General features: G+C 35.2%; 3 protein-coding genes across 13 annotated transcripts; 2 read left to right on the plus strand and 1 right to left on the minus strand.

Annotated features, from left to right (window-relative positions):
• The first annotated feature begins 11279 nt into the window (after window positions 1-11279).
• On the plus strand, window positions 11280-32077 carry LOC114259588 (alanine--tRNA ligase-like). 10 transcript variants are annotated; one of them, XR_014348477.1, is made up of 6 exons: window positions 11280-13184; window positions 13298-13480; window positions 13602-13781; window positions 25089-25163; window positions 25908-25983; window positions 31765-31903. XR_014348477.1 is itself a non-coding variant. In XM_082901682.1 (6 exons), exons 1-6 carry the CDS (start codon window positions 13011-13013, stop codon window positions 31769-31771), a joined length of 672 nt encoding a protein of 223 aa, XP_082757808.1. In that variant the 5' UTR covers window positions 11280-13010; the 3' UTR covers window positions 31772-31907. The 10 variants fall into 10 exon arrangements, 8 of the variants coding, with proteins under 8 accessions (XP_082757808.1, XP_082757802.1, XP_082757805.1 ...); XM_082901682.1 differs by lacking the exon at window positions 25908-25983 and adding an exon at window positions 25394-25446 and having other exon boundaries at window positions 31765-31907; XR_014348479.1 differs by lacking the exon at window positions 25908-25983 and adding an exon at window positions 14524-14723 and having other exon boundaries at window positions 11281-13184; window positions 31765-32077.
• Window positions 32078-34199: 2122 nt separating this feature from the next.
• Window positions 34200-38338, plus strand: LOC114308074 (thymidylate kinase). The gene is made up of 5 exons (XM_028253563.2): window positions 34200-34793; window positions 36465-36576; window positions 36662-36721; window positions 37387-37491; window positions 37984-38338. Exons 1-5 carry the CDS (start codon window positions 34540-34542, stop codon window positions 38092-38094), a joined length of 642 nt encoding a protein of 213 aa, XP_028109364.1. The 5' UTR covers window positions 34200-34539; the 3' UTR covers window positions 38095-38338.
• An 11020-nt stretch (window positions 38339-49358) lies between these two features.
• Window positions 49359-53102, minus strand: LOC114308075 (uncharacterized). 2 transcript variants are annotated; one of them, XM_028253564.2, is made up of 2 exons: window positions 51932-53102; window positions 49359-49817 (listed from the first exon to the last, which is right to left on the minus strand). In XM_028253564.2, the coding sequence occupies exon 1, from the start codon at window positions 52801-52803 to the stop codon at window positions 51964-51966; it is 840 nt and encodes a 279-aa protein (XP_028109365.2). In that variant the 5' UTR covers window positions 52804-53102; the 3' UTR covers window positions 49359-49817; window positions 51932-51963. The 2 variants fall into 2 exon arrangements, with proteins under 2 accessions (XP_028109365.2, XP_082758068.1); XM_082901942.1 differs by having other exon boundaries at window positions 49359-50459.
• Between the last annotated feature and the right edge of the window lie 18987 nt (window positions 53103-72089).

Here is a 72089-nt window from a genome sequence, read left to right on the forward strand (position 1 = left end):
TGTCGGCAAGGAGCCGACCGAAAAAAGTGAAGAGACACTAAAGAAAATCCTTGTCCAGGAGGGCAACGAAAGACGCTTCTTTCTTCTCGGCTCAGGCTTAGCCGAAGAAGAGGAAAGAGAACTGGAAGATTTTTTGAGAACCAACATTGAGGTGTTCGCCTGGACACCTTACGAGATGCCTGGCATTGACCCCGAGGTCACTTGCCACAGATTGAATGTCGACAGGTCGGCAAAACCTGTGATTCAACGAGCCCGAAGACCGACGTTGATGCACGTCGAAGCAGTAGAAGAAGAAGTAGATAAACTTCTGGAGGCCAGGGCCATCCGAGAAGTTTACTACCCAACTTGGCTATCCAACACAGTAGTAGTGAAGAAGAAGAACGACAAATGGAGGGTTTGTGTAGACTTTACCAGCCTCAACAAAGCCTACCCCAAAGACAGCTTTCCTCTGCCCAAGATTGACCAGCTCGTAGACGCTACTTCAGGGCATGAAAGGATGAGTTTTCTAGATGCATACAGGGGGTACCACCAGATTGCCATGTACCCTCCAGACGAGGAAAAAACCGCGTTCATCACCCTTAAAGGCCTGTACTGTTACAAGGTAATGCCTTTTGGATTGAAAAACGCGGGAGCAACGTACCAAAGGTTAGTAACAAAAATGTTCAAGCACCTAATTAGTAAAAGGGTAGAAGTCTACATCGATGACATGGTCGTGAAAACCAAGGAATCTAAGGGACATCTTGCCGACCTAAAAGAGGTCTTTGATATACTCAAAACATACCGGCTCCGACTCAACGCATCGAAGTGCGCGTTTGGAGTTGAATCAGGTAAGTTTTTAGGGTATCTAGTAACGAGGAAGGGCATTGAGGCCAGCCCAGACCAAATCAAGGCCATCCTAGAACTGCAGAGCCCGACGTCGGCAAAACAGGTTCAGATACTTACTGAAAGGGCCGCAGCCCTAAACAGATTCATCAGCAGAAGCTCAGACAAATGCAGACCCTTCTTCCACCTGGTGAAAAAAGCCACAAACTTTCTATGGACAAAAGAATGCGAAGCCGCTCTAACCGACCTAAAGAAGTACTTAACCACAACTCCGGTTCTTTCCAATCCAGAACCAGGAGAAGAACTGTTTTTGTACTTAGCAGTTTCAGAACACGCAGTAAGTGCAGTACTAATCCGAGAAGAAAAGGGGAGTAAAAGGCGGTTTACTATGTAAGCAAATCCTTGGCCAGCGCAGAAACAAGGTATCTACCACTGGAGAAATTAATGCTGGCCTTAGTAATGGCTTCAAAGAAGTTGAACCATTATTTTCAGGCGCACAAGATTGTGGTCCTAACAGAGCACCCACTGAAGTCCTTGCTGCAACAAGGAGACTTAACAGGAAGGATAGCAAGATGGGCAGTGGCCCTGGGTCAGTATGACCTGGAGTTCAGGCCGAGAACAGCAATAAAGGGCCAAGTTTTGGCCGACTTCGTGGCAGAATTCACACCGGAAACCATCGAACATCGGGCTCCGTTGAGCCAAGATGAGCAGTATCCCAGCAAGCAAGGAGAAGCCCTGCCAAAGGCAAAAAAGCAAAGGAAGGAAAAACTCAGACCCTGCAGCATCTACATCGGCGATTCATTCAGACTGTTCGTTGATGGAAGTTCAAACCGTCAAGGAGCAGGGGCAGGAGTACTGCTGATATCTCCAGATGGAGAAATAATAGAACAGTCCATCCGTTTGGGGTTCAAGGCCTCAAACAACGAAGCGGAGTACGAAGCATTAATTGCAGGGCTAAAACTGGCAGCAGCAGCAGCAGCAGAAGCAGATGAGGTAATTGTCTTTTGTGATTCACAACTTATTGTTAACCAGTCAACAGGAGAATTTGCAGCCAGGGACGAAAGGATGTCGGCATATGCAAAAGAGGTCATCAGATTGTCAGCCCTATTTCAGAACTGCCGACTACTGCAAGTCAGCCGAGATGACAACACCCACGCCGACGCGTTGGCTTACCTAGCAAGTTCAATACAGACTGGAAAAACAAGAACAATTATGATCGACTACATGTCGGGCCCGAGCATAGAACCAGGGAGCACAAAGCAGCAAGCAATGTGTGTGGACATGGGGCCAAGCTGAATGGATGTAATTATTGCATTCCTGAAAGAAGGAAAGTTACCAGAAGATCGTAAGGAGGCACACAAAGTCAGATTGAAATCTGCAAGATTCTGTCTAACAGAAGATGGACATCTTTACAGAAGATCCTTCACTGGACCCCTTTTAAGGTGCGTACACCCTTTGCAGGTTGAAGATTTCCTATATGAAATTCATGAAGGAATTTGTGGAAGCCACGTTGGGGGTAGATCACTAGCCTACAGGGCCATTGCCCAGGGGTATTGGTGGCCCTACATGCAAAAGGATGCTGAAGCCTACGTGAAGAAGTGTGAACAATGCCAAAGGTTTGCACCTTTAATACATCAGCCAGCCGCTGACCTGAACCCAGTATCCAGCCCTTGGCCGTTTGCCCAATGGGGCATGGATCTTGTCGGGCAACTTCCCCAGGCAACTGGGCAGAGAAAATACCTGCTGGTGGTAACAGATTACTTTACCAAATGGATAGAGGCAGAATCTCTTGCCAAAATCCGAGATGTGGACGTCAAGAACTTTATATGGAAAAACATCATCACCAGATTTGGGATTCCAAGAGCAATAGTTGTCGACAACGGAACACAGTTTGACAGCAAACTCATCAAGAACTTTTGTGCAAAATTCAAGATCAAAAATTACTTTTCAACACCAAGTTTTCCCCAAAGTAATAGGCAAGTAGAAGCATCCAACAAAGTAATTCTGGATGGAATAAAGAAGTGGCTGCAGGCAGCAAAAGGAAAGTGGGTAGACGAATTGCCCAACGTGCTTTGGGCATATCGGACTACGCCGAGAAGATTAACAGGGGAATCTCCCTTTGCCATGGCTTATGGCATAGAAGCAGTCATCCCATTAGAGATCGGCATCCCAGGGATCAGGACCCAGGGAGTAGAGAATGGCACCAATGACATACTCTTGGCCCGAGATCTGGATCTTCTGTAAGAACGAAGAGAAAAAGCGGCAATTCAGCTGGCAGTATACCAGCAACAGCTTGCCAGAGCTTACAACAAGAAGGTTAATCCAAGAGAATTTCAAGTCGGCGACCTAGTCTTGAGAAAAGTCGTCGGCAACAAGAAGGATCCCAAAGAGGGCAAGCTTGGCCCAAACTGGAAAGGACCCTACAGAATTACTTCGGCATTAGGCAATGGAACCTATCGGCTTGAAGATAACGAGGGCAAAGCACTGCCAAGACCTTGGAACATTTGTAATTTGAAATTCTTCTATCATTAGATGTGCAGTATTTTTTGCCGATGTCTTTAATAAAGTTTTTTCAAGAATTCTTTCAACACATATGACTGATAAAATTACATACTAATGTTTTTTGGAGACATAAATAATGAGAACCCAAGTAGAACTCAGGTTCACATTGGGGATAGGAAGAAGATGAATGTGTTTACCACTTGTTGAAATTTGTAGCAATTTACAAGTTGGTTAAACCAAGATAATGTTTAAACTGAAATTAAACCGAGATGATGCTTAACCGAAGTTAAGCCAAGATGATTCCTTATCTTCACTTGTTGAAATTTGTAGCAATTTACAAGTTGGAGTTAAGCTGATTCCTTATCTTCACTTGTTGAAATTTGTAGCAATTTACAAGTTGGAATCAAGCTGATTCCTTGTCTTCACTTGTTGAAATTTGTAGCAATTTACAAGTTGGAGTCAAGCTGATTCCTTAATTCACTTGTTGAAATTTGTAGCAATTTACAAGTTGAAATTAAGCTGATTCCTTCTCTTCACTTGTTGAAATTTGTAGCAATTTACAAGTTGGAGTCAAGCTGATTCCTTGTCTTCACTTGTTGAAATTTGTAGCAATTTACAAGTTGGAGTCAAGCTGATTCCTTAATTCACTTGTTGAAATTTGTAGCAATTTACAAGTTGAAATTAAGCTGATTCCTTGTCTTCACTTGTTGAAATTTGTAGCAATTTACAAGTTGAAATTAAGCTGATTCCTTATCTTCACTTGTTAAAATTTGTAGCAATTTACAAGTCAAAGTGAAGCCGAGGTTATAGTTTGCAGCTTATAGCAATCTACAGGTTGATCCAACCAAAGAAGATGCTTAACACTTGTTGAAATTTGTAGCAATTTACAAGATAATGTTAAGCCGACATGTGATCATCCGTCAAAATTTACAGCAATTTGCAGGTTGAAGTAAAGCTAAGTATATTGTTCAAACACTTGTTGAAATTTGCAGCAATTTACAAGTAGATCATTATTTAACACTTGTTATAACTTGAGAACAGTTTACAGTATATGTTAATACTTGTTGAAATTTGTAGCAATTTACAAGTAGGTTAGACCGAGATCACTGTTTACATACTTGTTGAAACTTGAGAAGAAACTTGCAGAGTTAATATTGAATAATGTATGTTAAACACTTGTTGGAATTTAACAAAAGTTTTCAGGTCTGTATCTTGCCAAAGTAAAGTTTGATGTTGTTGTACCCGAGGTATGTAACCCCGAGGAGATTGCACAAAGGTGGCAAAAAAATGAAAGGCATACAACCATGCAGAAACAAATCAAAGAGAAATTAAAAGATTGAAGCATCCATAGAAAAACAATTGCAGCTATATACAAAGGAAAGCACATCGGCCATAAAAGGAAGTTTACACTGATTTAGAAAACAAAACAGAGTATAAAAAAGGCAAGGAAATAAAGACATTCAAATCAGGATTCTTCAGCATTAACAACTGGAGGCACTGGGACCTCGGAAGATTCTGGTGGAACCTCCTCGGCAATCTTTTTTGCTTCAAGCTCGGCAATCTTTTTTGCTTCAAGCTCGGCATCAATCTCTACAAGGGTTTTGTCAAGATTTCTTTCGGCTAAAAGGAGGTCGGATGATAATATCCCTGTATCAGCTTCCTTATGCGCCCCCCAATCTCATCACCCTTTTCATCCAAAGTTAAGTCCATGACTTGCTCAGTTGAAGGAGGGGACTTGGCCTCAGTAGCATCCTTGGATTTCCTCACCAAGGCCTCATCTTCATTGTTATCTTCATCGTCAGCCTCAGATTCTGACCCATCTTCAGGTTGACTTGAAGATGGAGCAGGAGGAGAGAATGGGAGAGGAATAGCTTCAGCCTTGAGCAGAGGGAAATCTTCAGGAACATTGAGCTTTTTGGTCAAGGACATCCAACCAAGGGAAAAGCCCCTGTTGCATGCCTGCCTAACTTGTAGTTTGTAGTCCTCAGCAACATCGGCCATTCCTTGGGCGTAAGCTTTTTCATCGGCTTCAGCAATTTCGGCGTTTTTAGTGGCCAGGGCCTGCTCGAGCTCTTTTTCGGCTTGAGCCTTTTTTACCTCGGCATCTTTCTTCTCGGCCTCGGTGACTTTTTTGATGGCTTCAGCAGACTCCGCTTTTTCTTCGGCCATCTGTTGGGCCTTAGTAGCAGCCTCGGCTTGATCTTCTAGCTTCTTCATCTTTGTCAGAATAGCTTTGTTCTCCTTTTTGAGGGCTGAACCCTCCCTCTTCATGTCGGCCAATCTTTGCCGATTTTCAAAAGATTGCATTGAAAACGAATGGGCGTGCTGGATGGCCTGAAAGAAAACAAAAGTATTAGAAAATATTATAAGTATGAAGTAGAAAGAAAAGATAAAACAGGAAACACTTACTTGAACGGAGTGCTGGAGCATTAGCGCGTAGTTTTCATACTCGTTGTACCCAGCATTTCGCTCTAGATCGCTTGGAAGTAGAAGAGCAGTACTGAGGGCGACACCGACATTAATATCGTCGGCACTCTCAGTTGACATAATTGGCCTATCCTCCAAAGTCAACTTTGGGGCCCAGGGGACATCGGGTTTCTTGGAACCCAAGGTTGTCGCAGACGATGACCTTGGCTTCTTTGATTGAGTGGATCCTGATGGTTGGGCCTCAGCAGACCTCTTGGCAGAAGTAGAGGTACTCTTTCTATTCTCGGCCAATTGAGAGATGGGCAGAGCATCCTCAGCCTCAACCTCAGCGGCTTTGGCCTTGGGTTGAGCCTTTTTGTTTCTTTTGGGCTTTGGTGGGGGCATGGATTGAGCTGGAACAGCATCAACATCGGCAGGTAAGTCGGCTAAAAGATCTACTGCAATTGGTTTTGCGCGACCCATTTCGGCAGTTTTGACAAGGCGTCGCCGACGTTTTCTTTCTGGTATTGGGACCAAGTATGGGGCCGAAGTGGATGGTTGATTGGTTGGGTCAGATGTGGACTCTTGATTTGTTCGGGATGAAGAAGCGGTTATAGTTGTGGCAGTAGGTGGAGAGAGGCTCTTCTTCTTTTTCTTCGGGACGTCGGGCAATGTGGATTTATATGTCGGAATAAAGTTTAGTAATAATGGAGCTTTGCGCTTGTGGATTGGGAGATCAAGGAGCTTCTTTAAATCTTTTCCTGGGAAGTACGATTGGCGAAAGTTTTTTGGTGGCTGATGAAGATCTGCAGGACAAACAAACAGACATTAGAAACAAACAAAGTTTTGAGGACTTAGAAAAGAAATAACTAAGTATTGATGTTGGGCTCTTACCCTTGCCCTCTTTAACTGTTCGAGGAAGAGGGTAAAGGTGAACATCTTCGTCTGGACCAAATTCCCAATTTCCCGAAGCAATGACAAAGTCATCCCCGGCTCCCTTGTTGGAGTCCGAGAGGTCGGCTATAATTTTGAATTCAGTAGACCTCGGCTTGAGGTAGTAGACGTAAACTCTTTCCTTCAGGTTAAGGGGGCACATGGTATAACAATATTGTACATCGACAAGGGTGATCCTAACATTTTCCTGCCTAGTTAAGGCTATGATACCATTAATCACTCGATAGGAGTTGATGGTAAGTTGCATGGGGTTCAACTTATAGAAGTGGAGAACCTCACGAAAAAGGGATTGAGTGGAAGTCGGAGTCCGCACTCAGTAAAAGCTACTATAGGAAAGGGCATTGAATTATCCGTGGGCATGATAGAGTCATTATCTTCAGCTAGCCTCAGGTGGACATCGGCAGGAATGGAAAATTCTTGCCTAAAAAATTCAAGTTTAGTTGGGATGTTTACCCGGTGTCTCCACATATCCATTACGTCGGCCTAAACATAGAAGGCTGTGTTTCAAAAGATAGGTGTTTCAGAAGGGTTGCTAGAACCTCGGTTTCAAACCTGGGTAAGGACTGGTAAGGTTTGTTTCAGTTTTTCCTAAAGATTGAAGGTTCTACAGACAAATCCCAAACCTAAAACTATAAAGACGAAGATCGAGGGCACAAATCTGGTAAAGACACAAAAAACAGAGAACAAAAATGAAGTTTCAGAAACAAAAACAGGGATGGGCTATCAAGAACACGAAGAATACAAAGGGTTAAGGGCCAAGAACAGTGGTGAAACAGTGCAAAGTGTTCATGGCATGTGAAAAATCATGAAATAAGACGCATTCAGGTGAATGATTCACAAATAATGCCTAAGAAGAACAGTAATAGCAAGAAACTTCAGAAACAATCGAGAATTAGAAAAAGAGGGTGAGGGGGCCAGTGGCTTACCGGATAAAATGAAGCCGGAGCGATATTCGCCGAGATCAGACGACAGTTGTAACAGTGGCAAAAGCTTCGCGGGAATGGAAGAATAAAGACGGTCGCAGAATTTGGGGCTTAGAGCAATGGCAGATTCGAAGAATGCTAGAGCTTTTAGAGAGAGAAAAAGCAAGAAATCAGAAATGCAAAAAGTGGAGAAAGGAAGAGGGAAAGAAAAGTTTTGTAAAAAACTTGAAACGGCGGCAAAAAAAACGGCATTTATTGCGCCTGGAGGAACGCGTGCGTCAGACGGCGCAGACGGATGAAAGACGGCTTACAGGCGCGTCACGGACACGGGCCAATAAGGATGTAACGCGTGAAAAAAAACAGTTGAAAAGTGATGTATGACAGCTCATACCCATAAAGGGATTCATTTGAAGTTCTTATTCTCCGATGAAGACATATGGGCAAAACATGAATGATCTCGGCCAAAGAGCTCTTACGCCGAGGTAATAGAAGAAAATACAGATATAGGTTCCATCACCTCAGAATGCCGAGGTAATAGAACCTAGGGGCAGTTGTGGAGATATATTTTCTGAGTACCAACACGTGGCATGATGACGCCGACGTGTCAGCCGAGGTGCCACGTGTCGTGGTAGCTGTGCCGAGGTTATCTTGGCGATGCCGAGGTTATCTCTGAAGATATCGGAATCTGAGATAAGCGGATAAGGGACAAAAGTCCTAGATAAAAGAGAAGACTTTGCTAAGATAAGGATAAAGCTCTTAGGGAGTTTATCTTTATCTCTTGAGGAATCCAAAGTAAGTACTAAATTGGAGTCCATAGAAGTCAGGCTTCTAGTAGGACTTGGACTAAGTAAACTATAAAAGAAAGGCACCCCCATGGGTCTAAGGTACGCAATTTTATACTCAAGCTTGTGAGTTTAGCACTTGATTATCTTTGAGAGATATACTGACTTGATCGTCGGAGTGCCCCCGGGTGGAAGAGCCACCGCCAGAGCCTTTTCTTTCTGTTGCAGGTCAGTCAGGTGCCATCTATTCTGCTGGTGCTCTCCAGCTGGTTACTAAGCGGGTAGTGTGGTCGGAAAATCACCCACACAATATTTAAAAACAAATAGAAACCACAGATAAATTAAATTTAAAAAAAAATAGAAAGCCACAACTGCATCATAAATAAATTAAAGAAAAAAAAAACCAAATCGAAACGACACAAAAATTAAAAAGATAAAAATTTAGATATGAATCTCAAAAAAATATGACAATATTTAAATTTGAATTATGATTTGGTAATATAATTATATATTTTTCTGATGTATATCTATCAAAATTTTAAATCACTTAATGAGACAAATTAATTAACTTTCATGTCTTATTTAAAGAATAATCTGACTAGTAATCCTAACTCCTAGACCTCGCGGGCACTGGCGGAGGAGATAACGGATTGGGTTGGGTGAGATCTAATTTGTTGGAGGTAACATTCTTCCATTTCATAAATTTATTTATTTTTTTAATTTTATTTTTTTCGTATGTGATTATCCTTCTCTGCTGTTAGTTTGTTTTGGTTTCAATTTTAGTAAGGTTTATGCATTTATTTATAGGTTTGCATGATGAAGAAAAATTATTGGTGATTGTGGTTGCAATCGAAGTATCTATGTTCGTTTTGTGCCAAAAATTTTGATCAGATTTTATTTTTTTCAATAAAGACCATAAAATTGAAGTAAAAAAAATGGGTATCAATTTTTTTATTTTATTTTATAGAAAATGTGAAAATTTATTGAGAATTCAAGATTTTACTATAACGATACATTTTTGTATAGCTAAGTAAATTTAAAAATTTTAAATATCATTGCGTTCTTTATTTTTATCCTCTTTCTATCCCGTTATACCATTACTGCTATTTGTTAGTTTGTTAATTATAATTCAATTAATTGAAAATGAAAGCTTAATATAACTTTTCATATATATTATAGTTAATTTGTTATAGTTATAATTGTATATAATAGCATAACATATAAGAATAATCTCTAAATATAATTTTTATTTTTTTATGTGATTAAATAGTCCACCTTAAACAGCATATAGAAGAGTTAGATGGTTTCTTTTATCTCTAAAAAATCCAATCTATTTTTTTAACTTTTTAATTTTTTAAATTGAAACATCAATTGTTTATGTCTATAAAACAAAACTGATAAACACATATCCAAAAACTACATATTTTTTTTCTTTTTTTAATATGTAGGATATTTACAAATGAAAAATGCTTGAAACCTCAAATTTTTTTTCCATAATCTGACTTATAATGATATAGTCATAAGCGTCATTTTTATACAAATATGAGTAGATAATTAATTAAATTATACATTTCAACCAACCATATATTCAAACTTTGACTATTTCAAGATGTTATTTCACTATAATTCCCATTAAGAGAATCTTCAACCCTTAATTTTTTTTTATCAAATTATAATTTGAAAAAAAATTTAAAATATGAAACCTTGAAAATTATTATTTTTTTCATTAAAATTGGTGAAAATAAAATAAAAAATTGAGATAAGAATGAAAGTTCTTTTAAAAATTAATAAAAATTTGATGAAAAAGTTAAAGTAATTCATATTAAATCAAATTTTTTATTCAAATTTAAAATCAAATTAGATAACAAAAAATTAAAAGAAAATGATGAAAGTTTGAAAATATTTTTAAATCTTATTCTTAAAGACTAAAAATCCATATGTGTATTATATTCGTATTATATTTTTGGTTATGAAATTGAAATAAAAAGAAATGTAACTTAAAATTATTGGATTAATAATAAAAACATCATATTAATTATTGTTTTCACATTTAATAATAAAATTGTATATCTGTCTTAATTATAACTTATAACAAGAAGAGGTATGCCATAACTCATTTAATCTCATTTAATCAGGTTTAACTTTTTTTTTATACAAATTATCAAAATTACACTAAATAAATATATATATTTTTTGAAACTGATAATTAAAAAAGTTATAAACATAAAAGTTAACTTATAAATTTCATGTATACCACAAAACAAATTAGATTATTTCAAGATAATTATAATGATTTTTTTTTTTAAAAAAAATTTTATAAAATCGCGTACATAGCACAGGGTACTACTAGTACATATATATAGATAAATTTACATGGTTCAACATATAACAATCACTACAACAAAACTGACTTTTTACGGCATCACATCAACGGCATACAATAAATGCACACCGTAGTTTCTCACTTTTACGACTTGCTTTTTTTGCATGTCGTAAATACTTTTTCAACCACGGCGTGTCTACTGCGTAGATCATGAATGGTAATAACGATAATTTTTTTCTGGCTTGCAATGCACGCCGTAAATAATAAAACTTTCTACGACGTGCATATGACATACCGTTGATACATCAATTATACACAACGCACATACGTCAGCCGTGAAAAGTAAATACTTCACTTTTTACGGCGTACACAACACCCGCCGTTAAAAATATTACACTTTTTACGACGCACACATCACCTGTCATTAAAAGTATTGCCTTTTTATGACGCACAATGCATGTCATGAAAGGTATAACCAAAAAAACAAATAGTGCCAAAGTAAAATTTTCTGGCACCAATTCTTCAAAAAAATTAATAAAAAAAAAATAATAATCAAAAGCCCCACTCTCAGCCCTAACACACAAAATCAGCCTCTAAGTTGGTCTCAAAATTATTCAATTGCAAGTCACTACCAACCTTGGATTTAACCTTCAACCTTCAAAACATACCATGAAACTCCATTTTCTTCATCATCTTCCTCGTCGTCGAGACTGGTCCCCAAGCTCGATCTCTCCCAAATCGACTTCTTCCTCTTCTTTCGTGATTCTTGACTTCACGTCCTCGAACAGATCGTCGAGGGCGATCTCAAATGCCCTCTCAAATCCGATTTCATCAAATTCATCTTCACCTTCGACAAACTCCAAACCTCCAATTTTTACTTCTCCAAAATCATTCTCACCAATCCCAATCTATTAACTATCCTCTTCGGCAATTGAATCCCCGATCTCGAAATCTCCATGAATGTTCGATTTGAAATGCACAACATCGACTCCAAATCCAATTGTCGCGACTACTTGTCCACTGGTAAAAATAAAGAGAGGCTTCGAAAGGGAGGGGTTTCAAATGGTGCTCTCTCTCTCTCTCTCTCTCTCTCTCTCTTTCTTTCTCTTCATCTCACTCTCATACTCTCTCTCATATGTCCCACCACACCACCAATTTCTAAGGTTTATACATCTTGTTGTGGCAAATCGACCCAATTGATAGTTTTGAGAAGCCATGAACGAAGAGACACCACTCGTCGCTCAGTTTTTGATGCATCTGAGGTCAAACCCAAATCCCGTTTGGATGATTTGAAGGTGAAGAAATTAGGTTCGAAAATTTCAAGTTAGTGATGGTGTTTTTGCTTTTGAAACTCTGTTTGGTTGTCGAGAAAATAATGATATGTACAAGTTCATGCTTCCTGTCTCTAGCAGAATTGAAGGATTTGGTGCTTTTGACAGATAAATATTCAAATAAATAAATAGAAGTACCTTGCTAGCAATTTAGGTATTTTTTATGTAGTTTGATTTAATGTTGAACTTGGTGAAAAGTTTATCAATCTTATTGTCTCTTGGTATAATTTGTCTAATGCTTTGAATGTTCTTTTAGTGCTTCCTTCACTGTGAAACAATTAAATTTTAAACTACTTGAAAGCTTACAGTTATATTACTGTTGTTTGAGAATTTGTTCATCTGGTGATCAGATTTGCAGTTAGTATAGTTTGGACTTGGTGTAGTTTCTGTATCCTTTCCTTATATATTTTGCTCATACCAGTCTTTATTGGAAGGTCAAGTGTTGGAAGGACTTAGGTTTTGAGGTTTATACATGTCTAACTTTTCCTTTTACCAAGGCACCCAGGTAGTTGATTTTTCTAGTTGTCAATTGATAGATTTGACATTTTAGCCTGTGATGAACATGCAAACCAATAGCTTCCTGGTGTTTTTTTATTCTTGGTCTAGCTTATTACTTTTCCAAATGGTGTTTTTCTAGCTTGCCTTTTCTATTCAACCATCCTGGTGTTTTTCCTATTCTTGGTCTATTTTTCATTAGAATTGGTGGATGGGCACTTGATAGGAATTTGAGAAAGTGGCATGCCTTAAATCTCGAAGATGGTTGAATAAGCTCTTCATTTGAACATATGTTACGTAGTCTGGCGCCTGCTTATATTTATGTTCCCATGTACTCACTTTTTTAGTTAAAGGGTGTTTGTACACTATTTGGTTAACAGCTCCTTCACATTGTGTTAGTTTTAGCCAATAGATAATTGGACATTTTTGGTTTATGGGATATCGTTTAATATGATGATAAATTTATGACAGCATGGTAATAGTAACTATTTTGGGCAGTTCTGTTCACTTGCTGGATCAGTTACATATTACATTGAGCTTCTGTTCCTCTTCCCAAAAAGTAACTTCTTTAAATGGCCGCATGGAATCAGCAACTATTCCAGCAGCCAAGAAAGCTGATCTAAAGGCCAAAGTATCTGTGCTTCAGGTTTTCATCTATGTTGAGCAAGAAATTACCCTATTTCAGTTCTATTGATAACCAAACCTCTTGCTTATATATCTCTGGGTTGAAGTTGATTCTAAATTGCTATATTTTACTAGAATCAAGTGATAAAAGAAAAAAAGAAGATTACTGAAGAGAATATACAGAAAGCTATCAAGGTTGCAATCGAGACAGCAGAAGTTGCTGCATCTAATGGAAAGGCTTTCTGTATATCACGTGTCAATGTTGGTTTGGACACTACAACAATGCGTGAAGCGGTTGTCAAAGTCATGGACGAGAAGGTTGTTTACAGTTTCTAACCTTCCAGCTAATATGTCCCAATGCTTTTATTTATTTATTTATTTTGTCATAATGCTCTTATATGTCTGTATGAAGTTTGCATGACTAGTCTGTGAATGACAGGGGATAGCGGTTATGGTTTTCAGCACAGATGAAACTGCAAACAAAGCTTTGGTGTATGTTGGGGTACCTGAGAAAGGAGATAAATGTAAGCAATTAAAGGTGTTGGAGTGGTTGGTGGCAGCTTTGAAGCCACTAAAAGGGAAGGGTGGAGGGGGAAAAGGTGGTCTTGCTCAAGGCCAGGTTAGCAATTTTCTCTTGGTTACCAATAGAAAAATCTTGAAATGCTTGCTGTCACAGAAATAATTTTTTCACTGTTTGGCTAAAACAAACTTAGCCTTATGAAATTTTGACGTTGGAAATGTATACAACAAACTTAGGAAATTGCCACAAAGAATAAGATTTAAATTTGGATAATTTAATGCGTTTTTGAACTGAGAATCGAAATAAATTCCCTTGACCACATTTTTGAATTGTTTAACGTTCACCTACTTTTGAACTTCTTGTGTGAGCTAGTTTGTTTAGGGAATATTGTTCAAGTATCAAACTTAGCGATGCTTCAAAAAACCTTAAGAAAAAGTTTGCCACTGGAAAAAGTAGCCCCTTCCATTGAAAATTAATCATCTACTTTTTTCTTTGAACTACCATTGTTGAAAGCGATAAAGTTCAGTATGATGAATGGAAGTTACTTAAATTAGTGGTTTGTGATGGAACTAGGTTTGTGCTGCTTTAGGTACATTAATTAGCTTGTGATGGACACATTAGAGTGTTTACTTGTGTTATATAGATGGTGTCCTTTCTGTTGATTTGGTGTTTACTTGTTAGTTTGTTTATAAATTGATTTTGTGTTTTGTGTGTGTTGTGTGTGTGTTTTTATACAGGTTTGGTGGTTTGAAGGTTTTTAAGTGATTGTGTGTTTATGTTTTAGTTTGCTGGGCAAGTTGATTTTGGGTGTTGAATTTGTGATGTGTGTGTGTATATATAGGTAAGAATCAATCACTTGTCTATGTGGGAGTAGATGGTACTCTAGCAAGTCTTATTTATGTTGAGGATCAGATCAGAGAAGATGGTAGACATGTTGTTGAATCCTTGCATAAGCTAGGTGTTAGCCTATATATGCTTTCTGGGGACAAAATAAGCACTGCTGAATATGTTGCATCTAAAGTTGGAATTCCAAGGAAAAAGGTACGAATTTTATTTTTTTCATTCGTTTCTATTTAGGCCACTTCTTGATGAATAAACACCTGAATCTCAAGGTTGAGGAAATCTGACCTTTATAAATATAATTGTTAAATTCAAGAGCAAAGTGGGACTTATAGACCCTACTATGAAGATAGTGTTTATGAGTTCTGTATTAGATAAAGGAAAAAAAAATTAGAATGAAACACAGTGAGACCAGCTAAGGTAGAAACTACCTCTGAAGATGGGAAAGATCCAGCTTATATAACCTCAAATTGCTTAATTTGAAGGATCATGGTTTCTAGTTGAGAATAAAATTCTGTTTTTCCTTCACTGTTAAATTATTATGTTAATTCATTATTTGTTTACTTTCTCAATACATGAGAGAATCATGGGCTGTAATTATTTATTTAATACTCCACATTTTTGACTTACCATTACTCCATTAGGAGCCCTCAATAGTAGCATTTGGTTGGAGTCTCTATTCTGGGATTTCTCAATCTTTCTCCATGATGGATGTATCCTATATTAGGAATGGAAGTTAGCTCAACTTTTTGTGTTTGGTTCAACTCTGAATAACTGAGTTGGTAATTTGATCAACCATATGCTCTACAATTAACTCCATTTGGTGGAAGTAGCATGTGTCTAAGTATGTGAGAGCTTAAGCTTCTAGACCAATAGCATAAGGCATGCTTGAATGCTTTGTAGTATGAATGACATGTCAGAATATTAGAATATTTGCATAAAAAAGATGTTGGGGTAAATTTTGTACTGTTTAGAATTTGAAGATAGGTTTTTTTTTTGGGAGATGATTTAGAGCTTTTTGTATTATAACTGTGCTGCAATGGGTATTCATTATTGAGGGATCCATACTGTGTGAGTGATTTTCCGATTACACTGCCCAACTCAGTATTGAGCTGGAGAACATTGGCAGAATAGATGACACATGGCTAACCTGTAACAGAAAGAGAAGATTTCGGCGGTGGTTCGTCCACCCGGGGGCACTCCGACGATCAAGTCAGTATATCTCTCGAAAATAATCAATAGTGCTAAACTCACTAGCTTGAACATAAAAAGTATACCTTAGACCCATGGGGGTGCCTCCCTTTTATAGCCAACACAATCCTAGTCCCAATAAGAGCCTAGCTCTAATGGACTTAGGATTACTGCTAATCTTGAACTCCTAGTAGAATTAGGATAAACTCTCTAAGAGTCTCATCTTTACCCAAACTGAAGTCCTCTCCCATTCTAGGACTCTTGTCCCTTATCCGCTTATCTCGGATTCCGATATCTTCGCAGATAACCTCGGCGTCATGTCTTGGACACGTGGCACCTCAGCTGACACGTCAGCGTCACCTTAGCCACGTGTTGGTACTCAGAAAATATATCTCCACAACTGCCCCCTAGGTTCTATTACCTTGGCATTCTGAGGTGATGAAACCTATATCATTCCTTTCTTCCAGTACGTCAGTTTACAGTATTTGAGCTGAGATCATTATATTGGCCGACATGTCTTCGTTAAAGAACAAGAATTTCAAGAACCCTTTTCACGCGTATGAGCTGTCATACAATAATTCAACCATTTATGACACGCGTCTTTTCTATATTGGATCGTACCTGCGACGCGCCTAAAAAATCGTCTTGTCTGCATGCGCCGTTTGATGCATTCGCTGCTCCAGGTGCAGTAATTGCCCTCTTTTGCCGCCGTTTCAAGTTTTTGACAAAACTTGTTTCCCTCTTTCATTTTTTTTTTTTTTACTTTTCATTCGATTCCTTTGCTTTTTCTCTCTCTAGCTCTTGAATATGCCATTGTTCCAGACCTCAAGCTCTGCAACTGCCTTCATTCCTCCTTCTGGTGAAGCTTCTGCCGTTCTGTTACTTCTGTAACCATTGACTGACTTCGGCGATCCTTACACCGGCCTCTTTTCTTTGGTGAGTTTACTGTTCCTTTCGTTTTCAATTTCTTTGATACTTTCTATTACTTGCTGCCATTACTGCATTTGTTCAAATGTTTAACTTGTGAATCATACATCTGAATGTGTTTTTTCCATGATTTTGCCCTTGCCCATATCTTGAACACATGCACTGTTTCACCACTTCCCTGTACTTTTGCCACTGTTCTTGGCCCTATACTTCTTGTATTCTTTATGCTCTTGATAGACCATCTCAGTTCTTGATTCTGAAATTCGTTCTTGTTTCTGTTTTCCAGATTCATTCCTTCAATCTTCATCTCCATAGCTTTAGGTTTGGGATTTGTCTGTAGAACCCACAATTTAGGAAAAAACTGAAACGAACTCCCTTTAGATCCATACAAACTCTTACCAAAGTGTACTTTTAGGTTTTTGGCCGAGGTCCTTTAAACCTCCAAAAATTCTTCTTCTTGAAATCTGATATCTCCATTTAAGCCGACATCATGGGTATATGGAAACATAGGGTAAACACCCCATCCAAACTAGAATTCTTTAGACAAGAGTTTGAAATCCCAGCCGACGTCCATCTGAGGTTGGCTGGGGATGATGACTCCATCATGCCTACTGATGACTCCATGCCTTTCCCTGTGGTAGCTTCCATTGAGTGTGGACTTCGGCTCCCACTCAACATCCTTTTCCGTGAAATACTTCATTATTACAAGTTGAACCCGATGCAACTTTCCATCAATTCCTATCGAACCATCAATAGTATCATAGCCTTAGCCAAACAAGAAAACGCTAGGATCACATTAGCCGACATCCCATATTGCTACAGTATGTGTGGCCTTAAAAAAGACACTGGCTACGTTTACTACCTCAAGTCGAGGTCCACTGAATACAAAATCGTTGCCGACCTCCCTGACTCTAACAAGGGAGCTGGGGACGATTATTGCATTACTTCGGGGAACTGAGAGTTCACCCCAGATGAAGACCTCTATCTCTTCCCTCTCATTCGATCAGTCTTTATAGAGGGCAATGGTAAGAGTGTTGCATTCATACCTACTTGTCTTTTAAAGTCTTTCATACCTTATCTATTTCTTAATGTTTGTTTTTTCTTGCAGCTGTTCCTAAGCCACCAAAAAACTTTCGCCAATCCTTCATTCCCAACAAGGATTTGAAGAAACTCTTGGCCCTGCCAGTCCATAAACGAACGGCGCCTCTGCTTCTTAATTTTATTCCAACATACAAGTCAGCTCTACCCGACGTCCCTAGGAGGAAGAAGAAAAGCCTTTCTCTACCCTCTACCACAACTCCACAAATCGCGTCCACATCTCGGACAGACCAAGGGTCAACCTCTGATCTAGTTGAGCAACCGTCAACCTCGGCTCCATACCTGATTCCAATATCCCAACGCCGCCGTCGACGTCGAACAGTTTCTTCTGCCGAGATGGGTCGCCCAAAACCAATCGCAAAAGACCTCTTGGCCAGCATCCCTTCTGACGTTGATGCACAACCAACACAAACCCAGCTTCCACCAAAGCCAAAACAAACCTAGCTTCCACCAAAGCCAAAACAAACCAAAAAGGCTAAGACCAAGGCAAAGGTGACTCAGACTGATTCTGAAGATATCCTGCCAATTTCAAAACTTGCTCCGAGTGAGAAGACTGCCTCTACCCCCGCGAAGAGGTCCGCTGAAACACTTCCATCCAAATCCACCAAATCCAAAAAGCCAAGGTCATCTTCTGCGACAACCTCAGGGTCTAAAAAACCTGATGCCCCCTGGGCCCCCGAAATCACCTTGGAAGATAAGCCAGTCATGGCTAATGATAGCACCGAGGATATCAATGTCGGCGTAGCCCTCAGTACTGCTCTGCTTCTCCCCGGCGATCTTGACCAAAACGCCGAGTTGAGCGAGTATGAAAATTACGCTCTGATACTTCAACGTTCTGTTCAAGTAAGTGTCTCTCATCTGGCACTTTTTTCTCTGTTCAATCTTTCGAAAATCGAGAGAAGTTGGCCAAGATGAAGAGGGAGTTTTCTTCTCTTCAAAAGGCCAACAAAAGCCTTCAATCGAAAATAAAGAAGTTGGAGGACTAAGCCGAGGCCGCCATCAAGGCCCAAACCGATGCCGAAGAAAAGGCTGAATCTGCCGAGGCTATCAGGAAGGTCTCTGAGGCCCAAAAAAGAGAGGCCAAGGAAAAGATGGAACAGGCCCAAAAAGAGCTTCAAGAGGCCTTGGCCACGAAAGAAGCCGAAATCAAGGATGCTGATGAGAAAGCATATGCTCAGGGTATGACCAATGTCACGGAGGCCTACGAAAGACAGGTGAAGCAGGCATGCAACAGGGGTTTCACCCTTGGTTGGATGTCTCTTTTGAAAAAGCTTAAGGTCCCCGAGGACTCGCCTCTTCGAAAAGCCGACGCCATTCCTCTTCCATTCCCTCCAACTCCATCTCTAGTTCAATTTGGTGATGAATCTGATTCTGAGGATGAGGCTGAGGAGGAAGTTTTGGTAAGGAAGTCCAAAGATGCTGTTGGGGCCAAGTCTCCTCCTCAAAATGAGCAAGTCCTGGACTTGACTCAAGATGAGGAGGATGAGGAGGTTCGCAAATATGCTGCTCCTGAGAAAGCTTTATCCGATGTTCCTCTTACTGATAAGAGCCTAGATGAAACCCTGCAAGAAATCGACACTAAGCTTGCGGTGGAGAAGGCGGTCGAGGTGGCTTCTCAACAGTCTTCCGAGGTCCTAACCCAGCTTACTGCCGATGCTGAGGAATCTTAGTTTTCATGTCTTTTTGTTTCTTGTATTTCGAATTTTGTTTTCGAGATAATGTAAGCTCTTTGTATGGCCGATGTGCCCTCTTTTTGTTGAATGCTAATACAACTTTCCTTCACTGGGTGCTTGTACCTTTGTCTTCTTTTGACTGCTTTTGCGTGATTCTATACTTAGAATATTTTACATGTAAGGCCACCAATACCCCTGGGTAATGGCCTTATGGGCGAGTGATCTGCCCCCGTGGCTTCCATAAATTCCTTCATGAATTTCATATAAAAAATCTTTAACTTGTAAAGGATGTACGCACCTTAAAAGGGGTCCAGTGAAGGACCTTCTGTAGAGATGCCCCTCTACTGTTAGACTGAATCTCGCCGACTTCAATCTGATCTTGTGTGCCTCTTTGTGATCATCTGGCAGCTTCTCTTCTTTTAGGAATGTAACAATTGCGTCCATCCAGCTTGGTCCCATGTCCACGCATATTGCTTCATGCTCTGTGGATAGTGGCTTGACCCTCGGGCTTGACAAATAGTCGATCATTATTGTCCTTGCTTTTCCAGGTTATATTGCACTGGCTAGGTAGGCCAATGCATCGGCGTGGCTGTTATCATCTCGGCTAACCTGAAGTAGTCGGCAGTTCTGAAACAAGGCTGCCAGCCTGATGACCTCCTTTGCGTAGGCTGACATCCGTTCATCTCGGGCAGCAAATTTGCCCGTTGTCTGGTTGACGATGAGCTGGGAGTCGCAGAAGACTATTACCTCGTCTGCCTCTATTGCTACTGCCAGCTTTAGTCCTGCAATCAATGCTTCATATTCTGCTTCGTTGTTTGAGGCTTTGAACCCCAAACGAATGGACTATTCCACTATCTGTCCATCTGAAGATATCAGCACTACTCTTGCCCCCGTTCCCTGTCGGTTTGAACTCCCAAAAACAAATAGTCGAAAGGAGTCGCCGATGTAAATACTACAGGGTCTGAGTTTTTTCTCTTTTCTTTGTTCTTTTGCCTTTGGCTGAGCTTCTCCTTACTTGTTTGGACATCGTTCATCTTGGCTTAACGGATCCCAATGTTCGATAGATTCTAGCGTGAACTCGGCTACGGAGTCAGCTAGAACCTGGCCTTTGATTGCAGTCCTTGGCCTGTACTCCAGGTCATACTGGCCTAGGGTGATTGCCCACCTGGCTATTCTTCCTGTTAGGTCTCCTTGTTGCAGTAAGGACTTCAAGGAGTGCTCTGTTAGCACCACAATTTTGTGGGCCTGGAAGTAATGGTTTAACTTCTTTGAGGCCATTACTAAAGCTAGTGCCAATTTCTCTAAGGGTAGATACCTCGTTTCTGCATCGGCTAGGGTTTTGCTTACATAGTGAACAGCCCTTTGCTCCCCTTTTTCTTCTCGAATTAGTACTGCACTTATCGCATGTTCTGAAACGGCTAAGTACAGGAACAGCTCCTCCCCAGGTTCTGGATTTGAAAGAACAGGAGCTGTGGTTAAGTATTTCTTCAGGTCGGCCAAAGTAGCTTCACATTCTTCGGTCCACAGGAAGTCTGTGGCTTTCTTCACCAAGTTGAAGAAAGGTTTGCACTTATTTGAGCTTTTGCTGATGAATCTATTCAGGGTTGCGGCCCTTCCAGTTAGCATCTGCACCTGTTTTGCCGACGTCGAGCTCTTCAACTCTAGAATGGCCTTGATCTGATACCAGGTATCCTAGAAACTTAGTAAATCTAACTCCAAATGCATACTTCGATGCATTGAGTTGGAGCCGATATGTTTTAAGGATTTCAAAGATTGCTTTTAGATCGGCGAGATGACCCTTAGGCTCCTTGGTCTTAACGACCATGTCGTCGATGTAGACTTCTACTGTTCGGCCAATCAGGTGTTTGAACATTTTGGTTACCAGCCTTTGGTAAGTTGCTCCTGCATTTTTTTAACCCGAAAGGCATTACTCTGTAACAGTACAGGCCTTTTGGGGTGATGAACGTGGTCTTCTCTTCGTCTGAGGGGTACATGGCTATCTGGTGGTACCCCTTGTAGGCGTCTAGGAAGCTCATTCTTCCATGCCCTGAAGTGGCATCTACTAGCTGGTCAATCTTGGGTAGAGGAAAGCTGTCTTTGGGACAGGCTTTGTTGAGGCTGGTAAAGTCTACGCAGACCCTCCATTTACCGTTCTTCTTCTTTACCACAACTGTATTGGATAGCCATGTCGGGTAGTGAACTTCTATAATGGCCCTAGCCTCCAGAAGTTTGTCGACTTCTTCCTCTACTGCTTCGACGTGCATCAACGTCGATCTTCTGGCTCGTTGAATTACAGGTTTGGCCGACCTGTCAACATTCAGTTTGTGGCAAGTGACCTCGGGGTCAATGCTAGGCATTTCGTAAGGTGTCCAAGCAAACACCTCAATATTTGCTCTCAAAAAAGCTTCAAACTCTTTTTCCTCTTCTTCGGCTAAGCCCGAGCCGAGAAGAAAGAAGCATTCTTCATCCCCATCCTGGACGAGGATTTTCTTCAGTGCCTCTTCGCTTTTCTCGGCTGGCTCCTTGCCGACGTCTTCTAGGACTTTCACGTCCTCATCTTCAATTTCTGCCTTTTCTGGCACTCGTATGCTGCAGGTGGATTTCATTGCTGCCATGGAGCAATTCTTCGCCTGCAGCTAATCGCCTCTGATTTCCTCTATCCCATGCTCTGTTGGGAATCGCAATAGTTGATGCAATGTTAAGGGAACTGCCTCTATTGCATGCAACCATGGTCTTCCCAAGATGATGTTGTAAGGGGAGGGTGTGTCGATTATGGTGAACTCTGTTGTTACCTTCTTGGTGCCTGCCTGCACCTCCAAGCTGGTTGTTCCCAGTGGCCATGTCGGCGTTCCATTGAACCCGACCATTGGGCTATTGGATTGCTCCATATCGTTTGGGTGAAGGCCGAGCTCCTTGTAACATCGAACGTACATGATGTCGTAAGAGCTGCCTTGGTCAATCAGGATGTGTTTCACTTGGCACTCCTCAACCTGGAGGGATACTACTAAGGCATCATTATGCGGATGCTGGACCTTCTTAAGGTCGGCTTTTGAAAAGGACACTACTGGTCCTTGGCGCTCCTCTGCCCGATGTCTCTTCTCCCCGACTTCGTAGACATGTTGCAGGTGCTTCACCTTTTGGGTCTCCCCCCTAATTTCATTCTCGCTGACCTTCAAGTGAATCACATTGACTAGCCGAGGTCCTCCTGCCTGAGGTTGTGGTGCTGGGGGAGGCGGAGCTGCTGGTGCCTGAGGCAATCTTGCCTGTTCTTCCCTTGTCCTAGCCTCATCGATGAGGTCTCTCAGGTGGCCTTGCCTCACCAGTTCTTCCATGTGCGTTTTCAGGGCTCTACAACCCTGAGTCATATACCCATTTTCATTGTGGTAAGCACAATGTCTGCCAATGTTCCTTCCCATAAATTCTCCTGGTGCCTTTGCTGGTGTTCTGAAATAGGGTTGGTTTCGAATCCGGTCCAGGACTTTGGAAATCGGGATTCGAAACACAGTTGCTACTGCCTGTGTGGCCCTTAACTCTGTTTCTTGTTTGCTCGATCCATTATTACCTCGGCCTCGCTTCGGTGAGCCGTTTCCTTTCTCTTGTTTTATCTCTCTAGTTCCTGACGTGTCTTCTTTGGCTCTGGCGTACTTCTCGATTCTCGCCATGAGTTCTTCCATACTTTTTGGCAATGTCTTTGCCAAAGACTTTCGTAGTTGACAGTTGTCTTTCAAGCCGTTCTTGAAATATATGACCGCCACCTCATGATTGCATTTGGGTATTCGATTGAACACCTCATAGTATCTTTTTGCATAGGTCCTAAGGCCTTCATCCTTGCTGATTTTCAGAGCCATCAATGCATCCACCCTTAATGGCTGCAGCTTGTTTGTCACGAACCTGGCCACGAACATCTTGGCCAGGCCTTCCCAATTCTTCACGCTTCCCTTTGGTAATTTGTAGAACCAATCTGATGCAATCTCCCCAAAAGATGAGGGGAACACTTTGCAGAGCAACAACTCGTTCCTACTATACAATGCCATTGAGTTCAAATATAATCCAATGTGGAAGTTGGGGTCTGACTTACCATCGTATATTTGAAACCTCGGCATACTGAATCTCTTCGGCACCTCAAACCTGTCCAATTCCACTGAGAATGGTGTCCTCGGCTTATCTGGGAGGTTACCTCGGCGTCGTCATTATATTACTTTCTCTTGAGGTGATCTCTTAAGTCCTCCTTCGTCCGCCCAGGAGCTCGGTTATCTCCTGCTTTCAGTCTTTTTGGTGCGCTACTTTCAGCTTCGTGGTGAGTTCTTTTCGACCCTTCTCCATGAGTTGTATCGAAGCACAGTGCCTGCCCCTGAACATGACGATGTCCTTTGGGGTCTGCCTCCTTTGTGCGATGCGTCCTCCGTGATTCTTCTCTTCTCGACTCTCTTCGTCCGATTTCCCTAGAAGGTCGGTGAGAGTATTTTTCGCTCCCATTGTGCTGAGGAGCTACAGGGATTGTTTTCTGCCCTCCCTTCTGGGCATTGGCCGCTGGAATCGGTGTGTCCTGCAGCGGGAATGGTGGCTGCATGACGTTATTTTGCATCATGAAATTGACGACCGATTGTAGGTCTGCCAATTTGTTTGCCATCTCTTTTACCGCTTCGTCCCTCCGTAGGCACCTATCCTTCCAAACCTGGAGGTCGTCCTCGTTGTAGTACCTGCTTTGATTAGGTTTCTTTGGTACGTCGCCAGTCTGGCCAACATCTTTTACTCCGTGAGCTTGCTCATGAGTTTCTGCATTGGACCTGTCTCCTTCGCCATCAAGGTCTATAGGTCTCCCACTCCCAGTAGGAGTGTCGTCCCCAATCTTTTCCTTCTGTCCGTTACTGGCCATCTATTCTACTTTCTTTCCCACAGACGGTGCCAAATTGTGTGAGTGATTTTCCGATCACACTGCCTAACTCAGTATTCAGCTGGAGAACACTGGTAGAATAGATGACACCTGGCTAACCTATAACAGAAAGAGAAAATTTCGGCGGTGGTTCGTCCACCCGGGGGCACTCCGACGATCAAGTCAGTATATCTCTCGAAGATAATCAATAGTGCTAAACTCACTAGCTTGAGCATAAAAAGCATACCTTAGACCCATGGGGGTGCCTCCCTTTTATAGCCAACATAATCCTAGTCCCAATAGGAGCCTAGCTCAAATGGACTTAGGATTGCTGCTAATCTTGGACTCCTAGTAGAATTAGGATAAACTCTCTAAGAGTCTCATCTTTACCCAAACTGAAGTCCTCTCCCATTCTAGGACTTTTGTTCCTTATCCGCTTATCTCAGATTCCGGTATCTTCGCAGATAACCTCGGCCTTGTCGAGATCACCTCGGCGTCATGTCCTGGACACGCGGCACCTTGGCTAACACGTCGGCGTCGCCTTAGCCACGTGTTGGTACTCAGAAAATATATCTCCACACATACCATAACAAAGGGCTCGCCTTCTCTGAGAAAGAGAGGGATGCCCATTATCTGCGTGGTCTTCGTCTCCCAGTCATCGTTGCCCCAAAATCTTTAGGTTATAAAAAATACACCGCCTCTACTTTTGGATTCTCCATTTTCATTTTTGTGTGTTTTTAAATTTTCCTCGTCTTAGAAAAAAGGACTAATGATGGATATTTTTCTTGTTACTTTACCTACCAGATCAAGAAATTGATGCACAATATCTGCCAGTATCAAGTCCCACTGCGGAGGTACATGGCCATGATGGATATCCAGGTATGCCGTTCATGCTATTCAGTAAACTTTTGGACCATGAAGCTGATGCCGACTTCAATTATTTAATAAATCTAATTGACACTAATAATGCCACTAATGCTACTCAAATTGTCTCTTCAATTTTTTTTAATGTTATTTCTGTCTCTTTATACAAGATGTTTTTGTTTGTTTATAATGGTCCTGTATTTTGTGAAACCATGAAAAACTTTTCCCCTTTTACTATCCCTTAGGTGGTTTTTGGCTCTCCCGGTGTATTGAAAAGGTTGACGTGTCTTACTTTGAGGTAATGAGACAACCAAGTAGGTCAATTATAACATGGATACGTCAATTAAAAAGATGATCCTTTTTGTTTTCAGTGTTGGTCATGCAAAACAATATATAATATAATAGCTTTTTTTAGCTCTTTCAATCTAAGTAATTTAATTGATTGGAATAACAATGAACCTCTAAGTCAAGTACATAGGCAGATTTTCTTCACAACACTATATAAATTATTGTAGACAAGTTGGTTCCGTAAAAAATGCTTTCTTGTTGTAGTGAAGGTAATTAAGAGATCTCCAACTTCGTAATTTAGGATAATTAAATTGAGACATCCATGTTACCCACAAGTCAAACAAGTTCTAAATGTAATGAGATAAAATTGATCTTGTTCCTCATCTAAAGTAGATTTTAAGTCTCACAAATAAATTGTCAAAACTCGTTTGTGATATTGGTTTATGTGATGCTGAATAATTTTTGATGAAGTTGAGGTATACAATCTTCTTGTGAGGTGGTGAAATGGAGGGCAGGCTTTTCAAACTATCATGTCACATGTCTAAATGTGAGTATGGTTAATTTTAGGGCTGGGCACAGAACCCACCCACCCGCACAAACCGCCCGACCCTACCCTACCCGCAACCTTTTGGGCGGTTTCGATATAGGTAGGTGGGCGGGTGCGGGTCAAGAACTATGCCAGAAATCGGGTTCGGGTCGGGTTGCGGTTCTGACCCTACCCGAACCGCAAACCGCGACCCGCGTTTATTATAATTTTTTTTTTAATATATTTATATATTAATATAATAATATTATATATATATATATAATATATTAGAAAATAAACTTTTGTTACCCTACCCACCTGTGAAAAGCAGAGAGCACTGAGCAGCCTACTTCTCTCCTCTCTACCCCTTTCGTTCGTATTTTCCCTTCCCTTAGCAGCAGCCGGCGATCTGCAGCACAGCAGCAGCAGCGGCGGCGAGGTGAGACGCCGGCGATCGGCAGCAGCACAGCAACCGGCGATCGGCAGCAAGCAACACAGCCCGGTTCGCTCTCTGTCTCTCTCTCTGTCTCTTTTTCATTTGATTTTTGAAATTAGATGTGGATCTGCAGAAACTTGGGTGTGGATCTGGTTTGGTTTTGAAGTTTGATTAGATTTTTGAAACTTAGATGTGGATCTGGTTTGGTTTGGAAGTTTGATTAGATTTTTGAAACTTAGATGTGGATCTGGTTTGGTTTGGAAGTTTGATTTTTTAGTTGAGAGTGATAAAATGGCAAATAAATAATTTACTGTAACTTACCCTTAAAAAAAATTCCATTAATAATTTTTTTAAAAATACCATTATCTAATTTTGTTATACAAAAAATTATTAATAATACCATTATCTAATTTTGTTATACAAAATTTATTTAAAATTTTACAGTTGACCAATTTCTTCTTTAAAGAATCCTTTTTTAAATGTTAGTCCTGTTCAATTAGAAAATTAAGGGAATTTTTTAAATGTTGGTCCATCTATAAACAGGAATTTTTAAATGTTGGTCCACACTGATATAGTCCAATTTCTTCTATGTGTATCCTTGTGTCTACACCCAGATATAGTCCAATTTCTTCTATGTGTATGCTTTATTTTGTGATTGTGAAATTCAGGGAATTTTTTGGTTAACTTTCTGGGTCTATTTCAGTATAAATGTACGTTGTGTGTTCTGATTGTCAAATTCATGGATTTTGGGTTGTATATGGGTTAGCTTGTTCTTTGTTATTTAGGGTTTTTGATTCTATATCTGAGTCTCTTCCACTTTACTCTGAAGGTGGCTAGCGAGTAAAAATGAATTTTTGACCACTACACTTGCTTAGCATGTAGGTCACATTCATAATATTAATAAGGTTTATAAGACTGTATTTATTTGATTTATAAACTTGAGTAGAAATTTGAAAACAAAAATGGTGAATGAGATGTGGATGGTTTATTTTATAAGACTCAAGTTTATAAGATTGTATTTATTTTATTTTCATGTTGAAAATGCTTTTGCTAGAATTGTTATGGTTTAGATTCAATTATTAATACCATCCATGACTTAATTGTTATCTCATACTTTTTTAATTTTTTATTACCAGTTTGAATGGATAAAGATAACAATGCTAGTTTTGAATCTACCGGAAGCCCTATTGTTCCACCAGAATCATCTAATTCTCAAACTAATGTTTTCCCATCTGAATCTAAGCCTCCTAAACCCCCGAACAAAAGAAAGAGTGAGAGTAGTGGTGGGAGAGCACCATCCTCGGTTTGGGACCATTTTGATAAGGTTATAGGAGAAGATGGGAAACGTAGAGCAGTGTGTAAGTATTGTTTTAAAGAGTATATGGCCGATTCTAGGACTCATGGGACTAGTAATTTGAGAAGTCATACCCCTAATTGCAAACAATTTCCAAACAATGATAAAGATGGGCAACAAACATTGAGTTTTAAATCAAAACAAAATGTCGAAGAGGGTGTTGAGGTTGTGGCAACAAGTTTTAGTTTTGAGGCTTGTAAAAGGGCTCTTGCCGAGATGGTGATTATTGATGAGTTACCTTTTTGATTTGTGGAGGGAGTTGGGTTTAAAAGATTTTGTAATGTTGTCATTCCTAAATTCACACCAATCCCATCTCGTCATACCATAGCAAGAGAGGTGACAAACATATTCAACAACGAGAGGGATAAATTGAGGAGGTTGATGAAGGGTCGTAGAATTTGCTTCACTACGGACACTTGGACTTCTATTCAAAATTTGTGTTACATGTGTCTAACGGCTCATTTCATTGATGATAATTGGAAACTACAAAAAAGAATCATAAACTTCCAACAAGTTGAAGATCACAAGGGGGAAACTTTGGGTAGAAAAATTGAGTTGTGCTTGCTTGAGTGGAACATCGATAGTATCTTCACTGTAACTGTTGATAATGCTAGTTCCAACAATCTTACCATTCAATACTTGAGAAGGAATACCAAAGATTGGAAGGGGACCATTTTGGAGCATGAGTTTTTGCATATGCGGTGTTGTGCACATATTCTAAACCTTGTTGTGAGTGATGGATTGAAAGAAATGGATGATTCTATTGCAAATATTAGACTTGCGGTTAGGTATGTGAGGTCTTCTCCTAATCGGCAAGATGCTTTTAAGAAGTGTGCGGCCTATCTAAAACTTGTGACTACTGCTGTTGTATGCCTAGATGTACCAACAAGGTGGAATTCCACATATTTAATGTTGGAGGCTGCTGAAAAGTTTGAGAAGGCTTTTAACCGTTTGAAGTATGAAGACTCCAATTTTGAAACTTACTTCAAGGATGTTGATGGTGGGATTAGGAGGATTCCAAATGAGGAGGATTGGAAAAAATGTAGGTTGTTTGTGAGATTTTTGAAACTATTCTACCTTGCAACAAAGAAATTTTCCGGGTCCCTTTTTGTTACTTCCAATGCATTTTATAAAGAGATGTTTAAAATTGAAAGCACAATTAATCAATTAATTTTGGACAATGATGATGTTTTGTGCACAATGGCTATGAGTATGAAGCAAAAGTTCAACAAATATTGGGGGGATGGAAATAAGATTAATTTGTTGTTGTATGTTGCTGTTGCTCTTGATTCTACAAAAAAGATAGCATACTTGGAGTTTTGTTTTACAAATATATTTCATGGAGAAAAGAGGAAGGTGGATGAGATGGTGAACAAAATTGTTTCTTGTTTGACTCGTTTGTACAACCATTATGCCACAATTTATTCATCAAATGAGAGTGTCTCGAGGGTGACTGAAGTGGAGACAATGGTGATTGATGAGGATGATTTGGATTCTCAAATGGAGTCCCAATTTAATTCATATTTGGAAGGGCGCTTCACTAGTGGAAGCAAGTCGGAATTAGACAAGTACATGGGCGAGGTTGAACATTTTGCAAAAAATCAGACATTTGAGATATTGGAATATTGGAAGAATAATGCAACAAAGTATAGAGTGTTATCTCAAATAGCAAAGGATGTGTTGGCCATGCCCATTTCTACCGTTGCTTCGGAGTCGGCTTTCAGTACCGGGGGACGTATCCTTGATCCATTCCGTAGTTCACTTGCCCCTTCCATGGTTGAAGCTCTTGTATGCACACAAAATTGGCTTAAAAGCAACCTTCCAATTTCTCTTCGACAAGCAATGGATGATGTTGAGGAATTTGAGCAATACGACTCGGGTAATATGTGAATATCTCTTCATTTTTAATTCTATTATTATTTTTACTATGCAAGTTTATTTATCTTCTCTTGTTGACTCATGCTTTTAGGTACTTTGGAGCCATGTTCCTCTTTAACCCCAAAGTCTAATGTAGATGCTATAATTGAACTTTAATGTTCATTTGGCTCATGTGTGAGATTTTTCTAATTAGTTGAGATCAGCTTAATGTTTATTTATTCATATCTATTTATTTATATTTATTAATTTGGCTCATTGGAATTTTTTTTGGCAGATTGTTGGATGAGATTGGACATTGGAAGATGGACCTAAAGAGTTTAGTGAAGCCTTGGATGGATACCACCTTTTCAAATTATTTTGGATGGAGTTTGTAGACAATGTTATTTTAGTTTGTAACTAATGTTTATTATTATTATTTTTTATTTTGGATGAATGTAAAATTAATTGGAGCACTAAATTTTAGGTAAGCTTGCTTTAGATTTTGGATGGATGGATGGATGAAAACTAATTTATTTTAGTTTCTAACTAGTTATTATTATTATTTTTGCATTTTGGATTAATAGGTAAGCTTTGGATGAATGTAAAATTTAGGATGGATGGAGATAACTAGTTATTATTATTATTTTTACATTTTGGATGAATGTAAAATTTAGGTAAACTTTAGATTATGGATGGATGGAGATGACTAATTATTATTATTTTTGTATTTTGGATGAATGTAAAATTTAGGTAAGCTTTGGATTATGGATGGATGGAGATTGATTTTAGTGTGAATTTTAATGTTTTAGTTTGTAATTAGTTTTATCAATTATTTTTGTATTTTGGAAGAATGTAAAATTTATTATCATTATATGGGCATTTATGTTATCATGAAATTTAATTTATAACTTTTCCATAAATAATAAAAAAATGCTTAAAAAGTAGCCCAAAATGTCAAATTTGTTCAAATTAATATCATAATTAAGTCCAATTTAAAAAAAGCCCAAACCGCAAACCGAACCGCACCCGCCCGCACAACCAACTGACCCATCCGCACAACCCGCGAACCGCACTGTGGGCGGTTGCGGGTCTGTTTTCTCCAACCCGCATGCGTGCGGGTCGGGTCGGTTTTGACCCGCACCCGGCCAAAACCGACCTGCGATCAGCCCTAGTTAATTTATTGTTGTTCTTTAAAAAGACTCTACATGTGAGTTTTAATTCCAACACCATTTAAGAGTGAGATTCATATACTTTTGTAATAGAAATTTTATTGAATTAAAAGGTTGATAAACTAACTAGAAATCATTTAGACATTTGATGGTTTGATTTGAGTCAAGACTAAACATCATTTATGATACTTTCACTTAAGTGTCTAAAAAACTAATTCTGAAATAGGAAATTTTAATATCTCACTCTGTTTCTCTCATGAGCAATATAGGATATAGTCACTCCTATATTCCTAAATTACCAACAGGTGCCATGTATTGAATGAATTATTAGTGTGATTTATATCTAAGGTACAAACACAAATGCATTGACAATTTTATATTTAATTTTTTAGCATTGTTATTCAAGACAAAAAATTAGATTCACTTTTTAAGTTCAATGATGTGGCAATTAATTAGGATATTAAATGTAACACTTTATCTCATCTTTTCTCTAATTATTAACCAATTATATCACTTACACATCATTGGGTCTAGCCTTTTGGTGATAAAAAACATTATTGGCATCCAATGCTTGTTATGCCTTCAAGAACAATTGCACTATCATTCCTTTTATTGTCTGCCTCTTTTTTTTTTTTTAATTTTTTTGAAGAAGCAATTTATTTGTCACAAGCAACTTTAATAAACGATAAATAACTAAAAAGTTAGAAGTAAGGGTGGATAGTTTGCACCACTTCATGGTGTATATATATTGAGAGCAGAAACATATGCTTCAATCTGTTGAATTTTTTGAAAATGGGATGTTGACACAGTTAGGATAGGACAACATTTGTGTGCCTGTGCATGAGCACATATAATCATGATAAATTCTCTCAATCTAATCCTAGTTGGCTTGTTCATTAATGTAAAATTCAAATACAATTGATGTTTTTTGTCTACCAATTTGGTGGTCTATTCAACTTATATTGAGATGGTGTTTTCTATGGCAGGTCCTAACTATATTGGTGGTAGAGAATTTGGAAAGGAATGTGGATTCTATGGTTTGGGTCCTGAAATCCTGTACTTCATTAGCCTTGAGACTCATTTATGTTTTGCAAGATTTATATTTTTTGGTTGTGTGACTCATTTAGAAAGTTAGATATGCATAGTTTTGGATGGTTTAAACTTTTTGTACAGTTTAGAACTTAAGGATATAGTTTTTGAATGTTTAGAATGTATAGACAATTGTTAAATGTTTATAATTTATGGATATAGATTCTTTTTCATGTTTCAAACAATATAATGGTAGTTGATTGATGTTTTGTGATGCTTGTTTGTAATATTCGTTAGATTGTACAAAATTGGTCAAACAAAACTTGGTGAATTTGAAAAAAAAATATATATATATATATATATATATATAAACCTGCATATTCTACGGCAGACGTACTAAGTCGTATTACATATTTTACGGCGTGCAACCAGCGTCATTATTTGTCTCACCAATTAACGATGTGCAAAAGTAGCCATAGAAAAAGTAACGACGACGCATAAAATCTGCCGTTAAATAGTTTTTAACGGTGTACTAAATCATGTTGTAGAAAAAGTAACAATGGCACACAAAATCTGCCGTTAAATAGTTTTTAACGGCGTACTATAGCATGTCGTAAAAAAAGTAATAACGACGCACAAAATCTGCCGTTAAATAGTTTTTAATAGCGTACGAAGCATGTCGTTGAAAGTGAATGACTTTCCATGACTGGTCATAATATGACGCGCACTGCACGTCGTAGAAGGGTTTTTACGACGTGCATTGCGCACCGTAAAAATCTTTTTTTGTTGTAATGAATTACATATTCATAACTCAATGTTACTCTTTAATTTTCAACTACTTCAAACTTAGACTATTAGCATTAAGAGAGAGATTAACATTTTTACACACATAGATTTGCGGAGAGTTGGTTGGTCTAGGGTTTCTAAAGATAAAGGTCTTTTATCAAGGAAATATTGGAAGAAATCAATATTTCTCATATTAAGTGGGATATATGTTTTTGAATTTTGAAATTCAGAAGTATAGATTTTTTTTAAGGATAGATCATTTTTTTTTAATGTTTTTAATTGACATGATTTTCTATATTAGTGGGATATTTAAAATTTTAAATTCAAATTTAAAGGATAGTTTTTTTTTTTTTTTGATTCAAATTTAAAGAATAATTAGAGGTTTTTTTTTTCTTAGTTGGGTTAACCAATAAAAAGTTTTTTAATTATTTAAAAATATAAAATTCTAAAAATTCATGTTGAGAATTTGAAACTCTCACAACTCTTATGGTTAAAATCTCCTTTTACTTATATAATATACGCTTAAATAATAAAGTTTTAGATTATTGACAGAGTTTCAAAAATGTCTTCATATTTTATGATTTTATTCCTCCTTGTGAGTAACTTGTCTCACAAAGAACAGACACTAAGGGATTGTTTGGAATATTCTAAATAATTACACTTTTTGACTTTTTGTAAAATATATGTTGGGTTTGAAATGATATGGTAAAGAGGTGATGTGACTTAAATAAAATGATGTGACTTAATAAAATAATGATTTTTTGATTTTTTTAAGGGATGCCAAACCTATCCTAAATCTATTTTAAATAGTAGGTTAAAAGTTAATTTTTAAATTTTTTTATTAAAAGAAATATATATATATATATATATATATATATACAATGATATGATTTAAAAAAACAAAAAAAATCAAAAAAATTAACTTTTAACTATTTGTCAAAACAAACCACAAAAGTTGTGTTTAGTCTAACAATTTAAAAAAAAATTTGAAAAAAAAATATGTATATATATCTATATAATAAAATAAGATGGTTTTGAATTTGTCCTACACATATTTGTTCTATTAAGACATTTGGACAGTTTAGATTTATTCAAATTATAAAACAACGACTGTGATGTATCTTACTTTCTCGCTTCTCTCTTTTACTTTTTCCTTTTCTTACCCACCCTTCAGTGATTCCATAAATAACCCCATAAATGATCCTATGATCCTACTTTCCTCCTTTTCTTTTTCATATAATCAAGCAAGATGGTTTTTGAATTTGTCCTACTAAGACATTTGGATGACTCAGATCTATTCAAACTATAAAACAACAACTATGATGTATCTTATTTTCTCGCTTCTCTATCTTACTTTTTGCTTTTTTCACCCACCCTTTTATGATTCTATGAATAATTCCATGATTTCACCTTTTTCATTTATTTTTATTTTTTTTAATTTTTCTCCCTATTTATTTATTTATTTATTTTTTGTCCACGTACTTTTATTTACAAGGCACGAATACGGGCATACATTAGTAAAATTATATTTCACATATATTTTAAATATATATACGGTATATAATTTTATTTTTTTAAAAAAATTATCTTAAATATAAATCATATCGGATAATTTCTGCCGACGGAGGATGAAAGCTCCATCGAACCGCGTGTAATGGGTCCCTTCCACTCAAAATTGGAGGGAAATGAACCCACGCACACACACCCATCCCGGCGCGGCGCCTCCTCCTCATCAATTCAATCATAGATGGCGCGCAATCCGAGGTTTAAATTCAAATTAATTTGCATCCAAAACAAAGCCCTCACTTTCCCTCTCAATCCCTCCCTTATATATCGCTTCATCGGGGTTATTTGGTCTGATAATTTGCTTTTTGTTTAAAGAAAATTTGGGGCAGTAGCAATTCGGCGATCATTGAATTTGAAATTTTCATTGAAGGCAAGTTCAGATGGAAAACAATCAGAGGAGTGGTTCAAGAGGTGCTCTAATTGTACTAGAAGGGTTGGATCGCAGTGGGAAGACCTCACAATCGTGCAGGCTGCTTTCTTACTTGGAGGGACTTGGCCATCCAGTTGAATCATGGCGTTTTCCTGATAGAAATACAGGTGTTGGGCAAATGATTTCCGCTTATCTTGCTAATAAGTCGCAATTGGATGATCATGCAATCCATCTACTCTTCAGTGCAAATCGTTGGGAGAAGAGGTTTGTTTCATTATCTCGTCTCATGTACCACCTTGTGTTTTGTTTTGCTGTCAGTTTACTTCTCATTTTAATTTCACTTTGCTAATATTACTAGTGTGCCATTCACAGACATAATTTTGAAGTTTAATGCATGCCAAACAATTTTGTGTTTGTGACGGACTTGCTACATTTTATTTGGGAATAATAGCAAAGCTGAGTAACTGGACAATGAGATCCTAATACATTATGTGTGAGTTAACTTTGCACTTGCACAATTAATGTGCCAAGTGTTTGTTCAAAGAATAATGCTACAATGACTGTATTTATCTACCACATTTGGTTTACCATCTCGTTCGTCATAATTGCATTGGTTGAATAATAGGTTCGACCATTGATGTTTGTTACCGATGTAGTGATAACACATCATATGGTAAACTAAACGTGATATATAAATGTGGTCATTGTAGTATTATTCTTATTTAAAACTCTAGTTGTTCTTTACGAAAAAGAAGTAAGAAAAAGAAAAGTGAATCTGGTTATTGTATAGGTTAGAATCTATTACTTCACATGAAGAAAAGCCTCCTAAGAAATTCAAGGCTCCCTTGAATTTGAATTGTAAATGGCTATTTGGGATCTCATGTCAGTTCAGCTGATTACTCTCATTTTTTGGATGGGAATTATTTTTTGTTTTTCTGCATTTGTAGGTAATCATCAATTTATCTGTCATTTGTATTGTTCTACATATGAAAGTAGCTTAAAATTAATAAATAGCTGTGTATGAAGTGCTAAATGTTTCTTTATGCTCAACTCCAACACTAGTGTTAAACATAATGTTGTCATTTTGCTGAAAAAAGGTCAGGATTTGGGGACAGATTAAGGGCTAGTTTGGCATGTACTAAATAAGTTAAAAAGTCGAAAAGTCACTATCTTATTTAAGTCACATCATCTTATTTAAATCACATCACCTCTTTAACACATCACATCAAACCCAACCCAAACCCAACCCAAACCCACCAATAAGTCAAAAAGTGCACTTTTTTAAGACATCCCAAACCAACCCTAAATTTTATTTTGTGACTTTCGCTCTAGTAAAGAAAAACTGCAAGCATCAGTCTTGCAGATGTCATCCAAAACATTGTTGTCAAGTGGCACTGATTCTGGCTTAGTTTGATCTGCAGATGTGATGGGTTCGGATACATCCATTGGGTTAATCATATCTTTCCACAGGGTTACCTTATACTATTTATATTATGATCAATCATTTTTTAGAATCTAATACTAATATATTGACACGGTTTTTCAGCTACGTGTTTCACTTTTAGTAGATTCTCATGTACTTGTTTTGAGTCATATTAGTGACTCTGTGAGCCTCGCCAACTAGTGAAGCCTTTTGCAGGAGCTGTCTACAGAACATTTTCAGATTTGCAGGGCAAGGGCTCCGCCTCCTACTTAATATGATGTTGTAACTTTTGAAATCATTTAGTTATTATGCTCGTTTGTCCAATAGTCCCATTTTTTTTCTTTCATATTAACAAATCCATCGAACAGTAAAGTTATTAGAATGTTGGATTTATAATCCCCATATGTACTACTATGTAATCTGTTAGTGATTAGTACTTTAGATGTTCGCACAAGCAAATATTTGAAATGTGAAGGTTGTATTGTACATGATCATCTACAATGTATTTGCAGATCATTAATGGAGTCTAAGTTGAGAAGTGGAACCACCCTCATTGTGGACCGCTACTCATTTTCTGGGGTAGCTTTTTCATCTGCCAAAGGACTTGACTTTGAATGGTGTAAGGTGTGAAGACATACTTGAAACTATTATAAAAGTGAATTTCCTCCTTATCTCCTTTTAAGTAAAGAAAAAATAAATCCTTGTGCAGGCACCAGAGATGGGATTGCTGGCACCAGATTTGGTATTATACCTTGAAATACCACCAGAGGTAATTTGTTCTATTATCATGTTTGTTGGTGAAATTAGGGTAGGATAACTTTAAAATCTCAATCATGTTGTGAAGCTTTGCAGTTTGAGTAAAAAAGTCTGCTTTTTGGATGGCTTGTTTAGTAATTGATGAAAAAGTTGACTGTGTTGTGAATTGATATGTTTTGGAAGCGACATCAATATAATTTTCCAAGGTGGAGTACACACACAAAACTAGTTTGAACCAACTTCACTCCATCCCACCCCCACCCTCACCTCCACCCCCACCCAAAAAAAAGAGAAAAATAAAAATAAAAACACAAATGAAGAGGAAAAATAAAAAATAAAAAACTTCTATTTGGCTTCATATACAGGGGAGTCCTGGTCCAGAGTGTGATGATCCTTAATATGTTTATTGGTCATCATTCCTCATTCCATATGGTAAAATAAAGGATGACCATTGATTTAGCTGTTGAGGTCATCTGTTTTAAGACTAATTTCAGCTTTATAACAAAGTATTAGTGAATTGAATGTCATATTGAAAAACACTTGATTCACCCATGGGTTAAGTTTTTGTTGTATGATATGGTGTAAATGAAGAGAAACCCTTTATCAGTTTCCTGTGTGTGTGTCCACCATTTAAAGTTGCTGTCAGGGTAACTGAAAAGGTCAATTTGAAATTGCCAGAAAGCTGCTGAAAGAGGAGGCTATGGAGGTGAGAGATATGAGCAGCTTGAGCTTCAAAAAAAAGTTGCCCGTTCCTATCAGATGCTCTATGACGCCTCGTGGAAGGTAATAACTATGTTTTTTCTGTTTTTAATGCCAAAGGAGAATAATCCAGTGTTGTTACTCTCACCAGAAAACTATTTTGTTTGATTCCTTATGATGCCATCCTGTGGGCGCCCCCTCAGATTTTACCATGATCTTTTTTGGCCTCAACACCAAATTATGGTTTTGCAGTTTATTTTCAAGGTGTATTTTGGTTTTCATATGCAATTTTATTGGGGAAGAAAAAAAAATTAAAGGCATTAATTGATGTTTTAGCACAGACCAAACTTGGGTTTTGTTGATTTCTGTGACGGTTTTTTATTTTCATTTATATATATATATATATATATTTTTTGTTAGCCAAACAATTAGTGTGTGTGAGTGTATGTGTGTTTAATTTACATTTATCCAGTTTACTAGCTTAAGATATCATAACTGTAGATACAGTTTCATTCAGCTTTTAAGTCTGGTGAATCTGTTTCATTACACTAACATATTTTTAAGGCTCACTTGCAGGCCATAGATGCTAGCTTACCCATTGAAGATGTTGAGAAACAGCTGAGGGAGATGGTACTGGATTGTGTGACAACATGCCAAAAGGGGAAAGCCCTCTCGAATCTATGGTAAAATTGAACCTAGTTCATTCAGAAGGAATGCGAACTACGGGTTTACGTTGACATGCTTGCCTATTTGCCACCAGATGAATTGTGTGAAATGTTGGTAGCTTTATATTATAAACGTCTGTTCAAAAAAATTTATATTATAAACGTCAGTTCCTACTGGTTTATTCCCAAAACAAATCCTTGTATTTCTTATTCAATTTGAAGTGGAAATGTGAGGAAATTTGGTATTATAAAATGATGCAAAACATGTTCAGCTAATTTGCCGTGGGATGTTCGAAGACCCATTCTGTCATCCTGTTCAGCTCGCCCCATTTATCCAATACACACATTGAACTGTCAAGCTTTACCCAATATGTATATGATCTTCATGTTCTTGGTTCACCATCTTCTCGTAGGCTTCATCACACACCAAATTACAGCCATCTGATATGAATCATGGACACTTGCCCACATCCGGATTCTTGATTCTAAATCAATGTCAGTCATATTGAGCCATGTATTGTGGGGCTTCCATTTATAATAAATCTTGATCACACATGAAATTTTCTTATTATATTTGGAGAAACTTTTGTACGTTAATAGGTTGCGTAGATTTTTTATTAATCGCAAATGTATATGTTTTTATTATTTTTCAAATACTCAATATAAATATAATAGACTTTACTACTAAACAAATCCAATTAAAATAATAAAAAATATCATATAATATATACTTTATTTACATATAAAAATTACTTGTATATTAGTGTGATAATTCTGTATATGTAGCATTGCTCAAATATAGACCAGCTGCACTGCCGTAAAAGAGGGGACAAAGTATTGTTCTATGAATGAAGCTGATAGGTTCCAGAACCGGGGACACGTGGGTAAAAATCTATGGCACAAATCAACCTGATATTAATCATATATACAAACAAAAAAGATGGAAATTATTCTGAGCTATTATTTTATGATAAAAATTTGTCAAATTACCGTTTACTATTGAACTTGTTACTTACATAGTATTTTGTTTAATAATTTTGCATGAAATTTTTTATGGAAGAATATTTTTCCTAATCGTAGAAACACAGCAACGTTAATGTATAGTTGATTGAGATTTCATTTTAAATGATAAAAGCTTATAGCTTAATTGAATCTAGATTACACATTAAAATTTTAAAATACTTTTTATATGAATATAACAATGTTTTAATCATAATTTTACTGGCCATGAGCTTCTTCTAGATGCATAATAATTATCCTAAATTAATGAAAAATGAGGACATTAAAAAGACAAAGAAAATTCAGATTTGATGGAAGGTGGTTGATAGAGTCCAATCCACCCACCTAGACATGAGATTGGGATTGGTTTCCTTTTATTGGACAGCTTAAATGGTATATAGAATGATGATGATGACAGCTGGATGGTAATGTGAGAGAGTACATATTATTGGTGTCCTCATTGGTTGGGAATTGATTGGAGGACAAAGAAATGGTTCACCAACATATCATGTTAATTTGATTGGGTTGTTTTGTGTCAAAACGTGTATCATGAATTCATTGATTTGTAACCATATCCAAATCGTATGATGTCTTTTAAAATGGTGTCAAACATATTCATTTACACTTAAAAAAAAGTAGGTAAATAAAAAAATATATACTGTATTAAAATCAATTTTTTTAAATTAGCTCTATTCTTTATATATATATATATATATATATTTTTATTGAGTGAGTTTCTTTTTCTTTGCTAAAGTCAATTGTTAAACACCAATAATTAAAGCTTTTTGCCCAAAGCATGCACATTGGATAATGACAGAATATTTACAATTACAAGCGTGGGTAGAGATTTTGAAATTTAATTTTACCCTTTAGTTTGAGTGTTTTGTTTGATTATAATTTTAAAAAATTAATTTTATACTCACTTTTCAAAATACTTACTTTTCAATATTATTTGTCACATCACTCAATTTAAATTCTTTTTAAAATTTATAATCAAACAAATTTTTTATATTCAAATTATAATTTCAAAACTTAGCGTTGTTTGGGAAGTTGGTTTTTTGATTTTTTTTTATTAAAAGACAAATTGGTTACAAAACCAAAAAAAAAAAAAAAAAATCTAAACAAAATATCACATCAAACCCTATAATCATTTTATTTTTTTTCTTACAAATATCACTTCCAACCACAAAAAAACTCAATTATCTTCCCATACACAAAAAAAAAAAAAATTCTCCAATAATATCTTACAACTAAAAAAACTTACTTCCCAAACACCCACACAAATTCAAAATACAATTCTATTATCAAATTATAATTTTAAAACTTTACCAAACGATCCTATAGCCTTTTTCATCTTTCTTTTTATATAGAATTCATTTTAGATAATTTTAGGCCCTGTATAGGATTAAATAATTTTGGAATAATATTACAAAAAAAAAAGAAGATATTTACACTAATTTTCAAGCCTACAAGAGGAAATATCACCCCCAAAAAAACAAGAGAAGTGAAAGACTTCCTAAAATTATCATGTATTTCATTCATATTTTATAATTCAATATAACTCATTGTTTTGAAAGATGAATAATTTTCTTATTATGACAATTTTGTTATAACATAACTAAAATGTCTGAATCGGGCAAAGAATTATCCAAATCCGAATAATCTTTTCTAATCCCGTTCACAAATCAAACATACTATTTGGAAAAAGGAAAATGTTTGAGGGCCACAATTTTTGTGGCCACAATGGCTCAAAATTATCAAAACGACATCGTTTTGGGTGCAAAACATACCAAAACGACGTCATTTTGACAGTTTTGAGCCATCGTGGCCACAAAAATTATGACACTCTAGCATTGTTGTTGGAAAAAAGCCACTTGTTACTAACCAGGTGGTTACATTATTAAAAAATAAAAAATAAAAAACTAACATAGTCATTTTGTACAAATTATTTATATATACATTGAATTATTTGATAAAAAAAATACAACCCAAAACAGCGCCGGTTGGTGGCAGATTTTTGTTGCAATCGCCACCACCACACACCACCTCCGGCCATAACTCCTCTCTCTCTCTCTCTCTCTCTACATTTTATCCCAAAAGGTAAAAGCCATAATCATAGCAGCAAGAGCACAGCGGCCAACAGTTACACTGTAGTGCCATGCTATGTAGAGAATCTGCTTTAGAGAGAGGCCAGCGATTGGGTGCATTGTATTATGTGGGTCCTGCTTATATGAAAAAAAATAAAAGAAGATTAATGACTTTCTAGGTTAACAAATATTCAAAATTCATCTTAATCTTAATCATTTGTCTCTCTCTTTGAATTTGTTTAGTTATGAAAGAGCAATATTACAAACCCCAAATTAATTATCAAATATTTTACCTTAACAATACATTACTTCGTATTGTTTTTTATTTTGCATATTTTTATGTATTGACCCTAATCAAGTAAAATTGACAAGTCTGACTTACAAAAGAATTTCACCCTTTAATTCAGCAATAAAAGAAAAATAATTAAAAACAATTATTTGTGGTCACATTTACAATTATAAATGGCACATGGCCATTGGGCACCACTTCACAAAACCCCCAAAGTCTCTAAAATGACTTGTTGTGAGGCTGACCTTGAACCTAAAGGTTGATCATCCCATATGTGTGTTTGACTTTAATGTAGTTAGTAAATCAAGGACACAACAAGTCTATCACCAAGAAACCAAGTTTATTATCAAGTCATTATCATGATAGTTGTTGTGGGCTCTTCGTTTAATTTTTATTTTTAACATAAAAAATATTAAACGTGTCACCTCATCAAATTTTACTCTAAATTTTTTATAGTACAATGTTAAAAATTTATAATATGCATTCCTAACAAGAGCTCTATGGTCAGAAAGTTAAGATTTTTTGCGATAAAAATTACAATAGTTACAAATTTTTAATTTTTGGTGTCCATTATAAAATGTAAGTTAAAATTTTTATGGTGAGCAAAATGTAACTTTTTTTGTGAGAAAAGTCCTGTCATTTTATGATTAATTTATGCTATAAATATTATATTATTGTTATAAATAAATGCATATGCATTTTTTTAGTAGCTCTACCTATTTTATATATTATTTTTTTATTCATCTACCTGTCATTACATTATTCTTCAACACCTTTTTAATAATGTTTTGATTCAAGTTAAATTTACAAAATAAAGGTTAATTATCCTTATAGTTCCCAAAGTATCCAATTTTTGTCATTTTTTGATCGTTATTATTATATTGTATCAATTTAGTCACAAATATATAAAAAGTGTTGTGATATGGTCTCCCAACTTAACTCGATCACTAGATTTCGTTAAAGTTAGGTACATGAGGACACTCAATTAAAAAAATTACACTTTAATTTGCAAAGTATGTCATTTGTGTTATTTTAATTTGGATAAATTACACTAACACCCTTTAAGGTTTTTGTTTCATATAGATTCCTCTCTCACATTTGAAAAATTACATTCTTCTCATTGAGGTTTGTAATCTTATTACAAATTCTCCCTTGGATAGCTGGTGTCATATCCTAAAATTTTCTAAATAACCATTTTGTCATTTTTTCTATCATTTCTTTTCCCTATCATCATGACTGCATTTTATAATTTTCCATAATTAAATTTTACCTGAACATATTTTTGTTGAGTCACTACAAAAAAATCAAAGTTTTAGAAACCAAAATTTAGGGATAAAATTATTTTTTAGAGACCAAATATTTTTGTTGTGAAAAGTATGGTTCTTATATTTTTAGCAACGAAAATTAGATATTAGTGATGAATTTATCCTTTTGAGACCAAATTATTTTGTCCCCAAAAGTATATTTATTAGTGACATTTTCAAAAAATTGTCGCTAAAAGTCTTTTTTTTATTTTTCAGTATCACGATGATAAAAATTGGTCCTTAAATGTCTTTTGCAACAAAATTTTCACTTTTAGAGAATAAAAAATTTGGTATCTAAAACTCTTATATGTTGTAGTGAGTGATGATATACAAATATAAATTTTATATAAAATTTTCAAACACAATGATATAATTTAATTGTGACCTTTCACTTTAAAATAAAATACCCACAAATATGATTTATATTTACAACAATATCACTATCACAATATTTTTATGATATTTTTTGTATAAATTTTTATATATGAATAGAATATTTCATTTTTATTTCCACAATCGTTTTTCTTTCTCGTCTATTCACCCACGTTTATTGCAGTATTACCAAATATCGTCATTCACATTTATTATAGTACTACTGAATTTTTATATTTTTATATTTGGTAAATTTAAAAAAATTACAAAATATTATACTTCTTAAGTATATTTAGATTAGGTGTATCTAAAAAATAAAAATTTACTTAAAATATAAAAAAAAATAGTAAAAAAAAAAAAGGAAAAATAAAGAAATTTAATTTTTTTGTGTGAGTTAAACCAAAAAAGATGATTGTTATTTTTTTTGAAATGACATGGACAAAATATCAATATTATTTTATATGTATAAAGGCAAAAGAGCAAATATGTCATATAATCTGATAGGGGGTAAGTATAATTTTTCAAATGTGAAGGGAGATCTGTATTAAACAAAAATCGTAGAGGATGTTAGTGTAATTTACCCTTTTAATTTATAATATTTAAATTATATCAATTCAGTCCCTCTGTATTTTAATTAGAAATAAAGCATGTAAATCATAAAAAAACATCCCAAAAAAAAAAAAGGCAAACATCTTTGGATTGGAAATTTTTGCCATCCGACAAATATATATATATCTATTAGTAGGTGACCTGTGTAATGTACGGGAATTTATTTTTAAAATAATTTTTTATTTTATTTTAATACTTTATGTGTAAAAAATTTTAACAGTCGAAAGTTAAATATAAATAAATTTGCTAATAATTGATATGTAAAATAGACTCATAACAACAATTTCTTTCAAAATTTAAAAAATAAATAAAAATAATAAAGATATATTCTTATCCTGAAATCAAATTCTCATTTGTGCTAATAAATTTATCAAAAAATCATAAATTCCACTTGTATCAAAATATTATTTAAAAAATAAATAAAAACACAATAGAAAATTCTATAATATACAAATTATGACTTTGTTATAACCCATGGTGTATTATTTTGATTATTAATTGAAAATGTCTTTACTGATTTCTTATATTTTTGGTTATCTCTAAAGTGGTGCATCGAGTCTTCAATTCTGTTTCAAGTGATATTTGGTTACGATTAATTATAATACTTTTATATGACAATATTTAAGTATTTTATTACACGAAAAATGTAATTAAGGTGGGTTGACTCAAAGATGTGATTTATGTTTATATCAGTAAGATCATAAAATTTTTTCATATTGATATATAAAAAATTACAAATCCAAATCATAAATAGTGTCCTCAAAGGAAATTAGGTACAAAATCTCTATAACCTTAATAATTTCAGTTCTCAAAGGGGTTCTGATTAATTATGTAATACATCATAACAACCACAAAATTTTTATTCCAAGCAAATTATTTTTGCATATTTTTTTCTGGTAGAGCTCATAAAGGTCCATTATTATTAGTAATACTCTAAATTCAAAATTTTATTTAAAAAATTATACAAGAAACATTAATAAATGTCTTAAATATACACAATTATTTTCGATAAATTATTATTCTTTAAAATAATACGCCACACTATTTATCATTTGACATTTGTCAATTTATCTTCCAAAAACTTAACAAAAAAAATTGAATTCCATTATTTTAATCAATCAATATCAAATTGAACGTTGCACGGATATGTAAATCACTTTTAAAAATATGATAACAGACATAAAGTTACAATAGAGTTAATTTTAATTAATGTAATGATATTTTGTATCATAATATGTGTTACAAAAAAATAATAATTTTAATTTTAATTTAAAATAAAATTTAAATTTAAATTATTTATTTTAATAATCTTAATCTTATCGTTCTATAAAAGTGTTAGTTGAATATTTATATATAATATAATAAATTTGATACTTATATAATATAATAACCTTATTGTTCTATTGTGTTATGAAAATGTAATTATCATATAATGATTTTATATGATATATATTAAATTATAAGATAATAAAATAAACACTCATTTTGATATTAAAAATAATAATTAAATTAGAAATAGAATTAGTAATATAAAACTAAAAGCGATTTTAATTATTTATTTTTATTTTTATTTGGAAAATAAAAATATATAGAAATAGAATTACACAAAATTTATTTAAAAGAATAAATATAAATATGTTGTAATTAGATTAAGAAGAAAATAAATAAATAAAATATGTAGAGTTTTAATTTTTTCTTTAATATTATTTTTGAATTATTCATATAAATTGTATATAGGTATATAAAATTTAAATTAAATATAAATATTTTGTAATAAATAATTTCATGTTAAATAAAAAATTAAATATAATTAATATCAAGATATCAATAAGATAGACAAAAAATATAAATATAAAATAAAAATAATTTGATCCGTGCAATGCACATAATTAAGCACATTCTATTTTATTTATTTATATATCGAGATAATTTTTTTCAAATATCATAATAATTAAATTAAAATATCAACTATATAGAAGAAATCTAACAACGGCAAAACTAAAAAATATATGAAAAATAAGTATTTATCAAATAGAATCCATATAAAATTGATTATTATAATTAAAATTGAGTTTGTGTAGAAATTTGTAGGTAAATGAAAAAGGCATGTTGATGTGGTTTTTTCAGAAAAAAAGTAAGCCTTTAAAAAAAAAAAAAAAAAGCAAGCCTTTAGAATGTAGGAAAAATTACTCATAAATCCTATTTTGATAAATGTTGTTCTAGTTAGTCCTGAGTGTTTTTTCTTAAACCATTTAGTCATTTTTATTTTTGGTATGATATATGTTTTTGATATATTGTATATGGAGTTTACATTTTTACCCATATTGGTTTCGTTTTGCAGGTCTCCCAATCTCTCCAATAATGGCAGCCCCTCCGGTAGAGTCTGTCCAGTGCTTCTCCTCCTCGGCTGCCAACGCTTCGCCTAATGAGATCTGGAAGAGAGAGTTAAATGGGCTTTTTCTCCCCAAACAACAACCCGAGGCCTTTCTCCTTAACCATTAGTCCCATAAACAAGCTCTCTCTCTCTCTCTCTCTCTCTCTCTCTCTCTCTCTCTCTCTCTCTTTCTTTTTGGATTGAGGACTTGCTATTGTTCCTGTGTCCTTATCTCTGCAACCAACACCAATCGTATCATAGAAAGAGAACAAACAAAAAAAAGAAAAACTGTTCGATGTCAGTTTCTTTGACGATGGTGGTCGCTTCGAGATCCTCCTGGGCTCACGCCATGCTTCAGATCTCACCTTACACCTTCTACGCTCTCGGCATCGCCATCGCCATCGCCATCGTCATCGGTGTCTCCGTTCTTGACGCTGCTTGGTACATATATATATGAATTTGTATATATGTATCTTCGGAATTTGGGTTTGATTTCTGAGGCCTTGATGTGTTTTTTTGATGTTGTGTTCAGGGGGATTTACATAACAGGCAGTAGTTTGATCGGTGCAGCAATCAAAGCTCCACGAATCACTTTGAAGAATCTCATTAGGTAAAAACCCTAGGCGTTTTGATGTTCACGATGTTGATGATGTTGCTGTTGTTTACGATGATGTTCACGATGTTCTGATGTTGCTGTTGTTCACGATGATGTTGCTGTTGTTCACGATGATGTTCACGATGTAAAAACCCTAGGCGTTCTGATGATGTTGCTGATGTTTTGATGATGTTGATAATGTAGTTGATGTTGATAATGTTTGATGATGTTCACGATGTTGTTGTTTGAAGATGTTGCTGATGTTTTAATGATGTTCATAATGTAGTTGATATTGATGATGTTCACGATGTTGATGATGTAGTTGATGTTTTTTTAGTGATGTTTGCGATGTTGTTGATGGTGATGATATAGTTGATGTTGCTGATGTTCAGAAATGAGGGAAATCTAAAAAAGACCTATAGTAATCTTCTTGGGCAATTCGGTAAATTACACATAAATACCAACCCAAAATTACCTCCTCAATTACTGACCCAGACGCGTAAAAAAATGGGTACTAATGTCTTTACACATAAAATAGGACCTAGTCCAACAAAAAAAACGTCGGGACTAAATGGGTTAACATTCTTAAATTAGGGATTTAATGGTGCTTTCTTAGAATGTACCACCTAAATAAGAGAAAAATACTACTTTTATTAATATATATATATATATATATGTAATATATGATACTTCTATATCAAACCATAATGGATGGTGTATTACAAGAAAAACATTTTTCACAATGAAAATAGTTGTCGCCAAAAAAATTGGCAATATGAAGATCTTATTTCATCGAGAAAAGTAATTTTTTTGGCATCACGAAAAGTTATCACAAAAATTATATTTTGTTGTAAATTGTGTAATAAATTACAACAAAATATAGTAAATTATAATATATGTAATTTTTATCAAAAAATTAATTGGTCAAAAGTATAATATAAATGTTGAAAATATTAAGGTAATGTTTACAAATTATTATTATTTTATTTTTAAATATGGTAAAAATTATATTTATTTTTAATAAAATAAAAAAATATACATTTAGTACACGTGTTTCCAAAACTTGTGAGAAAAGATAATTGGAGGTGATTACCGTGGGAGATGACAATCGAAAGTGATTATTGATTGTTAGAGGTGGTGATTGGTGAAAGATGGTGGCTGATGGTTGTCGATAACTAGAGTCGATTATTGGCGGCCAATGACAAATAGAGGTGGTCATCAATAGGAGATGTCAACAACAATGACTAGAAGAGGTTGTTGCTAATGGTGGCTAAAGACTAGAGTGACCGTATGTAATGGCCGGCGATGGGTGATGGTTGATGGAAGGGTGGAAAAAGGAATCAATGAAAACTAGTTCAGAACAAATGAAAGTTGTTTTTTTGGTAACAATTATATTTGTAAATTTTGTAAACTATGCATAATTTTTAATAAACAAAAATAAACAACAAACAAATTTTTACTTACATGCTCATGAATATAATGAGAATGGACTCTCTTGATAATTTAGTCCATAGATCTTGTCCATAGATCTTGTAGTGTGTCAAACGTTAAGGGCCCATTTAGCCTATTTTGAGAAATGGATTAAAAGTCACTGCTCAGTTTTTAAATCACTTTTATCTCTTACAAAAACGTCAAAAAAAAAGTCAAAAAACAATTTATAATTATAATTTACTTTTCGTGCTCCTTTCGGATACGACTAGTCTTACAGTTTGGATTTCTGTGGTTTTAAATCTGATTTCACAAGTACAATGTGAAATAGTGAAAACACAAAAAGAATTCAAATCCGACAATTCTTTTTGAAAAATCAATGTTTGAATCAAATGTAAAAAATGGACTGTTTTGCCAGATTATAGAGTCGTCACCTAAATATTTTTGAAAAATTTAAGAAACCTGAGATTCGTGCCAAAGGTCATTAGTCCATCATCACCAAAGTATCTTGGCTCGAAAATTTAGGTACGAGAGGGGAAGGTCATGAATTGAACACCCCACTCGCCCGATCAAAGATCGGCCTCTACTAATCATGATGTGTTTTTTATTTACATTATATACTTTTATTCCGGTTTTATTATACTAACATTACTATGCGACAAATATAAGTATAGACTAGTTTGCAAAGATTGGAACATTTTGATTTCATGTTTGTTTGAAAATTGTTTTTAATACTCGTCACTTGAAAATGTGAGTTTGTATGTAAATTAATTAACTTATCCCAATTTGTCAATTAGCCTCCATCTACTAGCATTCAAACAAGTATATCATTTAAGCAATTAGTCTCGTGGAAATATACTTGACATGGCAACAAACATTCGATACAAGATGCTAAAACTCAAAATTGCTCGCCTAGTACTTTGAGCCAAAACAAAGAAAAATAATTAGTAAATATGCATACCCTTAACTAATGCAATATGACTAAATGCAACGCACACGTTATGTAATTTTAATAAGCTCCGCTATGAATATGGCATATGATTCCATTCAAGACATGTGATGAATCACGTATTCAAGCAATGAATTTAAATATTTGGTTAGTATGATGTGCTGAACCTTGGATGCATGCAAGACAATGGATGCAAAGCATAAAGATGCTAATTTAAAAAATGATGTTCTATACTAACCATTGTAAGCAAATAAGTAAAAAGGAGAAAGACGTGAGATTTGAAGACATATAACTTATTACATATTTGCCCCTGTGCAAGAGGGTGCGAATCAATGTCCGAGAGTCCGACTTTAAACTAATTATTACAAATCCAAGTGAATGAATAACTAACTAACTAGCTAAGCTATAATTAACTAACTAGCTAATTTAATACAACAAAATAAGCTAACTATCTAACGAAACATTGTTACAACAATATTAATTACAATGCTAATAATTACAACAATATTGAAATCATTAATTTTCAATTTACAATAGAAGCACAAGGATGGCATGCTCGTAGTGGTTTTAGATGTAATTCTGTCTGCCTTCCTTGGAATCTGTCTGCCGGGCCCAAATAAGGCCAGCCGTGCCTTAATTTTATGCAAAATCCTGTTTTTGTGCTCTAAAGTGAAAATAGTGCAGACAGAGTTATTATGAACTCTGTTTGTCCCTTCTCCTCTTCTCTCTCACGGTAAGCCTTAAGAGAAGAACAAAGTTATTTCCAAAACCATCAATGAGCAAATTGATTATTTGATGAATTCGAGCATGATTTTGGATAAAAATTAATGAATACAATGAATCAATAACTACCCCTCCCTCTTATCAAGATATTTGTTTGTGAATCAAACTTGGTACAAACACACTCTCAAGTTTGAATTGTGCTGCTCAAGGCTCAACCAAGGTTTCAAGGCTAAGGTGTGAAGGTGTATGGATATAGGTTAAAGGTGACAAGCTTGCTCAAAGGTTGCTTGCACAAGAAGAAAGAGCTCTCAAGAAAGTATACAAGCTTTTTAGAATTTGTTCAATCCTCAAAACAGAGATACAACCTCGTTTTTATAGAATTTGAGCAAAAATGGTCATAAATATCTTCAAAAATGAACAGATGGCGGGCTCTTGCCTAGAATAGTGTTTCTCGCTACCAAGACACGGCCGACCATAAATGGCCACAACCAGCTCCCAATGAGGCACGACCGGGCCTCAATGTGATCCCCTGTTTCTCTGCTTCAGACTCAGCATAAGGTGGCACAATGTGTAAAAATGAATTTCTGAGGTACAAACAGTGTGAATATGGAAGGTTTAAGATTGTTTCAATGCTTAAACATAGCCCCTTTGTTGAGACCTGAAACCACGCACAACACCACTTTCATCATCAAGTGTACCGGGCAAAATGTTTTTTGCGGGCAGTCAAAAACGAGGTGTCTACAATAATTATCTTCCTAAAACACCCCTTAGTTTGTGTTTTGTTTGTTATTGTGTTTGTTTTAAAAATTTAAAAAGACACATGAAAAATCTTGTTTGACACATGTTTTTGTTTATATTTTTTGAAAACATATACAATTCACAATTTTTGGAAAAAGAAATAAACAAAATTTTTTTATTTCATATTTTTATCGCATTATGTTTACCATATTTTTATATCACTTACTTAGCAAACCAACAATTGTTGGATTATATAAAATTTATTACACTAACTATTAGTAGATATTCTTTAAAAAATATAAAATAACAAATAATATAAGGGGAAAAGAAGACAAAATGCAAATATTGTTACCATAAATATAAAGTAGGGGACATGTACACCATATAGTCCAAAGGAAAATGTTTGGTAGCTCAAATTTTTGTGGCTTAAATGGCTTAAATCTGTCAAAACGACGTCGTTTTACACTCAAAATCTGTCAAAACGACGTCGTTTTGACAGATTTGAGCCATTTGAGCCACAAAAATTTGAGCTACCTAGCATTGTCGTAGTCCAAATATGTGGTATAGGAATCTGTATTGACAACCACAGCCCTAGCTAGTAATGGTAATACGGGCCTCCCATTATAAATACTTACCATAGCTTATAATAATAATAATAATAATAATAATAATAATAGTAGGATTGAATAAGCATTTATTCTTGTGTACAAAATAATATAGCTGTAAAGTATAGTACAAAAGAGCAAGCCATTTGTATTATTATTTTTTTCACCATACTTAATTATTGAGTATCTTTCTTCCTCATTTCATTTCAAAAAGTTGCTTTCTTCCTCAATTCTATTTTTACTTTTGTGGACTTTTCTATGTTGAAGGGTAGATGTGAGTGTGCATGTACCCCATTTTTAAGTTATCCCACACGAGAATTATTTGAGTCAATTTTAAAGTAGCAATTCTTGGCCTAATTCAAAATCAATTTTATAAAATTCTGATTTCGTCTCAGATTGTATTGAGTTCGGTAAGAAAAGAGAACAATTCTGAAGTCAAACAAATTATATATATATATATATATATTTTGAATCAATCTCTTCAATTCTGTCTTCTTAAATTAAAATACCAATTGAACCCCAAACAAAAATAAGAGTTTGTTTGGGCAAACTTTGAGCTTCACATGCAACCTTTAAAGATTAATAATATAGGTTTATACACACACATTTATAGAGATGCATATACATATATAGGTGCCATCCTATGAACTTGATTTGAATGGCACTCTACCTAGCAAAGCACTTAGAACAATTGTGTTCAACCTCTCTTGCCTTGAGGATTTTTTTTCTTTTTTTTTTTTTTGGGGGGGGGGGGGGTATATCTTATTAGAATATTAATATTAATTACCTGAAGAAAAAAAAAAGAACAATTTTGCTTCCTCAGCGTCCCAAACATAGTGCAGTTTTAACATCAAGCCTCCATGCAAACCCTCCAAAATCCATCTTCCATACATCACAAGGCACAGTCTGTGAGTACTTCTCATTCCGCCACGTGTACTGCGTTCGTACTCTACATGCAAATGCCGGGTACGATATCGGCAACTCCACCTTCGCCACCAATGTCACCACCGTCTCCGGTGGCGATCCACCGTCTTCCTCCGCCGCCGCCGCCACCACCATCCTCTTATAAGCTAGATTTATCCACTGTACCTTATTCCCAACGTCTGATATGAATCCCGGACACGTGTCAGCCTCTAGATTCTTGACTCTCTCCACGTCCGTTGCCCCTAACCCACCTCCATCCATGCAAGCGTCCGTCACACATTCCAAAATCACCCACGACTCTGCCACTCTCTTCGGTGGCCCCACCGCCGTCAGATCTGAATTTTCCGGCCTATTATCGAAGTTCAGCCATATGGGTTGTTTTTGAATCGCCGGAAAATCAAGACTGCCGCAAGAAACTCCTGCCGGCGAGTCTTTCCGGCAGCAAATCTGAGGGAGTAGCTGTTGCGTCGTGACCGTCCGATCAGACCCATCTTTTCCTCTTTCGACTTTGCTTTTCTTACACCTTCTATTCCTGTTATTCTTGACATATTTTCTTTTAGGTCTTGCTTTTGTTGTGATGCTCTTGTTCTCCGGCGGAGACTCGCCGGACCCAGATCCTCCGGTGGCCGGTTTAGGGGCTATAGGCCGGAATCTGAGCATTATCCGATCTAGTATTGTTCTGTCGTTAACGCCGCTGGTCCAGCGCCTGGCGACGCAGCTTCTTCCGCCGTCCATCTCTCTCTTACACCTCTCTTTCTCTCTCTAGGTTAGAGAGATTACCCCCCCCTCTCTCTCTCTCTCTCTCTCTCTCTCTTTTTCTCTCTCTATTCTTTCTTTGCCTCAGTGATTTTCCGGAGAGCTTCAACCGATAATCATAGCGACAGTACGGTGGGCAGGTAAGGATACACCACGTGTCTAGGGCAACTGTGGAACACGAGTAATTATCTGTTTTTTTGAGAATTTAATATTCCCTGTATGCCCGGCCAATAGTAACGAGAGGCTTGCTTTGGCCACTTAAGCCTTGGAACAGAGTATTTTAGTAAGTTTTTGATTTTTTTAATTAAAATATAAGGTATAAAATTTAATATTTTAGAATGATTTTTTATAAAAAAAATTGTAAAAAATAGAAAGAAAAGAAATTTTTTGACTTTTTAGTATAAGTTATAAATTTTTTAACTTTTTTAATAATTTTTTGACTAAAATGTTAATTTGTCAAAAGAGGCCTAAGTTAAAAATAGTTTTTTAATTTTTTTAAGTTATGTTATCTCCTTATTTTTTTACATATTTTTTTAAAAAATTTAAAAAATAATTTTTAACTTATTTTTCAAAACAAGCTTAAAGAAGTGTTTGAAAATTAATTTTTTAGTCTTTTTTTATTTTATATTATTATATTTTGTAAAATATAAAAAATATTAAAATAATAGAAAAAATAATTTAATAATTTATAGTAATTTTTTTATACCTAAAAACTCCATTTAGGTGTAAATTTTTTGACTAAAAAAGTTATGTTATTCAAGTTAACCGATCACATTTTTTTCAAAGACATTTAATCTCAAAAATGTTGGAGAAATTACAAAAATGTTTGAAAATGTTTAGTATAATTTATCACAAGTTACATTTAGTTTTATTTATTTAATTTAGTAGAAATAATTTAAATAAATTAATCATTCTTAAAAATTGAAGGATTATTTTTTTAAATTTTTTTTTCTGTTTTTATTTATTTGTCCACTATAAAAAATTTAAGTAGATATGCCATCATTACATTTGAATTCAAATTTTAAATTATATTTTTCACCATCATCATTCTTTTTGAATTTTAAAATGTAATTTTATAAATATAATAAAATTTAATAATGAATAAATATTTTAAGACGAATTAAATTAAAATAAACCTATAAACAAATAAAATGAGACGGAGGCAATGCTATGAATTTATAACAAAGTTACAGTAAAAATATGATGATTATGGGAGAGTTACAGGATTACTTGCGTGTTTGAAAAATAGTGGATAATTTTGTGGTGAAACAGTGAAGGAGAGTGATTGGATAGGACAGATGAGGTGGGAGCCAGAATAAAGCAGCGTATCCAACGAATTTGGGGGACGTGATTGGTGGGGATGCTAGGGCCAATGAAGAGGTAGACACGTATCCAGCACTCCGCAAAAAGACGGGACACGTATGTGCCTCGAGCGAAGTGATGTTAAGTGAAAGTGGGCAAAACTCCTTTTCTTCGGACGTTCCAGAAACTGGACGCGTGGCCTCGAGTTTTAGCAGCAGTTGAGATACTCAGCTCTATATCCTTTCACGCGCTTTCATTTTCGTCATTTTACTTTTTACCAAAAAATAATTTAAAAATAAAAAGAGTCCCGTGATAATTTATAATAATTTTTTAATTAAACTATACTGTCTCCAAATGAGTTAGGCCAAGTGTACTCCTATCAGCCTAACTATTATAGATTTTGGGTTATATTATCAAGGCAATTTTCAAAATTAATCTTTTATCACTCCCGTTATATTAAAATTAAATTTAATATTATCAGAGTGAATCGCCATATATATGTTATATAATATTTTATTGTACTGACCAAACATCTTAACAAGTGACGGATTGTTATTTCATATTTTTTTTTAAATATGAAATATAATATTTACTGAATATTTTACTAGTCATCCGATCGAATATCTTGTTGGATAATTGGCTGCTACACCATCACACTTGTTTTGAATAGAATGTGAAATTATATATATAGAGAGAGAGGTGATAACAGTACAAATCCTATACATTATATGGATGTTCGGTCAGACAATTGTTGCTGGAACAAATATATATTTTTTCACGAATATGATTATGCAAATGTGGTTGCTTTTTAACAATATAAAATGAATATTTTATAAAATTTGATTTTAGAATAAAGAGTCAGATGTAGTGTATAAAAAATGCTATCAGATAGAGTTTGATATTCTCTTATTCGACAGTCGTTTGAATTTAGGAAGATTAGACAAAATTTAATTTCTATCCAACTGCTTAGCTATCGAATGCTGAATTGAGCGAGCCATATATGTCGACAGATGAATGCAAAAGTGATTTGGAGTTTAAGTTAAAAAGTCAATGCCAAACCGCAATTTTTAAGTTCTGTTTTACAAAATTAATTTAAGTTTTTTTTAAAATTATTTTGGATCTTATTTGAGCTCAAAAATTGTAATTATTAACAAAAATAAAGACTTAATTTTTATATTTCAATAATTAATATTACTAAATAAAATGCTCATTGTCTAACACATAAAAATATAAAAGTATAATATCATTTTTATAGGATTGTTAGCTGATTGAGTTGTGTCGGGTAAATATTTGCCCAGACTTAAGTCCTGTTTAGGGCAACAAACGAGCCGAATTGAGCCGAGTCGAGTTTTGCTGAACTCAAGCTCGGCTCATTTGCTTATCAAGGCCATTTATTGAGCTCGAGTTTGACTCGATAACTAATTAGGCTCGAACTTGACTTGGTTCAGCTTGACAAGATTTTTTTAAAATATTATTTATATTATTTAAATAAAAAAAATTATTTGCATTACTTAATATATAAAATAATATATTTATTATACAATTTAAATGAAGATAAACGACTAAAGAAGTCGAGTCCTTAACGAGCTATTTTGTTTATGAATAGCTTAGTTCATTTGCAGTCCTAATCTTTGTTTAGAAATTTACTATTTTAATTAATTTTTTAATTTATTTTTATAAAAAATTGTGTAAAAAATTAAAAAAATAATAATGTAACAATTTATGATAATTTTTTGACTTTATAACTACAAATTTAAGTATCCAAATGGGGTTTTAATCTAAGAGATTTCTCTTCCGTCTATTGTGTGAATTAGAGCCTACTGTTAGGTTCGTGGGGTTCACCACGAGTTCCATTTTGATAATTCGTCTATTTAATGTGTAGAACTTGTCGAGTACTTCATGCCTATAAAAAATCATGTTGATTAGATATCGATAGCCCTTGATTGGAACACATTTTTACCAATGGTAAATATGATTTTAAAAATAAATTATTACCAAAAATATGTTCCGATCAATAGAATACTGATATTCAATCAACGTGATTTTTCTAAATATAAACTATTGAACGAACTCTACATATTGAATAATTTAAATTATTAAAAAGAATCCTATAATAAATCTCATAAATTTAACAATATATTCCAATCGACGCAATAAATTGGAGAGACCCTTCCCTTAATTTAAATATGAAGTTTTAGGTTTTTCCACGTAGTGAGTGTGAGCGTGGGAGACTGAACTATGTTTAGGTTCATATGTTTTTGTTGAAGCCGGAGGATGAGTGCCGCGTGGATGGTCCGATGAGGTATATGGGGCGCTGGGACGGTTTTCGTTGACGTCATCGTGAAGGGGAATAGACAAATTGACATTGATTGGTATATGAGAAAAGAAACAATTACAAACACTCTTGCAACCCCAAAAAAGGCAAACTAAAAAGAAAAGAAAATAATAATAACAAATACTAATAAATAAAAAGCAATACCATGATGACCATGATGATATACATAAAGAAATACTTTAACAAATTTGAAAAATAAGACTCCGTTTGGGAAGAAAAAAGTCTGGTTTTTTTTAGTTAAAATAGTCAAAAAAAAAAAGAAGTTATTTTAGTCATAAAAAATAAAATATCAAATTCAACCTATAATCATTACAATCATCTCTCACAAAAAAAGTCAAAAAAGCCAAAAAGTCCTTCCAAAATCAGGCTAAAATAGCCAAAAATCAAAAAGTCAAAAAACCAACTCACTTCCCAAACGGAGGCTAAGCTATAAACAAAAATTTTACAATTTCAAGTAAATTACAATTATCTCCCTTTAAATTTGAAAAAAATACAATAAATTTTATTGTTTTAATATTATTATATTGAGTTTTTTTTTTTTAATGAAGAGACTAAAATTAATATAGATAATATAAAAATACAAAGACAAATAAGGTAAAAATGATAATATCAGTTTTTTTTATTCCTATGACTAAAAAGAAACTAAAAGATAAATAACAAATTATGATAAAAATAAATTATATAAATTAAAATCTTAATAAAGTCAAATGTAATTATGTCAAATTTGTGATAATATTTAATTAAAAATGGACTTGAGATGCGGATCATATCATGTAATACAATATTAACTCATCAAATAATAAATAAAATCTAATTACAAAATGTGATTGTTCTAATTTTGTTGAATAAAATGAAAGAACAAACCTCCAATGGGAAATATTTCAATTTAATAATAAAAGGTATAATAGTAATAAATCAAACTAAATTAAATTAAATCAAGTCTTAAATCCCATCAAATGAGATCGGTTAAAAAGTATAATACTAATCTATTCAAAAAATAAGAGTTTAAAAAGTGATCATTTATAATTTTATTGTTTGAAGGATACAATGTTATAAGCCCAATAAATTATTCATTCTTTAATTAGATTAATTTGATTGGTGAAGGATATGATTCTAAATTTTATTGGCTAAGCATTCCAAGCTCCAAATATGGTCAGGTGGAATCTATAATTATTAATCTTAGGACTTTGAAATTTACTTGTTTATTGGTAGAGAAAAAATAGTTTTTTTTGTATGAAAGATATTTGTTAGGTATCAATTTAAAAATATGTTTTTTTGTTTTTTTTTCCCTTCTTGTTCTTCTTCTTTTATGGGTTTTATAGTGCTATTATTCAATGTGTTCAAGGGCGCCTAGACTAAAAAGATCCTCATTAAGGCTTCGTTTGGAAATTGTCTCTTTTAATTTAAAAGTTAAAAAGTTATTAAAAAAAATTAAAAAACCAATAACTTATATCAAAAAGTTAAAGATTTTTTTTTTCTCTAGTTTTTACACATCTTTTCGTAAAAAATCAAAAAGTTATTCCAAACATACTAGTTTTTTTTATATCATATTTTAGGTAAAAAATCAAAAATTACTAAAAAATCTGTCCTCAAACGAGGCCTAAGTACAAAAAAATTCAATGTTTAATAAAAAATACCATTATGGCAAAAATAAACAGTTTAAGCGAGGCTTTCTTTTTTAGACATTTAAGAGCATCTCCAACGGTTAACCTAATATTTCACCAAATCTGAGTTAAAAAATGACCATTTCCTGAATTTGATACTTCACACTCCAACGCTTCAGCTTCATCAAATATCAGTCAGGACAACCGGATGGTCGACCTGATGGTCGACCGGACCGGTCGACCGGGTAGAGGAAAATATATATTTTTTTAAAAACCTTTCTGAACCAACAACTGAACTGTTTGAACCGACCAAATGAACTGACGGGTGTGAACCGGGATGGGGCGACCGGTTGGTTGACCGGCCGGTCAACCGGCCGGTCGACCGGTCATCTGTAATTTTTTTTTTTTTTTTTTGATTTCCCTCCGTTTCAGTTCCTAATTATTTTGCTATTTCTTTTTCCCTCCATTGGTTTACCAAAATCTCATATAAACACATTATTATTTATATGCCAGACAAGGATCATATCTTACACAACTACACAACAATCATATCTTAAACAAAAACAGAGGGTAATGGATACTTTGAAATCCATAATATTTACTTCATTTTCATCCTCTTCTTCTTCCTCCTCCTCTGATGAGGAGTCTGATGATGAATATATGATTACACTTTTAGCAGCTTATGAGCAGAATACCAGTAGTATGGTTCAGATTCTTAAGTCAAGTGATAGCTCAAAGAAAATCGGGGGTTCTATTGTAGGGCACAAGTATATACGCAGAGATAGAAGGCAAGGTCATGACAGATTGTTTGCAGATTATTTTGCTGTAAATCCAGTGTATTCACCTACAATATTTCGGAGACGTTTTCGAATGCGTCGTCCTTTGTATTTGCGAATTTTGAATGCAATCGAAGCACAGAATCCATATTTTATTCAAAAACAAGATGCAGCTCGTGTACTTGGATTATCTGCCCTACAAAAAATGACTTCAGCGATGAGAATATTATCATACGGTGTTGCAGCAGATGCAGTTGATGATTACATACGTATTGGGGAAAGCATTGTCATTCAAAGTTTGCAACAATTTTGTTACTCAGTCATTGAAATCTTTGGAGTAGAATATCTGAGATCTCCGACACCAACTGACATTGCTAGGTTACTTGCTATTGGCGAGGTTCGGGGGTTTCCGGGTATGTTGGGAAGTTTAGATTGCATGCATTGGGAGTGGAAAAATTGTCCAAAAGCATGGCAAGGTCAATACGTAGGCCATCAAAAAAAGCCAACCATCATGCTTGAAGCAGTAGCTTCTTATGACTTATGGATTTGGCATGCATTTTTTGGAATGCCTGGGTCACACAATGACTTGAATGTATTAGACCGGTCACCTTTGTTTTCTGATCTTGCCCAAGGTAAGGCTCCCTCTGTCCACTATACTGTTAATGGACATAGTTACGATATGGGTTATTACCTTGCTGATGGTATATACCCGCAATGGGCAACACTGGTTCAAACAATTTCTTCTCCCCAAGGAGCAAAGAGACAACATTTTGCAATGATGCAAGAGTCTGCTAGGAAAGATGTCGAGCGGGCATTCGGAGTCCTCCAATCTCGATTCGCAATTATAGGTGGTGCTGTACGTTTTTGGGATCCAAAAATGCTTGCCAACATAATGAAGACTTGCATTATATTACACAATATGATTGTTGAAGATGAGAGGGAGGAGCACCTTGATTTTGATTATGAAATGTCATCTACCAACACACCAGTGCAACTTTCCTCTACTCCTACCAATGACTTTGAATCATTTTTGTCTCGTCATTTAGGTATTAGGGATAAAAATGCATATCATGCCCTCCGTAATGATTTAATAGAACATATGTGGCATCTTCGCGGTGAAAACTAGATTCACCACAGATATATTTTGCGTACTCTTTTTGGATTGTGTTCGAAATTCATCCCACTTACAACTTCGGCGCAAAATATCCCAACATGTATCAAATGTGAAGTGTTTTTTCTGTATTACATGATACATCCGCTTTGCTTCAGCGACCTACAAGAAAAAATTACAACAATTTTAATAACAAATACATGTTTACAGAAGAAATTTGATATTTAATAACACAAATAAATGTTACCATGTCTGCCTCAGTTGTTCCACTTTGTTGCCTCAGTTGAATTTGTTCAAGAAAACCACAGAATTTATTAATTGCCTTTTGCATGGCAGACCAACGGTGAGACAAAGAAATACGGTTTCGATTTGATTCACCACTCAATTGTGAATTAAAATTAACAAGTACTCGTTCCCAAAATATAACCATAGTCTGACTATTACCAGTAATGGGATCTTGAGAGACTGCTAACCAAGATCTACATAAAGTTTCATCTTCTATAATTGTAAATGCTTTACCACGAGAAACACGAGAAGTTTCTGAAATGAAATGATTATCACTGCTCTGCGTGTTCTGTTCTCGCGAAGTTTCCGACATAAAATTAATATCAGTGTTGTACTGAAACATTTGTGATTCTTCAAACATTTGGAAATCTTCCATCACTTAAAAAAAATACAGTACATACAATATGTAAAATAGTAAAAAATATTAGAATGATATACAATATAAATTAAAGTCTCAATGGAGAAAAATCACAGAAGAAACAAAATTCACAACATACAATATAATGCTCTTCTCAAAATAAAAGACTCTGTCATCTTGATATACAAAACTGATATATTTTATAGCACACATTATCAACGGTAAATTTTAAAAAAACTCTGTTGATGCAACGGTAAATTTATTAAAACGGCTACTTTTTAAAAGATGTATATGAGCGGCAAATTATCAAAAGACTCTGTCCATTCAACGGTAAATTTACTGAAACCACTAATTTTAAAATATTTATATAAAAGATAACAATTTGAATTATATTTTCAATGAAATTAAAATTTATATCACCCTTCAAATTATTTCAAATTATTCCAAGTCCACAATTGTACCTGTTAAAACCAAACCTGTCAAACCAAACCTGTTCAAACCAAACCTGTAGGATGCGTAGACCGGGCGACCGGATGGTCAACCAGCCGGTCAACCGGCCGGTTGACCGATTCCCCAGGCCACGGACCAGTTCAAACCCAGTTCAGCCAGTTCAAACCACTCACAGTCCAAACCCGTCACCTAATCTCATGAACCGGTTGACCGGTTGGTCAACCGGCCGGTCAACCGGCCGGGCAACTGATGTATCTCCTTCAACGGTCAGTAACAGTGATTTGGTAAAATGCAGAACTTGTTTTCAGTTTGATACATTTTTTGCTGATTTCTCATTTTGATATTCATCTGATGCAACGGTTGGAGCATGGAAAAGTACATTTTTCATCAAAATTTAAATCTGATATCAATTTAGGTTCAACGTTGGAGATGGTCTAATTAGATATGAAAATCATATAAAAAAAAACTCGAACCGATTGGACATAAAAGAGTAATTTGAAAAATTAGTTAAAAATTAATTTTTTGACTTTTTTTTTAATTTGTTTTGTCCTTTTGTGCAAGCCTAGCCTAATTTTGTGCCTAAAAATTTGTTTTTGTATACCGTGGTATTACAAAACTCATCTAACAAATTTATATTTATATATAAATAAACATTTGTAACTCAAAATTAATAATCTTATAATGACCCTTTAACCGTCATGATCTCTCTCTCTCTCTCTCCAGAAAAATGTCGAAACACACTTCACAGTGATCCTTATGGCCGCTGTGATCTCCCTCCTTGTCTCCGGCAACACCAACAAGATCAAAAACCTAAAAATCATCGCAGACGACCGCTCTATGATCCTCTTCGAGAAGTTCGGGTTCACCCACACGGGCCACGTGAACATCATGGTCTTTGACGTGTCGTTATCAATTCAACTATTTTCGGCATATTCCAATGCTTCGAAGACCTCTCTCACATCGACTGTCTCCTCTGTTTCGCTGCGAGTCAAACTCGAATCCTCCATTGTCTCCCCTCAATCTCAGCTCTAATCTACTTTGATGACTGTTTTTTACGATACGAGAGCTTTGATTTCTTCAATCAAAACGTCGATTCGGCTTGAGACATTGTGAATTGTGCTACTGATGTTACAAAGGGGTTGGGTTTTGAGAGTAGGGTTTGGGAGGTGATTAGTGATGTGATTCAAGAAGCGGTGGTGAACGGAGGGTTTGCCGTGGGGAAAGGGAAAAGGGTTTATGGACTTGCGTAGTGTTGGAGAAGTGTGAGTAGTAGTGGGTGTAGAGAGTGTTTGAAAAAGACGGCAGATGAGGTGAGAAAGTATGTGCTTAGTAGGAAAGGTAGAGGGTTGAATGCTAGGTGTTATTTGAGGTATTCCACTGTGAAGTTCTTCAATGGAAGTGAGAAATTGCAGAGAAGTTCTGGTTAATCTCTCTCTGTCTTTGTTTTTTAAATTTGATCATTTGAGAATTTGTGAGTGAATGGAGTTTGATTTTAGTGTTTTTGTTGTTGAATTCTTGTGTTTGAGGTAAAACTGCTTTTGGAAATTTGAGAGAAATTCTCTCTAGAGAAATTCTGGATATTCCAAAGAATTTCTCTTCCAAAGAATTTCTCTAGGTTCTACCAAAGAAAATTCAAATTTCTCTAGGTTCATTTTGACCAATTTTCTCTGGGTTTAAATTCAAATTCAAATTTCTCTGAATTCATTTATAAACCAGAGAAAATTCAAATTTCTCTGGGTTCATTTTAACTAATTTTATCTGGATCGTAAAGACACATTATTTTATGAAATCTAGAGAAATTCCCGAATACATCTTCAAAAAACCAATCATCACATAAATTTATTCCAACAACTGTTAATAAGTTAAAACAAACAAAAAATCAAATTTGAACAAGACTAGAATTACCCACTACAATATTCACTATTGATCAAATGACTCACAAATTTATGAACTAAAAAGTTCTACAAAAATCCAGAGAAATTTTCTCTGGGGTTTTCGTGAATTTCTCTGGACTGAGAGAATTTCTCTGGGTTGAAGTGAGTCCAGAGAAATTCTGGTAAGATTTTCTCTGTGAAGTCAAATTTTCTCTGGTGTGGATTAAATTTTTGATTGAATTTCTCTGGTTTAGACCAAAGAAATTCTCTGGTTTGAAAATATATAGTTTGTTTGTGTATATTTCTTGGTTTCAATGCTCACCAATCATGATATGCAATGGTTTGGTTTTGAGTAAATTTTAAGCTCATCATGAGATTACAGATGTTTGGGGTTCGAAGGATTTTGACTTGTTTGCAATATATGTTAAAAGAGTTTGAATCCAGTGAAATTTTAATTTTCTCTGCCCTATTTGGAATTTTCTCTGTAATGTGTCCAAAGAAATTCTTTGGATCGAATTTTCTCTGGATCGATGTTGAGGGACCTTAGATATTATGAAAATATTGAGTGTCCTTTATGTTATAAAATCTTAATACCAAGAACCTTAAGAAAAAAATCCCATTTTTTTTTACTTAAATAAAAATAATTAGAAGCAACTATACTTTTATAGAGTTACAAGTAGAAGTCCGAGTTGTGTCTCATGTTGAATTGGACTGCAAATAACATTCTTTAGATTTAAATACCAATTTCAAACTCTTAAAAAAAATAAATTAAAATAAACACCATTCTAGTCTCACGAATTAAGAGTTTATGTCCACCTCAAAAGCTAGTCTATACCATGATTTTGTATGAAAATTTATGTTTCCAATTACTTTATCGTTTTATACTTTGGCAGTGAATCTTCTTTTCCCAATTCTATTGAAACATATCTTGAAATCATTCTACATTAAAGTTTTCAAAAATACTAGAGGATCATAATTTTTGTGATCACAATGGTTTAAAATTGTCAAAACGATATCGTTTTGACATGTTTTATACCCAAAACGACGTTGTTTTGACAGTTTTGAGCCATTATGGCCACAAAAATTGTGGCCCTCAAACATTTTCCTAAAGTTTTAATAAATTATAACGGTAAAAAATGATGATATATATATTAATTAGTGTATTAATTGATGATGTGACATATTTTAAGAAATTTTTGATATTTATAATTTGTATAATGAGTGAAGTCAATAATAATGTCATAACTAATGTTAATACACTAGTTAGGGTTGGTTTGGGGTGTCCTAAAAAAGTGCACTTTTTGTCTTTTTACGAAAAGATGTGCAAAAAAGTAGAGAGGTGATGTGATGAAAAAAAGATAAAAAGATAAAAAAATGGATTATATAGGTTATGTCAAACCTAGCCTTAATATATTAATTCCTGCATGTAGCACCACTAAGTTGTAAATATTTTGAATCAGAAAAGGGTTTTGTTTTGCATTAAATCCTCTCAACTAACTCCACTATCATAATAAATTAGAAAGATTTTAATTGTGTTTTCCTAAAGACGAAATTACCCTTTCTTCAATTCTTTTTATTTTAATATTTTTATATACTATTTGCGATGAAATTTCGTAAACATTTTTCTCAACATAAAAGTGGGTGGTGTACTTTATTTTTAAATGACATTTCTTGACTTTTTTATAATTATTTGTGAATGACATTTCTTGATTTTTTAAAAATTGTTTTTGAATGTTATTTATTTTCAATCATAATTATACTATATGGTGTAAAGAAAATGAATCTAAAAATTAAAATAAATATAAAAAATAAAGAGCTCGTAATTTTTAAAAAAAATAAAAATAAAATGTCATTTAAAAATGAAGGACATTCACTTTTATGATAAAAAAATTGTTTAAAAAAGAAGAAATTGCCACTAAGGGGTAATTTTTTAAAATTATTACACAATGGTTGAAAAAATTATAATAATAATTATTAATATTTATCACTTATTAATATTTTTTTTTTGTGATTTTCTTTGATACGTTATTTCTCCTTAAGAAAATTCATTATGAAAATTATATAAAAAATATTAAAATAAAAAGAATTGAAAAAAAGGTAATTTGGTCTCTAAGAAAAGCACATTTTAAATCTTTTTAATTTTTCATGATAATGGAGTTAGTTGAGAATATTTAATTCATCGTTAACAAATGCTCGAAGAACACTTGTTAATAAAACCATCAAAAAAATAAAAAAACTTACGTTGTGTTTAGTTGGAGGATTTGAGAAGGGATTTAAAAAGGAAAAGAGAAAATGTGTACGAAATTAGGTGAAAAATAAGTATAATTTATTCATATTTTACCTTCTTTTTTTTTTTTTTTCTAAATTCCTTCCTAAATCTCTCAACCAAGCACAACATTAGGAGTGAAAGATCTCGGTCGCACAGTTTGGCCCACAACCCATTTCCCAACTGGCCCTGGATTACCTTCTGCACAGATATTGGGTCATTAAAAGAGATTTCCATTGAACCACACATTCTTTCTCTCTCTCTCTCTCTGTCTCTCTCTCTCTCTCTCACTCAGCCTTTTCCTTTTCTGAGTAATTCGCACACACAGTAATTACGATTCTGCCTTCAATGAAATTACCATTAAGGACACATCACTCCCACCTCACCGTCGCCGGCCGCCACCTCTACACCACCCCCAACGTCCTCAGAAGAAGAAGAAGAAGAAGAAGGTGGCGGAAGGAGAGGTGGCGGCTGTTTAGGGTTATGAATTGATGGTGAGGGTATTATAGGAAGAAGGTGGTGTAAATTGAGAAAAAAAATATAAAAATATATAAAATAAAAATTGTATGGGGGTGTGAACGTAGCAAAGAATGGTGTGTAGTGAGATGATGTATGGTGTGCAATATGGCATTTCGAGTTCTTCAGACCCCATTAACAAAAATATGGTAATAGTGATTTGATTGGGGGCATAGATTTTCTCTTTGAATGAACACAAGCACTCATGAGACTAATTGCTTTTCCTCAGTTTTCTTGCCAGCCAATCAGTCCATCATTTTAAATTTATTTTCACTAGTTTACTCAATTGATTTAAAAATTTTGTTGTCTTTTGCAGTTATCACAGATGATTGTTCGAGTTTTGGTTTACAATTAGGTTTTCTGTGTTGATTAATTCAATGTCTGTGTGCTTGGTACCAAAAGCTTTTATTTCTTTGTGGAAAACTACAATGATTGTTTTTGTAACTGTGTAATGATGCTTTTAGTTCTCTTGTTTGTCTTGTTGATTTCCTCAATCCGTGAGTTTAATTTCATTACCATCACAATTCCTTATTTTATTTATTTATTTTTCCATTACATATACACATACATACATATATGTATATGCATATTTATATACAATACATGTTTCGCAGTTTAAATTGTGTATTGGAAATATGATGTGACGTGGTCGTAAGGATTTGCGGGATTTGCTTTTTCTCTGTTTGGCAACATGGAATTCATGCCCTAGATTTGTAGTTGAAAATTATCTTAGTTCAAAATTTGAACCAAGGTTGTTTCCAATTCCAATTCCAATCCCAATGTGTGAATTCCACATTGCCAAACATAGTTTGAAAAATGCATCATGTGGCAGTATTTTGTTGTTATGTCATCTAGGAAGGATTATGAATTATTGTTCATTCTATGGGGTGCATGTTACCTTGAGGAGGTAGTGAAGTGTGGGTTGTTTACTCAGATAAGCTGAAGATTAGGTGTCATTACTTGTGTGTACCAAACCAAACTAAGCCTTGTGTTCCAGTTAGGTGGGGTTGGCTACATGAATCCATTTTCTCCATTCAGCTGTATTGCTTTCATTGTTTTCATGTAGGTTGCAGCATGTAATTTGGCAACATGAAAAACCTACCTTGGTGTTACCGTTGGGGGACACTTCTTATATTTGCTACTTTTAGTTGTTTCGTTTAGCACTTAATTTTTTGGTGAACAGGATGTAGGTTTTACTAGGAGTACAAAGTAGAAAATTGAAGATTGATAATCTTGAAGACAACAGAGGTCAGCATGTTTGTTATCTTGCACCAATCTATCCTGTTGTATGTGGCAGCTCATAAAAGTTCTCTTGGTGTTCACTTGAGTATAATATTTAATTGCTTTTTCTTTTTCAGAGTGCTTGTGTCTCGTCAATCCTTCTTCAATGGAAGTAACTTGTTCTTTCTCACATTATTATCAAGTATAATTCTCTTTATTTGGATAGGTTTTATTGATTCCAACTTAGTGCTTGCAGTATGCTCATATCCTAAGCTTGGTTCCATCATGATCAGTGATGGAAAATCTAAAGGCTTTCACTTGAAAAATATTATTTATTTACTCATGTAAATTGTAATGATGATATTGTTCTTATCTATTTTCATATGTGCTGCTTCGTATGGCCATTGCCAAAATGGTGACTACTTTTGAGGTTGTTTCTAGGGAATTTTGCAACGTTAGCTAAAAAGCTCATGCATTTTCCAAGTTTGAGAGTTTTTGCTGCTTCAAACCTTCTTTGCTTCCAGATATATTAAACTGTAATTCAATTTAACCTATATAAGCATTCCTAGACCGCCTATCCCTTTTTTGTTTAACAAGAGTTGATGTCATTTTTAGTTCTCTGGTCCAGTTCATGGATGTGGCTTATAGTAAGGTATCAGTAATTGTTTTTGTGTATGATTATCATACCTTACTTTTAACTTCTTTTTCTTTTTAATTACTCTTTCCGAATTTAGGAGACCAATTGAGAAAGCATAGTATTTAATCCCTCAAATAAGATGGTAAAACCAGAGATGAATGGCCTGCTGGACTGTTCTTGCTTAGGATTCAATTATATTTGAGGATATTGTTCTCTTTGTGAAGCTTTTTAGTGCCTGAAACGCCTTTTTATGACATAATTTTTTGGTCGTCACTTCTGGTGGGCCCATTATACCAACGTGCACATTTTTTGTACATTTTGACAGAGCCAGGTCATCCTATTTCCTCTGCAAAATATGCACATCATGAAATTGAATGTATATTCTGGAGAACTCAAAGCTGGAAACAATTTCCATGTCCTTCTCAACACCTTTACTGTAATAACCCTCACTACTGATTACTGATTAAGCTACTGATTACTGCTAAAATGAGACTGATCATGATAAGTAATTGAACTGACTGAAAAATTGAACTGATAGATTGAATGTACTAGTTTAAATGCATTTCTATCTGTTTGACTATTAAATTATCTGTCTATGTTTTATGCTTTAAACTGCAAATTGAAGGCCCTATCGGCGGCCGAACCCGAAATCGATTAGTGTTTTATGATCATTAGAATTTACGTGAATTTATGGCATGTTTATCCAAAATGTGATTTAGTGTGATTACATTAGATTAGATAATATAAAACACATAAGTTGGTTTTATCTACCAAAATGCCATTGTGAGTGGGCCAGTACCTTAGACCATATTTGAGCCTTATTACACTCATTCATACACATTTCATCAGCTCATTTCTAAGCACAACCGACCATAGAGAGAGAGAGAACTAAGAGAGTTGGTTTTTATCTTGTTTTGCTTGGAAATTGAAGGAATTGAAGAGAGTATTGCAAACTTGAGCTCCTAGACCTTTAATTCAAGACTTAAGGTAGAACATCCACCTTGTTGAACTTGTTTTTGAATTGATTCATGCATGGTTCTTGTGTCCTTAGTGATCTAAGCCTAGATTGAGCCTTATAATGTTGAATTGTAGCATGTATCATGCATGCATGTTTCCATTCTTGGGTTTTGAAGGTATTGTTCATGAAATTCACATGCATGTTCACGTTTTTGCAAATGGACCATGAATTCACCATGATTTTAGAAGAATTGGCTCATTTGAGCTAGCATTTGAAGCTTTGAAGTTGTTGAATTCATGCATGTTACACATTCATCATGTTCTTGAAATGTTGTTTGAAATTGGGTTTAATTCCCTCACCTTTGGGCCTTGATTCTACAAATTGAGCTTTAAATCATGTCATATTATGTATTTACAAGTATTTTCCAGGAAATGGGCCCAAAGGAATCGAATTTGATACATTTGAAGTTAAATTTGAGCTTGAGACTCAAATCTGGGAATTCCAAATTTTGAACTCACGCTTGAGCGGGGTGACTGGCACTCGAGTGTGAAATTCGTGCTCCCAGCACTTTACACTGTTTTGAAGTCTGCTTGGGCGCGGTAATTTACGCTCGAGCGGGACCTTGTGTCTTACACTCGAGCGGGTGTCGAGCGCCCAATCGAGCGTGATTTTCACACATCCAGCATTTTTGACTGTTTTGCAGTACGCTCGAGCGGGTAAGTATATGCTCGAGCTGAAACCTTTGTCTGCATGTCCGCTCGAGCGGAGTAACCAACGCTCGAGCGGGACCCTTATTTTCTGAAAATTCTGAAAATGCTTTTAAAGTTCATCTTTGCATCTTCATTTCATCCTAGGCATTCTTAGGCCTAGTTTAAGGCATCTTAACGAGGATATTGATGTAGAACCACACCGAGTCAAGATAGAGATTAAGTTACTATGTAGGGTTGGCATTCGGAGACGCGCTCTGGCTTATCTGTAGCCCAGAACTCTGTGAGTAACAATGTTGTAAAGATATGTTCGAAAATGAATATTTTCTGAATGATCAATTGAACTGTTTTCTGAACTATTTACTATTAACTGAATGAATGTTTGTCCTCTATTCTAAACTGTATTGTGGCATCCTTAGCAACTACTATTCTGTTACTGCTACTGTTACAGAGATCTCTGTTGGTTCTCATGTTTGGAACCATTACTGATGGCCATCATTGACTGTTTGGTCTTTCAAGACCTACTGTTTACTGTACTGTTTTGCTACTGGATGTACCACATATGACTGTTATGACTGAATGGCTGATACACTGAATCAATTGACTGTTTTCAATACTGAAAGGACATTTATTCTTAACCTCTTTACGCATTATGTTATTCACTGGGCTTTAGCTCACTGCTCATATATATATGTAGGTGTACAGGCATCGGACCGTTGCTAGAAGCGTCGGGGTAAACTTCAGTTTTGTCAAGCCAACCTATGTGCCTCACTGCAAGGTTCCAAGTTCGTTCAAGCTAAGGCTATGGGGTGTTTTAGTTTCCCCCTTTCTGTTTTGTTTTTGTATAGACTGCATACACTGTTACTGTACTGTTTTAATAGGGATTAAGTCCCTGTCCTGAACGATTGTAAATGTTGTACATACTGTTTTGCACTGATTATATATATGTATGAAAAGTCTTTTTGCATACAAACTATCACAGCTCATTGGACATTGTTTATTTACTGATTTGGCTTCTGTCATGCCCCTGTACTCTGTATTACTGTTTTACTGTTAAGCAGGCCTTTGGTAATCTCGGATTACTGGCCAATTACGGTGCTAAACCCATAAGGGCGGGTTTGGGTCGTGACAGAGTAGTATCAGAGCGATACTTAACCACGAGTTATATCGCATACACGTGTCCAAATGAGCTATAGGGTGTCCTAGAAAAGCAATTAGGGCATCACATGAGCATGAAAAGTGTGTGTGGACATGACATGACATGAATATGTGTTAATGTGTTGAAACATATAACTGCTTATGTTTAAATGTTTAAAGTATACAACTTCCTATGTTTATTATTACTATGTTGCATATAGTGAAATGGATAATGTAAGCACTGCTAATGAAACTGAATCATCCGAGGCCAAAATGGCAAGACTTGAAAGAACTGTTAAACTATTGACTGAAGCCTTAAGGCAACAGCAACAACAGAACCAACAGGCCCCACTTCCTCCTCTGGTACAGCCGGAATCGAATGTTAATGATGGGGATATAATTGCTCTCTCCCAGAAGTTCAGCAAAATGAAACCGACATCGTTTCAGGGAGGCCTTGAACCACTAAATGCTGAAGCTTGGGTTCTTGAAACAGAAAAGCTATTTGAAGTATTTCCGTACACTGAAGCACATAAAGTATTGCTAGCTACCTTCACCTTGCAAGAAGATGCCAGAAAGTGGTGGATGCTGGTCCGTGACACTAAAACTGTTGTAACTTGGGCTCAATTTAAGGAGTCCTTCTTCGAAAAGTACTCCCCTCAGTGTGTCAAGGACAGAAAAGTGACTGAGTTTGAACAACTGAAACAAGGCACCATGTCTGTCGTGGAATATGAGACAAAGTTCACTGAACTTGCTAGATATGCGCCACACATGGTGGACGCCGACTACAAAAAGGCCAGGAAGTTTAAAGGCAGCCTGAATGTGGAAATTCTTGACAGAATAAATGTACTGAAACTTTTGAAGTATGTAGATGTTCTTGATAGAGCCATCATGGCTGAAGCAAACATTGAGGCATTGAAACAGACTGAAACACCGGGAACTGAATGACGTGGTAAGAGACGGGGTTTTAAATTCAAGAAAGGCAAAAACAACTCGTTGAACAAAAAGCAAAATACAGGGCCAACGACTACTTCTAGTCAAGGGAACCGTTCCATACCGCCCTGTTCTGAATGTGGTAAGAACCATAAGGGAGTTTGTTATAAAATTTCTGGTGCTTGTTACAGGTGTGGCAAGGTAGGCCACATGGTTAAAGATTGCCCTTCCACTTCACAGGGCAATAGTAAAGCTGCACCAAGCGTAGTAGCATCAACTGTTGCACCAAAACCGAACCCCAAGGCTACCGGGAAAAAGCCTATGAGGCAGGGCCGAGTGTTCGCCCTAGTATCGGGAGATGTGCAGAATACCGAGACCGTTGTGTTAGGTATCCTCTTAATTTGTACTCAAAATGTATATGTTCTAATTGATTTAGGGTCTACACATTCATATGTCTCGCATGCTTTTTCGCGAAAATTGAATAGACCATTAGAACCCATGAACTATCTGTTAGCTGTATATTCACCTGTTGGGGGATTTGTGACTTGTGCTTATATGTACCCTGCATATGAAATTATTGTTGGAGATATGCATCTGTGTATTAACTTACTGCCGTTAAATATTGACCATTTTGATGTAATATTGGGGATGGATTGGTTACAAAAATATCATGCTACCATAGACTGTGTAACGAAACAAGTAGTTTTCCGTCCACTTGGTTTGCCTGAATTTGTGCTTAATGGGGTTGGAGTAGTATCTCCCCCATATCTGATTTCATTTATGAAAGCCTGTAAATTG

This window comes from Camellia sinensis, chromosome 1, assembly GCF_055761805.1.
Source record: "Camellia sinensis isolate YWXY chromosome 1, ASM5576180v1, whole genome shotgun sequence".
NCBI lineage: Eukaryota > Viridiplantae > Streptophyta > Magnoliopsida > Ericales > Theaceae > Camellia > Camellia sinensis.

Coding starts and splice junctions, on each gene's coding strand:
- LOC114308075 (XM_028253564.2), bottom strand. CDS start 52,803: ATGGACGGCGGAAGAAGCTGCGTCGCCAGGCGCTGGACCAGCGGCGTT.
- LOC114308074 (XM_028253563.2), top strand. CDS start 34,540: ATGGAAAACAATCAGAGGAGTGGTTCAAGAGGTGCTCTAATTGTACTA. Junction 36,722..37,386: donor ACCTTGAAATACCACCAGAG/GTAATTTGTTCT, acceptor TGAAATTGCCAG/AAAGCTGCTGAAAGAGGAGG. Junction 37,492..37,983: donor TCTATGACGCCTCGTGGAAG/GTAATAACTATG, acceptor GCTCACTTGCAG/GCCATAGATGCTAGCTTACC.
- LOC114259588 (XM_082901676.1), top strand. CDS start 13,011: ATGGTAATAGTAACTATTTTGGGCAGTTCTGTTCACTTGCTGGATCAG. Junction 13,185..13,297: donor CCAAAGTATCTGTGCTTCAG/GTTTTCATCTAT, acceptor ATATTTTACTAG/AATCAAGTGATAAAAGAAAA. Junction 13,782..25,088: donor GTGGTCTTGCTCAAGGCCAG/GTTAGCAATTTT, acceptor TTTACCTACCAG/ATCAAGAAATTGATGCACAA.